Here is a 58,266-nt window from a genome sequence, read left to right as displayed (position 1 = left end):
AACAGTTGCTCAAACAGAGAAGAAGCATAAAGTGGCACTCTAAAGCCCAACGGAACTAACATCACCAGCCGCCCAGGCTCATCCGGATAGCTTTCTTGATTCTGCTTTTTTATTGTTTTTTTTCTTCGGGACCCATTTCAATTTTTCCCTATATATAGCCGTGCTTAGTCTTCCCAATTCTCATTCCCTGCTGTGCAAGCAATTTTCTTCTTCTCGTCACCTGTCAGTTTATTAGCTTTTTCATCATCCTTCAAATTTTCTTCTGTTTGATCTGCCTTAAGTGCGTTATTAATATTTTTCAGCTCTATAATAGTTGACATTGTGATTCCAGTTTCAATATTTGTGAAGTCAATGTCAAATATTGCAATTAATTCGAGAAGATAAATCGCACCTTCCTTTTGTGTATAGAATCTATTTACATAAATTCCCCACGATTCTTCTGCCATATCGGTGCTCTTTGATGTTTTCTCATATAATTGTATATAGACCCTTCGGCCTCTTCTTCCTCTGTATTGAAAACCAAGGTTTTCTCTAGCCTAGTATCTGTCGTCCCTCTGTTTCTGCTCTGTTATACTCTGTTTCTCTCCGTTATGGCTCCCCCGAATAATCCCGCGAATTCGATCTTCAAATTCATTCATTCAGAGACTTTAGAGAAAAACTTCGACTTATCCAGTGGGAAGTTTAGTGTCAAAAGCATCCCGTTGCTCTATGATGTTCCAAGCAATGTCACTTTTGCTCCCTTTTTGTCTGTCTGCAACTATTCCGAGTCTGATGCCCCACTTCCTCTTCTCCAGCGTGTCACTTCTCTGTCTCACAGGGGAGGATTCATTGGGTTCCACAAAGATGCACCGTCCCATCGAGCGATGAACTCCATCGGGAGGTTCACCGGTAGGGACTTTTTGTCAATATTTAGGTTCAAAACTTGGTGGTCTACCATGTGGGTGGGTAGCTCTGGGTCTGATTTGCAGATGGAAACCCAATGGATTCTCCTTAATGTTCCTGAAATAAAGTCTTATGTCCTAATAATCCCTATCGTTGAAGGCAGTTTTAGGTCTGCTCTTCATCCTGGCAGTGATGGGCATCTGATGATTTATGCTGAGAGTGGATCTACCAAAGTGAAAGCATCCACTTTTGATGCTATTGCTTATGTTCATGTGTGTGAAAATCCTTTCAACATTATGAAGGAGGCTTATAGCGCTCTCAGGGTCCATCTCAATACATTCAGGCTTTTGGAAGAGAAAACCGCTCCTTCTCTTGTTGACAAATTTGGGTGGTGCACTTGGGATGCTTTCTATTTAACCGTGGAGCCTACTGGCATATGGCATGGTGTGAAGGATTTTGTTGAAGGTGGTGCCCCTCCAAGGTTTCTTATCATCGATGATGGATGGCAAAGCATCAATCTTGATGGCGAGAAGCCCAACGAGGACGCTAAAAACCTCGTTCTTGGTGGGACTCAAATGACCGCCAGGCTTCACAGACTCGATGAATGTGAGAAGTTCAGGAAGTACAAGGGAGGCTCCATCTTGGGTCCTAACCGTCCTACCTTCGATCCAAAGAGGCCTAAGATGTTGATTTCCAAGGCAATCGAACTCGAACATGCTGAAAAGGATCGCGACAAGGCCATCCAATCTGGTGTCACTGATTTATCCGCTTTTGAAAGAAGAATGGAACAGTTGAAAAAAGAATTGGACGCCTTGTTTGGTGGAGAAGATAAGAGTGGCTGTGGAAATTGTTCTTGCAAGGTTGAGAACTACGGCATGAAGGCATTTACAAGGGATTTGAGAACAAAATTCAAAGGTTTGGATGATATATACGTGTGGCATGCTCTTTGTGGTGCTTGGGGTGGGGTTAGGCCAGGCTCTACACACTTGAATTCAAAGATTACTCCTTGCAAATTGTCTCCTGGACTCGATGGGACAATGAACGATCTTGCTGTGGTAAAAATTATTGAAGGTGGTATTGGGCTAGTTCATCCTGAGCAAGTTGGAGATTTCTATGACTCCATGCACTCTTACCTTGCTAGTGCTGGTATTACAGGTGTGAAGGTGGATGTCATTCACGTAAGTTCTCCATAAATCAATAATTACGACGTAATATTCTTTTTTTTTTTAATTATTTGTTATATGTTCTCTATAAAGATTCCTCTTTTTTTTATTTTTAAGTAGTTCCTCACGAAATTTTCAAAATGCAGACCCTTGAATATGTGTCTGAAGAATATGGAGGCCGTGTCGAGCTTGCAAAGGCATATTACAAGGGGCTATCAGATTCATTGTCAAAAAATTTCAGAGGAAGTGGACTCATCTCTAGTATGCAACAATGCAATGATTTCTTCCTCCTTGGGACAAAGCAGATATCCATGGGAAGAGTAGGTAAGAGACTCCAACCATACAGTTCTTTACTCTTTCTTTTATTCTTTGTTCACTCCTGGAAATTTTGTTGTTGTTTCTTTAGTCTTTGGGATATAATTTGACACAATTTTATCACAGGTGATGACTTCTGGTTCCAGGATCCAAATGGTGATCCAATGGGAGTTTATTGGTTGCAAGGAGTGCATATGATCCACTGTGCCTATAACAGTATGTGGATGGGACAAATTATACAACCTGATTGGGACATGTTCCAATCTGACCACTTGTGTGCCCAGTTCCATGCTGGATCTAGGGCCATTTGTGGTGGACCTGTCTATGTGAGTGACTCTGTGGGCTGTCATGATTTTCAACTCCTGAAGAAACTTGTTTACCCTGATGGGACCATTCCCAAGTGCCAGCACTTTGCCCTGCCTACCAGAGACTGCCTCTTCAAGAACCCTCTATTTGACAACAAAACTATTCTCAAGATTTGGAACTTCAACAAGGTATGCTTTGTTAATTATTATTATCAGAAGTGGCACTACCTTCCTCTGTGTCCGAGTTTTGGATATATTAGCTTTAGCTGTTTCTATATCTTTCTCCAAGATTTTGTTATTATTTAACATACATAGTCCAAGAGAATGGGTAACAGATTTCGTCAATTATCTCAACTGAAGGCAAATAGTTGTCATTGAGACACCAGCCACGAATTTTCTTGTTTTTCATAGTCAAGTACTTGCAAATAATTTAATAATCAAGGAGTATCCTTGGAAGGAAATTAAACTCAATTGCCACGTATTTTGCAGTATGGAGGTGTAATTGGAGCATTCAACTGCCAAGGAGCTGGATGGGACCCCAAGGAGCGAAGGATCAAAGGTCACTCTGAGTGCTACAAGCCAATCTCTGGTTCTATTCATGTCACGGACATTGAATGGGACCAGAAGATAGAGGCTGCCCAAATGGGAAAGGCAGAGGAGTACATAGTGTATCTCAACCAAGCAGAGGACCTAATATTGAAGACCCCAAAATCTGACGCAATAGAAGTGACCATCCAGCCATCTTCATTTGAGCTCTTCAGCTTTGTACCCATTAGAAAGCTAGGAGCTGACACCAAATTTGCTCCCATTGGTCTAACCAACATGTTTAACAGTGGCGGCACAATTCAAGAATTTGGATATTTTGTGTCAGCAGCTGAGATTAGCGTGAAGGTTAAAGTTAAAGGTGGAGGAAATTTCTTGGCCTACTCGAATGTGTCCCCAAAGAAGTGTTTCTTGAATGATGCTGAAGTTGCCTTTGAGTGGTTTTCTGATGGCAAATTGACCTTGAGTCTGCCTTGGAACGAAGATGCTGGTGGTGTATCTGATGTCTCATTTATGTTTTGATCAAAGAATCTAATTGTCCCCTTGTTTAGAGTGCATAGTAGCCACGGTGATGAAAGTTAAATGCCGTGGCAAACAACTATCCTAAATAAACTTAATTTTATGTTTTAAGGACTCTGAATTCAAAATGCTTCCAAATATGATTGCCCTTTTGACTATATTTGCCATTTCTCACTGCAATGATGGCAAATCAGAGTCAAAAGAAGAAGGATGTAGAATTCTTGATGTAAAAAAATGGCACCATGCAATTCACAGCTTGTGCCATGGTGACGAAACTTTAGACCAATTGGTGGCGCTGGCATTACATTTTCAGAATATATTTATTCTGTACATCTCAAATTTCAGTTTACTAATGGTTATCGGAACGCTCTGGACTAAACATGTAAGTTGTACATCGGGAAGATAGGATAAAGGAGGTGCTTGCTTTTTGGTTTCTTAGCGACAAAGCATATATTATTTAATAAAATAAAATAGATAAAAAGAGAGTTTAGATCTCATTAATTAAAAAAATTAATATAAATTGTATAATTTAAATTACAATTGGTATTGCCGCCATTTTTACAGTATGAAGCTCACATGTGGCTTGAAGTTGGCACAAACTCGTCGAAATTAGCGACATCAAGACGGGGTTGGCAAATTTACACCTGTACGCTGCATCAAACAACAGTACGAAATTAAATCATTGTCGGGTTCTGCCTCTTCAAAAATTATCCCATGAATTTTTCTTTTCGAATTTAATTATTTTTTTATTCAATAAAGTTCAAATGATAGAGTAACTATCAGTAGCTGAGTAATTAGTCTTTTTTTTTTTTTAATAATTTTTTTGTATAATTAAATAATATAAAATTTGATCGTGAAACTTGAATTTGTCTATGCTATGATTATTATCTTTATTACCTAATAATCTGACAAACAAATCGAAAATTAAAATTATCCAAAAGCAAGAACATTTTTGAATTAACGTGGAAAGTGAAAGGAGGACGATTGATCATTTTGCTTTGCGTGCAGATATTTTAAAAAATGATTATCCAGATCGCTTGGTCGGCAGAAAAAGAGAAATGAAAAATTGAATATAGGATTATTAAAACTGAAGTTAACTAACTAAACTAACTGACATTGAACAGTGTCTTGTACTGCAGCTTTTAACTATAACAAAATCTCTAGATGGATTTGGTTTTAATTGGATCTTATTAAAAAATTTTAATTTAAATAATTTTATTGTAAAATTTATTTATTTAAAATAAAACCCAAGTCAAAACTTGAAAGAAATTGAGCGAGAGGGTGACAGTTGATTTGCTTTTCTTATGACGCGTTTAACCACTTTAAGCATTTCGTTATCCATTTGGTCGGCTCAAATGGCACAAGGGAAGAGATTAACTAGAGTCGCGTTACAGCCACTCACCAAACTACCTAAATTAAGCAACCGAAACAAACTGTACTTTGAAAACATCTCTCTCTTTTTGTTTTAAGAAAAAAAATTCTCTTGTTCGTTGTTCCAACCTTAACTCTTCGACTACTATACTCTATACATGTGCGCACTCTCTGTTGGCAACTCACGTGCGAACCCAAATCCCATGTCCTTGCATGGAAGCTTACCTTGTAGGAAATCATTATTACACAAATTTGGAAAGATTATTAAGTGGAACCTTATATATTATAAAAAAAGTTTATTTTTTTTGTAAAAATTGAAACATTATTTTTTTATACATTGAGAATATTCTATAACCTTTTTATAAATTTATTATTTTTGAATATGTCAAAAAAGTAAAATCCATAGTCGTATTTCTTTTAAGAAATAATTCCGAAACACATTAAAATTAATTTTACTACTGCAAGTGTGTACATGATTGTAAGAAACTTAGAGATTTTCATGGTGAAAATTAGAGGGGTAATGGCAATATATATATATATATATATATATATATATATATATATATATATATATATATATATATATATATATATTATTAGTTTTTATAACTATACCTTAATTTTTTTTTATAATTATACCTTGAATTATTAGCAATGAATTAATTGCATCGTAATGTTTATTACTTTTTGTTAAACTTAACAACCCTGCCAATTCAACAATATTAATCATCTCTAATCCCTAATTAACTTCTAGGCCTAAAACTATTCTATATAAACTTAATTCTATTTTTAAGGATTCTGAATTCAAAATGCTTTCAGATTTGATTTCCCTTTTGACTATAATTGCCATTTCTCATTGCAATGATAGCAAATTTGAGTGAAAAGAAGAATGATGCAGAATTATAGATCCAAAAAATGGCACCATGAAATGCAGAGAGCCAGAAGTTCCTTTCTTAGACCAATAGGTGGCGCAGGCATTACATTTTCAGAATATTTTTATTCTGTAGATCTTAAATTTCAGTTTAATAATGGTTATTGGAACGCTACGGAAACTAAACATATAAGGAGGTTTTATTAGATATTCCCAAGTAAATGCTTCCTGTCTCACAATGAGATAAATCACATCCGAATAACTGTAAGTTTATGAGTAGATGGTGCACCAAAAATTTTTACACCGTAAATATCCTATAAATTTCCAATATATATATATAAGTTGTACACCGCATAAAGATTATATATATATATATATATATATATATATATATATATATATATATATATATATATATATATGCTTGCTCTTTGGTTCATTAGCAATAAAAAATTATTTAATAAAATAAAATAGATAAAAAAGAGAGTTTAGATGTAATTAATTGAAAAATAATTTATAATAATTCATTGTAATCATTAATTATGATAAGTTTCACGTGATTCCATTATAATTAATGATTATAATTAATCGTTATATGTACAACGATTATACCAAATAAAAATTTCTCATTTAGGTGATTAAAATATTATAAAAAAAATATCATTATAAATATTTTGATTAAAAATTACTTTAAATTAAATTAATATATTTTAATTAAAAACTTTTGAGATAGTTAAATAAGTTTTTAAAATTATTCTTAAATTTTTTTTAAAAACAAATAGATATTGAACACCAAACAGCTATTGTGCATTTTGGCACATATTTTTTTCCATATAAATTTATGAGTTTTATATTTTTATAAATTAAAAAATTAAAATTTAATATTTAAATTATATTTATTTTATAAAAAATAACTTATATATAAATACATTTTGTTATTTAATTATAATATTAAATTAATAATATATGTTTATATCGTATTCATTTATGTCATAATTCCTGTATTTGCTACCCACAAGCAAATAACAATTTAAAATTTATAAGAAAGAAAGAACATTTTTGAATCAGAACTTGAAACGGAGAAAGTGAAAGGAGGACGATTGGTTATTTGCTTTGCCTGCAGATATTTAAAAAAAAAAAAAAAAATTGATTATCCAGTTTGTTTGGTCGGCAGAAAACTAAAGCTAACTAAATAAACTAACAGACTCTGAAAAATATCTTGCATTCCAGCTTTTGACTAAAAAAATCTTTAGATGGATTTGCTTTGCGTGGGCATGAAAGAAATTGAGCGAAAGGGTGACGGGTGATTTGCATGTTTCATTATCCATTTGGTCGGCCCAATGGCACAAGAGAAGAGAAATAACAGGAGTCGTGTTACACCGACTCACCTAACTACTTAAACTAACTAACTGAAATAAACTGTATTTTGAAAACGTCGCTCTTTCTTTAATTTTTATTACAGGAATTTGTTATTTCTGAACCTGTCTAAAACGTATAAACCGTAGTTATGTTTTTTTAAAGAAATAATTTTGAAACACAATAAAATCGATTTTACAAGTATATGAATATGAATATGATTGCAATAAACCTGAAGATTTTTTAAGATGAAAATAAGAGGGTTTCTCAATTGGGCTTTTTTACTGGGAAAACTAAGTAGGCCTTGGATCCTGCAGTCGTCTTTTCTCTGGATGGGCCATGCACTCTTTTTGCCGTCTTGGGCCATGAACTGTAAATTTAAAAAGAAAAACTCCGACGGACCCTCAATCGAACCGTTTCGGCTGATTTCGGTTCTTGCCGGTTTCAGATTGGTTCCAGTAAAATACTACTCGAAAAAAAAAAAAAAACCTATAAAACAAATAAACAAAATAATAATAAGATACAAAGAGCGATTGCTCCATATGATTTGAGGAAACCCTCACCCGACCCCACAAATAGCCATATTTACATCTTTTGGATTGCAAGAATTGAACATTTAAATAACGCAGATAAAAAGAACATTAGTAGATAAATGAATATCGCAGCACAATAATTTTTGCAACTAAATCGTTTTATAAAACATCTATCTAAAATAAATTAAATAACAGTACTTCGAAATATACTTTCACAGATATCTAATCTAATTGGGAATTGTAAGATTTAAAATAAGCTGAAATATCTCCAGAATATTCCCATTTCCCATAGTTCTGATTTCCTTAAAAAACCAAAATTTCATCCGTCATTGGGATTTTGAGACTGAAATTTGGGCCATCTTAGAAAACCAAGAATGCTAATGCCTCCTTCCTGCATTGCCCTAACTAAATTTGAAGGCCTACACACAAACTAGGCCTGAAACTGAAAGGCCCAAACCCTCAAAACATTTAATCTAATAATGATTGAACTAATTCTCACATGAGTTCAAATTTATATAGATATATCTTTTAAAATATTATCATTATTACAGGATTCATAAACGTTCCTTCTAACAATTTTTATTAGAATCAAATTTGATTTTTCTTTTTAAAAAATACAATGAGTTTTATCGTTGCACTCAATGCTTATTAGTTTCGATTGCTGATTTATCCATCGACCAAAGTAGTATAAAATGAGACTTTTTTTTTTTTAAGATTTAAAAAGAGGGGAAAAAATATTAATAAGGGAGAATATTAGTTAAAATGCTCGCCCATTTTAAAGATATAATAATAATTAGCAAGGTGCTTAATATTCGAAAGGCACATGGGGAACGCGACACCGTTGGGTCTCCAACATGAAAAAATTAAAGCAAAGTAGTGTCGGCCGTTGGGTGCGTACAGCGTTAATGGGCCATGAGGCCCACAATTACTGTTTAAGAGCCTACTTCATCTTCGCTAGACCTATACCTATTATCTTTCTGTCGCACCTTGTGGTCCAATTAGGTTCCTTGCATGTGCTAAAAAGATCTGAAATAGTTTTTTTGGAAAAATATTCTGGAAAATAGAGTATGGTGTTTGTATTTATTAACTTTTCATATGAAGAATTAAAAATTTTAATTAATATTTAAAAAATAAATTTAAATTATTTTCTTTTGTTATAAAAAAATTATTTTTAAACCGTTTAAAAAAAATGACTTTTTTATAACTAAAAGTAAACTATAATTTTTATATTTAAAACTAAATAATTATTTAAAAAAAATATTTATTTATAATGATAAAAAATTAATTATATTAATATGAAATAAATAAATAACATACTAAAAAATTTTAAATAAAATAAGTTTTAAATATATTTTATAATAATTTATTTTTTAATTATAAAAGATATGAATAATTTTTATTTTTTAAAATTAAAGAATTATTTTTTATTATTTATAAGTGAGAACATATTTTTTTATAAAAAATAAAAATAAATTTTTTTTAAATAATAGAAAATAAAAAATAAAAAACCATTTTCCACAAAAACAGGCCATTAGGGTTTATGTTTAATGAAAATTTTCACTTCAAAAACTTAAAAAAAAATAAATCTCATCCAACAAAATTTATATAGGATGTACAAAAGTTTAAGTTGTTAGTAAAAACGTAACTGTAATCCTTTATATTATAGTACTCTAAACAGTTAAACTATCCCTATTCAGTGCCAATAATCCCCCCAACACCTTCAGGGTTTCGAACCCATGATTTCAGGCACTTAACATCATACTATAAGTTTGAACTATTAGCAAAGGAACAATTTTAATCCTTTATAGTGCAATAGCTCAAATGTTATGGGCCAAAAGAATTTGAGTACAATACTGATTCACTAAGTTATCCTTATTTACTAAGTTATTTCTACTTAGTGTCAACAAAATCTGGATTTAAGAAAATTAAAATCTTTTTAAAAAATGACATATATATATATATATATATATATATATATATATATATATATATATATATATATATATATATATATATTCAACAATGTAATGCGTAGCTATTAAAGGTTTAGGAGAAGAAATCAACCAATAGTGGAGATTGCGAGGATATGGATTAATCCATGTGCATAGCCGTCATGGCATTTGTTTGTTTATATAATATAAGCTTATATATGTGGCTGGCAATGTATAAAGAAAATGAAAGGGTACCAACAACTGGATGACAGGAAGACATCCTACGTAATATTGTTGCCCACCTGTTCATTTTATGCATCGCCAATTAATTTCATGACTTAATTAGAATTATTAGAAGTGGGAAAACCCACTATTCATGGAATTATCAACATAATAAGCGCTGTCTCCTACTCTAGCTTGCTACCTCTAGCGGCATCTTTCAAAAACATGCCACATTGTGGGCTTAGATGATGGGTTTTGATAAACATCTACTCATTTTAATCGGCAGCACTTGATTTATCACTCAACAGCTGCATGTGCATCCATGTTCTTTAGCTTATATACCCTTGAGGAGGGTAGAAGAAATAATGATTATAAAAATTGTTCATTTTGACATAGATATGATATATGCACATGTTCAGAAAATGTAAATGAATATCTAATTATGATATTCAAGGTTTCACTTAACATACAAAATAGAATGAGAAAAAAAAAACAAAAATATATATAAAATTTATAAAGGTTAAGTAAGAATAGAGAAGTAAAGCATTCAACTTTGTAGCTAAGGCATAATCAGCCGCTATCGTAGAGAAACAAAGTTAAGCATTGTGCTGATTAATCACTCAATTTGCTTTGTCAAAATTAAATAGCTAATCTTTAAGGAAATTAAAGATAAATCATGATCAAGAAACTGGGAATGTCCTCCCCAAGTATATATGGTGACGAAGATGCATGCATCTTTGTCTGCAAGACTGTCTTAGTATAAGTTAATTTTAGTGTTGTACTTTGAGGCAGACATGTCAGAACATGATTTGCCGAAAGAGGTTTAATAACGCAATCATCACTTGATCGAAAATGGAGTTCATGAATGTCAGAAGAAAATCTACCTTATCCCAACATTAGGATCTAAATCCTCCACATTTTGTTAACACTAGCATTGACAATTAATTAATAATTGAACATGTAATAATCTTATAAATAGGTTCCCTTGTTTAGAAACAAGCACGGGCTAATATCCACATGAACCCTAGGGTTTATGTATATGTAGAAACGCCATGTTTTTTGAGCTGGAATGAACCCAATTTCAAATTATATATGCATTGAATTTTGGAAAGTGGGGGAGGAATAATCCAGAGTGTTTTGATGAGACGAGGGTGTGATGAAAGATGGTGGGTTTTAGAGGGGGTTGGGTGGTGGTGAAGAATCATGTGGTTGCATGTGCATTGAGCTGGAGAACATGCCCAAAGCAACAAGCAACGCTCTCAAGTCACTTGGCTCTTCCTCATTCATTTATCCCCACTCCTTTGGAGTCCTTCTCTGAAATTGTGTTGTGGTCCCTACAATTTTTTTTTTTTAATTTGTATTATCCTCATTGGCTACCAACCCTATACCCAAAATACCATATAAATTGATGTCCTCGATTCTGGTATCCATGCGCTTCTATATCCCAAGGTCTTGTCTAGGCAACCAAATTTGGAGGGTGTGCTTAAAATTCTCAGGGTTTAGGAGAAGCTAGAGATTGAGTTCTTAGTTTCGATTCTTATAATGGGTGTTTCTGCGCATCCTCTCATTGTTTCTTTGAAGGGTGTGGTCCAAGACAGTGAAGAAATGCACCCAATCTTGGAATCCCAAACCAGGAGAAGGTGGCAAGTAATGATGAGGAAACAAAGAGTTTCTAGGAAAAAGAGATCGAGAAAGGTGTCAATCAACAGCGGGACACGTCAAGAGAGATCTAGATCAAAAGCCGCAAATGGTATCCGTGGAAGAGTTAGGACCCTGAAGAAGCTAATCCCTAACAGCGAATCTGCGGGACTGGAAGGGCTTTTCAGAGAGACGGCTGATTATATTTTGTCTTTACAAATGAGAGTTAAAGTCATGCAGATAATGGTTAAGGTATTAACAGGTTCCGATGAGTGAACCAATTCGTTTATAAAGCCTATAATTCTCTTATTCCTTATTTTCTTTCTTTTAAAAAATGTCTTCTTTATTTGTTATTTGTGTTATTCACAGCCATATAGGAGCTTGTTTTGTATCTCCAGATATGTGTTCACGATTGTGTAGATTTAACTACAGCTTTATCATTTAGTTTGTGGACAAATGAATTCTTCAATTCACTATTATTTAATTTCCGCATTTTGCTTAAAATTATTGGTTAATTTATTTTATTTCATTTTATTTATTCTGCCTGATCTGCCTTCCATATCTTGACGGGTTGTGAAATTTAATTTTTATCATGTAATTATGCAAAAGTCCTATTTAAAGAGTTTTAATAAGTTGAAAATAAATCCGATGGATTACTATATCACATATGTTATCAAAGTTACAGCAAAATAAATATTTCCTAATCAAATTAAATAGGAATATAGAATGTTTCCCAAGGAAATATAACATCTTCAAATTCTTATACCCAGCACAACTATATATATATATATATATATATATATATATATATATATATATATATATATATTATTTACTCAAAGTTGAGAGATATAAAATTATTTTTTAAACGAGTCAATGAGTTTGAAATTAAACAAATAAATTAATATTACATTTAATAACTTGATTTTAAGGAATAATAATATGTAGTACTTAACTACTCAACCACAAGTAAATATAAAAACTTTCACATTTATGAAATATTGTGATTTGAAATAAGAGCTATGAAATAATTACAGCAATTCATTTCCAAACGCTAGTATAGAGCATCACATCAACTTCATCCAACTCAAAAATTTATCACCTCCTTCACTAAATTCTCTCTCTCCTTCTTCCCTTTGTAAATTTTTTTGAGTGGTTATCTGTAAATATTTTCAACCGCAAATTACCCTTTTTATTTTCTTTTTATTTTTTTTATATTTTTTTCAATAATCTTCGTATATATCCTTTTTGAATATATTTATATTTGTTCTCAATCTATTTTTGTTAATATATCTAAATTTTATTGCTTTCTTTAAGAGGATTTGGTATCTCATCTTTTATGAAAATTTAGTATTTTCTTTTTTGTAAGAATTTTTTGTTTCCTTCATTACGATTATCTAATTTTTCTTTTTTTATCATGGAGAGTTAGATGTTTTGCTTTGTTATTTGGGTCGGAGTGCAATGATAGTGAATACAAATAAAAATATCAGAGTTTGATAATTTCCAAATTAGGCACGTAGAAAAACCATCTAGTTAAATGGTGATAGATTACAACCGAGTAAGGTGTGCTTTTCGCAAAATCACTAAATTAAATACTCTATTAATATGATAAAATCATTCAAATTAAAATAATTGCTATTATATTTTATAAAAATAATTTATCTTAAATTTTTTTATATAAAATTAAAGTAATATGAAATCTTATATTTTAAAATTGTATTCGGTTTTCATTTAATAAAACCTCTATTTTTTGTTCTTTAAAAAAACCTTTAACTCCTCAAAATAATATCGTCCCTTCAAAAATATTCAAGAGCCTTAAAAATATATTTTTTTTTATAAACAGCCTAAAAATAAATAGTATCGCTTCTTTTAAAATAAAAGAGCTTATATATTTCAAGTAAAATCATTTAGTTCCATCAAATTAAAAATTAAAGGCATAATAATAATTGAAATAAATGACTTCTTTATTTAAAAAGGGACACGACATGGATTGGGTAATAATATGCTAGAAGTCACACCTCAAATCTGTCAGCAGGTGGGTGATCCAAAGTCCAATTTGATCTTGGGCTAATTTGTATGCGTAGGAATGGGTTCCAAAATGATCTTGAGCAGAAAGAAAGATATCTGATCCAAACTCCAATCTGATCATGGGCTGTTTCTTATTGGCATAGTTCTCTCCTTCGTTCATATTCTCATGCTACTGAAAACATGGGAGACAAAATTGGAAAGTGATATTGAAAGTAGTAGGATTGTATTTATTTTGAAGTGTGTTGGGTAGGGGTGGGACCAATAGAACCATGTTTGCCTACAAAAGACAGAGACAAAGGTCGGAACAAAACTCAAGCATAGTGGCAAAAGATGTTGACAAGATGGTTGTCATCAAATGATATCATATCACAACTGTTTCCAAGATTTGCAACATTTCTTGCACTGCATTCCCTTCTTCATCTCCAATCTCCATAATCAAAGCACTATCATGCAAAATTTTGTTGATAATTGTACTGCAAGTTGTACTCTGCTTCTACAATGATGCTCCTTCATGAATAATGATGGGTCATTAATTAGAAAGAGGTATGATCTCTGGTTCTTAAAACGGTAGAAACTGTACCTTGTGAAATGGACTGGACATGAGGCGTGGGGGTGTTTTCGATGATGATGAGATTGGCTCTACAGGTTTTTATTGTTTGAGGGAGAAATGAAGTGGAAAGGGGACCAACAATTTGGTTAGTTTAGTTTGGATACGATTTCCCAATTGGAGATACGAAATAGGCAGCAGCAATCGAATAAGGATATATCCCTTTAAATTTGGTGTGTATAATTCCAGTGAAGTATCATTCACCAAGGATATGGGTCATTGTCCTTTCAAGCTTTTGTGTTGGAATTAAGTGGCGTCTATTGTTCTAGGCACATGCTTCCTGCCATATTACAAAGCTGTAAATTTTAACTTGGTAACTACATTAATCGAAATAGGCCATAATTTCAACTTTTTTTTTTTTTACAGTGAAAAAAGTTATAAACTTATACTGTGTTTGATAAAAAAGTTAAAAAATTAAAAATTAAATATTATTTTTATAAATTTTAACATTTTAAATAGGATAATTATTAATTTATTTTCTAAAATTAACATTTAACTGTTCAATACGATATAAATATTAATGAGTCAAAAAATTAATTTAATATTTTTAAATATTTAAATAAAATTAATGATAAGTTAAAAGTTAGAAGGATATTCTTTATTAATCTCATACTAAATGCTCCATTAATATTAATTATACTTTGATCATAATACAAGTCTTAATTTCTCTTAGACTATTATAAAAAAACAATCGATATATATTATATACTATATATATATATTTAAATTAAAATTAAAATTCAATAGACGCTAAATAAGAATTGATAGACTAACCACAAAATCTTATTGGATAGGTTCAGAAGCAATAACAATTTACCTAACAATCAACATGTAATGTGCTTAACTTTATCGAAGTTGGTCAAGAGACGTATGCTCTGATAAACAAAGAGAGAGAAAAAAAAAATGGCATCCAGTTAAGATGATATATATATATATATAAAGATGGGAATTCACGATGGGCATCAAATTTGGAGGTATCTCTCTTTTATACATTTGACTAGCTGGATGAGTCTTCCTAGCAAATATATACAAAAGGGTGATGGTGGTGGGCAATTTTGGTGCATTGACTTGCCCCATTCCCATGTGCGACTCTCGTTCCCCAAATTTACTTTGAAAATTCCTAATGAGTCCAAGATTGATGATTCACTAAAAGATTATCACCTATAAAAAGTTACACTCATTCATATTAATATAATATATATATCAAAACCAGAGCCTCAATTATGTCAATCTTCCAGAAGGTCTACTCTGTATTTTTAACATTAGTTGCTTGTTTGCTTTCTTATTTATTTATCATTATTCGTGAAAGGGATTATATTAGATTTTAAATTTAAAGTAACGATTAGGTGGTCTCAGATATAATCTTTTGACAGATTATAAATTAATCACAAGCAATAGCAGGTGGAGCCTTGGGGGATATTATTGGCTTATGACCAGCCACTAATGAAGGAGGTTATTAGGAACAAATAATTTCTCTAATTGATTAATTTTGAGATAAATCATCCCATCACTACCAGTCTTTAATTTGACTAATTCATTTGAAATTAATTTCCCAGAAATATTGAACCTTGGTTAAAATTCCAGGCATGATTTAAAAAAAAAAAAGATTTAGCAGTGTTTAATTAGAGGGGGTTTTGAGTTAAAGGAAGATTTTGTACATGGCACATTGCTTAATTAACATTTAATTACATAAATTAATTTACAAACAAAGAAAAGTAGATTATGAGTGTTTAGTGTAAAGTATTACGAATCTGACATTCTTCTTCTTCTCCAGAGTGTAGAAGGAATTTGGATTAGCTTATAAACAGGTACAAACAAGGACAGTATTTAATTGTGCAGCTCACACCCACTGAGGCATATAAATATAATTGGACCGTTACTAATGACCACAGTCAAATCTGTGGGCTTTGTGTCCACAAGACCATTACCTCGCTTTGTAACGGAAGATGGCGACTTCCCACAATACAATAAAATTACTTTATTTTTCTATATTTCATCCCTCTTTTTGAGCTCCCAAACGTATCCTTTAAGCTTTGACAAAATAAAAAACCGTATCCTTTAAGCAAACATTAGTCAATTCGCACCCATCACTTTCCTTCTTATTTCTATTCCCTCATTATTTTTTTTTTTAATTTTTATATATCTAAATAAAATCTAATCTTGTGAATCTATGGCACGTCCAGAATATAATTTAATTTGTTAACATATAAATTATTCATTGAGGTCGGTGTTAAAGCTTCTGTCTTACCTTATTATATTCTTTAAAATTCTTTGAACGATTACCTTCGACTATGTAGCGTAAAGAAAATTAACCCATGCAAATGGATTTGAAGTAAAGATCATGATATCAACAATAGAATAAAGAACAATAGATTTGAATAAAGAACAAGATCGATCTTTGACAGCTTGTGATACCAGCAAATCGCAGAATATTCCACCGCTGTGTTATACGCTGCCACCTTCACCAGGCAAGGGTTGCAATGCCGTGTTTTAGCTCATTAAACATGGATTTATTTGAATTCGAATTTAAAGATTGAGCTCCATTCGTATTTTAAATTTATAAATTTGATTTGTACTTTATTTATTTATTTAACTCTATATTTTGAATTTAAGTTTAATTTATTATAATTACTTGATTAAACTTAAGTTATTTAAGTTATTTAGCTTGCATGTCTTTTTTCGGTGATCATGGAAAGCCAATTGGCTGAACAATCTTTCTTAGAGATTACTGTTTCTTGTTTTTAATCGGATCATGAGTTCGAATTGTTAACCCATTACGATTAGGGTTTAATTTTAATGTTGAACTTGTTCCTGATGGACTTATTTAAGTTTATTTATTAAAAATACGTAGAGTAAATATTTTACATTGCTTGAATATTTAATGTTAACATGGCTTATATATTAACTGAACACTTTTAACTCTTAAGTCGATTTTTAGATTAAACTCAAAGGTTTAAGTGGTATCATAGTCTAGAGAGTTCAAAGCAACACTTCTAACTCACGAATCGACTTTTAAATTAGATTAAAAGACTTACGTTATAATAAATTTAGATTTTTTTATTGAATAAAATATCTATTTTATTAGAAATTATTAATTATACTCAATATATATATTATCTCTCATAATTATATAAAATTTACTCTTTATATTATAAAAATAATTCATTTTTTTTTACAAGAGTGAGCACTATTTTTTAGTCTTTATCTTACACACGCGATTGATATCACGCAAACGAACAGAGATCGTTGGATCAGGAAAAAACATGTATCACGGAAAGGGATCTGTAGGACCCAGGAAAAGAACACGTGTGCCATAAAGAAAGATAAACCCGCCCGGAGAAGCCGTGCATCGATGTGTGGGGAGCGATAGGACACCAGGCCGTGTAACGTGGACACAGGATTTTGGTAATCTTGTATTTGGTTTGGGTTTTACTTGACAAATCTAATTTATCACGTAAACTCTTGTCTCTTGTTTTTTCATGAAAAGCCTGTATTAACGCCAGGACTGATGAAAATAGAAAGCCCCTGAGAAAATAAATATATATTTAAAAGAAATGCTAACACTACTATATAATCTCAATTGTTGATTAATTAGGATTTCACATGCTTCATATAATTCATCAATCAATAATTTTAATTATATACTTAAACCTGTTTGTGATCAAGGTTAAATAGAGGAAAAAGTGTTTTTAAAAAATCATAATTTTATATGTTATTAAAAAAATATATTTAATCATTTTAAAATTTTTACAATTAAAATACATCAAATTTAACTTAACAACAAATCAAACAAAAATATCCAATAGAGCCTTAATTAAAATTTACTTAATTAAACTTTTATTATGATAAGTATGATTATTTGTAATTAACTATTACGGGAGTATTTAGTATGAAGTTAATAAGTAGTAACAGTTACGGTGTAAATTTTAATTTTTATTAATATTATTTAAATATTTAAAAAATAATAATTTAATTTTTTACCTCATTAATTATTATGCAGAGGTCAAATATTAACCTTCGAGAGTTTAAATTAATAATTAATTTTAAATTAAAACTTATAAGAGTAATATTTAACTCTTAATTTTTTAAATTTTTACCAAACACACTCTAAATAATAGTTCTTATAAAAAAAATACTATATAATAATTAAATACTTCTTCAACCCACCTTCACCTTTTATTTTTATTTATCATTTTTTAAAATTATTTTATTTAAAATTATCTATCATTTAAAAAAAATTAAAGAATATTACTTATTTTTTTAATTTTATCTTTATTTAGATATAATAATTATTTATATAATTTTTTGAAATTCATCCTAATAATTTCTTTTAATTAAATGGAATAAAAAGTTTTTATTTTTTATTTTCAAGAAATATATTTCAGCTGCTAATTAACTATACTAATTACCATTTGAATCCCTATAATAACTTGAACACTATAAAAATCAGATAATAAACTATAAAACCTCAAATCAAATAATATACTTAAATTTTTAAGCTTAAATTTAATTTTTTTTTTAAGTTCACTTCATTATTCATCACTATTCTAATTAATCAGGGGTGAATAAAAGGTAATTTAGCAAAGAAGAAAGCGGGAAATCAACTGATTAAAGGCATGCACAGGTGAGTGGGGCTCACACGCAATTTAGGGCAGCGTGCGAGGCGATGAATCCTAGTGTACGTACGTGTTTCATGGTTCCACCACACGTGCAGGAGCTTTTTCGGTGATTCTCGCAACCTGATGATAAAAATGTAAGCGATGTTAAAAGTAGCCGTTTTCACGGACCTGGAAAATGCATGCATCAAACATATCATCCATCCCATCCATTGATTTCGATAACCCTCTTTCTGTTGAAGTGTTGATACTTTTTTTTCAAATTCTAATTTCTCATCCACAACCCATCTTCACTGGAAGAGTAAAGAATTACCTCTAATTAAAATTAATACTCATCCAATTGAAAATTGATTAGGTAGAAAATCACTAGTTGTAGGAGTCAAAGAGAGAATTTAATTTCTTGGGCTACGTGCTCTGCGGAAGAGGTGGTCTTGCCCTTGCGGCGATGGCTTTACTTTTCACAAGTATATAATAATTACACAATCAAGACCTAAAGCCATAAGGGTACGCTTAATATATTTAAAAATATATGCCCTAGACTTCTTTTGATCCATTGAGGATATAATTAAATAAGACCATTCTCTTTTCTATTGTTCTCATGCAACAGCTATTTGATTTGTTAGTGCAAGTTTATCCAAGAGTTTAATATTTATTCAAATTTTATTTGTCTTGTTGGAAGATGAGGAACAAAGTTGTTTTTGAAAATTTCATTCTAAATCTAATAGTTGTAGCTTGCAATATTACTTTTATATTCTTTGAGCAATAACAGGCTGAAAGAATTAGAAGAGATAATATTATTATGTCTAGTAATATTACTATCTCAAAAAAATAGAGTTAATCTTATAGAGAAAATTTAAAATTCAATTGCGATACTGCCTAAAAAGAAGATGAAGCTATAGCTTATATAGCAGTAGTGGTTAGAGACAGTTATAGTATTTTGATCAATGTTTTGACTAAAAGAGTTGAGGCCGTGTCTCCTTTGGACATTGAAGTAAAATGTGTTTTAAAAATTTTAAAATTATTTAGAGCATTAGAGCTGCTAAAACTGTAATAGAAATGGATTCAGTTTGCAATTTATGATGCCATAAAAAACAAAAAGAGTGCTAGCAATCAGGATATCAAAGCTACTATCAATGCCATTTTAGCTATGGTCCAGTTCTGCTCTAGTATTTCATTCTCTCAAGTCAGAAGGTTAGCCAATGATGCGACAAACTGTGTGATAAAACTCTGTGTAAAAGGAAAGCTTAATTTTAATTGGCTTCTTGTTTCCCATAGAGCTTTTGTATTTTTTGAGTGTGGATGCCCAAGGAGCCTTGTAAATGCACTTGTTGCTAATTAAAAAAAAAAAAAAAAATCATTCATCATCCTACTCCTATGCTCGAAACAGAAAATGTCACAACAACATTCTTCTCTCTAATCTGATTAAAGTATATGATCTTCTTTAATCTTTAGGGATAATTAAACATTATAGTAATGATGGTGGAATTATTATTATATTAATTTATTTATTTTTTAATTTATTAAAGAAAAAGGGTTATCTTTGGAGGATTCACAATCACAAGCCCCTCTCACGAGCGAGGACTATAGAACCTTTTTTAAGCCGTAAGCACCTCGCGTGTCGCTCAAACTCATTCACACGACGAACCGGTTAACCGGTCATAATCCACGTATTAAAAGGTCGACCGTCGACAACCTTGGCTCGTCGGTATAGTATACTATACAGTTATACCTTCATGCGTTGAATTTGACTACCGGTTCTGTTTCATGTCCGTACAAAAACTTGACCTACAATTGCCGGTCAATGTTTTCTGCTCTCTCGTCTCAGGCTCAGCCTAACTCTAGATTCAAGATTATAAAAACAAAAGCAAAACCTTACGATTTCCAAGCCCCCAGAAAATCTTTCTTTCTCTAACTTTCTTCTACACCCATAACACACACACACTCTCTCTATCACACGCCTACCTACCTACCATAAAAACCAGATCAACCCTAACCAACTCTTCCTTTCTTCTTCAGAGCCGTATACAAAACCCACACTTCATCTCTCCCGTTCTACTACTGTATCTGCAGTCATATATTGATGAAGAATTTGCTGCTTTGATAGGGCTATGGAAGGGAAAGAAGAGGTAAAGATTGAGAATATTGTTGGATCGTCAACATTTCCTGATAATACTCAGACCAGTTATCCTTTCCAGGGTGTATTTGATTTCTGTGAAGGAGATAAGAGCTCGTTAGGGTTTATGGAGCTACTGGGTATGCAGGACTTCAGTGCTTCCGTGTTTGATATGCTGCAGGTACCATCTGTGGTGCAAGCTGCAGCTTCTAATCCTGTAGCAAAAAAGATGGAATCGCCAGAGGTGTTGAATCAGCCTGCAACTCCTAACTCTTCGTCGATTTCCTCAGCCTCCAGTGATGCTTTAAATGATGAACCGGTTAAGGTTGCGGATAATGAGGAAGAAGAGCCGCAGAAGACCAGGAAAGAGTGAGTTTCAACGCTAGTTTTGCTTTTAATTTTACGTTTAAGGTAAACCCATTTGAGAAAAAGATGGGATTTCATTTTGCGTTTGCGTTTGGTGTAATATGCTTGGGGATCCCCATTCAATAAGTAATTTAGAAAAGGAAAAAGGATCTTTTATGTTATGCGATTTGAACTTGAAGATTTAGTTTTTGTGCATGTTTCAAGGTTGAAGCCCAAGAAGACAAATCAGAAGAGACAGAGAGAGCCGAGATTCGCATTCATGACGAAGAGCGAAGTTGATCATCTGGAAGATGGGTACAGATGGAGAAAGTACGGCCAGAAAGCTGTGAAAAATAGCCCCTTTCCTAGGTACTAACTTCAATGTTAACCAATTGTAGTTCTTTCCATTGTATGGTATTTTAGTTCATATTTGGTTAAATTTTCGTCCAAATATTGATAGGCTTGCATTGTTTTTGGCATTTGATTTTAGGAGTTACTATCGTTGCACCAGTGCCTCCTGTAATGTGAAGAAGAGAGTAGAGAGATCTTTCAGTGATCCAAGCATAGTTGTGACCACCTATGAAGGCCAACATACCCATCCTAGCGCTGTCATGGCCCGTCCAAGCTTTACTGGAGCTGCATCAGAGTCTGGTTTCTCTACTTCTGCTTTTGCCATGCCAATGCAAAGAAGATTGTCACACTTTCAGCAGCAGCAACAACCCTTTCTCAATAGCTTCACAGCTTTGGGTTTTGGTTATAAAGGAAACACGAATGCTACTTTTCTACATGAGAGGCGCTTTTGCACCAGCCCAGGGTCTGATTTGCTTGAAGATCATGGGCTTCTTCAAGACATTGTCCCTTCCCATATGCTAAAGGAGTAGACGAGAACACGTTATTACTTTGAAGTTCCATTAACTGACTTTAAAGGAGGTATAGATGAAGGGGAGGTGAACATGAAGGGGCCTCTACTGATATATATAAAAATATATAAAAATATATAGTCTGTAATTTTCTTTTTGACAGGTCATGATCTCTCTTGAAGAAGAACCAGACTTCCATTTACACAAGCTCTGATGAATTCACTGTAAGATGGGGTTTTTCTCGAATGACAAGGACTAGTGTCTTTGTTGGATTCGGTTTCCTGGCCATTGCTTCTATTTCCCCCACCTCTTTCTCCCTCCTCCTCCTCAACCCAACCGCCAACGGCCCCACCCCTTCTTTTTCCATTTCTGTGGTTTTGGGTTTGTAGGGATTACAGATGATATAGAAAATGAGGTTATTTCAACTTTAATGCTATCTTCCGACCCTATCGTTTGTCTTATGCTATTTGTTTTGTTGTAGAAGGAATGTGCATTCATTTCAAGAGAGCAAGTAATACAATCAAGATCTTGCAGGGTTAGGGTTTCTTCAGAGGGATAGTTGATACATAGGGGCTTTTCTCATTTTCCTTTTTCTTGGAATGAACAAGATAATTATTGCTTTCTTTAAAAGAAGAGAGGGTGCAATTGAGGGAATTTGGTAAGGAAAATTAATGTGCTGTCTCTGAAATATTAATCGATGGATGCAAAGAGCAAGGAAGTACAACTCAACTACCACTAAGACCACTTTAAGCTTTTATAGTTAATGCCTCTTTTCTCTTCCGCGTATGTCATGCACATACAGGCAACATATTCATGCGTTTGGCTCCTTGAAGCGCATGGATATGGACTCGAGAAAGGTGAAAAACAAAACAACCGATAGGCGAAAACACATTGTAGGGAGAATATGGATTGCGCTGCTTCTAAAAAGATGGGGACTAAATAAAGAATTGCGCACTTTCTGTGGCTCTATGCCTATTAGCCATGTAAACATGTATTGCTGTTTGCTAAGAATATTGGCTGCTTAATCCACACACAGGCCATAAAAAAAATTTTTTTACAAAAAAAAAGATAACCAGTGCATAGACGCTTCAACCTGTCTTTCTCATTGCTCAGGATGCCAATTGAGTGCCAATCAGCCGCACCATTTCCCATTTATATGAATTTTTTAATTCCAATCCTTTTTTTTTTTTAAACTAATTTTATTTTTCTGTTGAGTGGAGATCAGAGTCCATACCGACACACCCTGAAGGAGAACAGCTCCGCATACACTCCAGGATATCATGTTGCTATCGCATCCTCCCACCTTTTCAGTCATCGAAACAAACATGTGCTGGGACTGGATTCCAAAGTAACACTCTGTCGGCTGAAGAATACCTTAAGAAATAAAGGAGTAGAAAGCTGCAATGTTCTAAATCGTCCCGGCATTTGATGTTTAAACCACCGTCAGCCAATATAGGCATCTGTGTGCGTTTGCTTGTGATTGACAAAGCTGATCCACTTTCATGCGCCCAAAAAAGCAACCCTCCAGGGAAGTCTGCTCTCGATAGTGAACGTGCAAAAACAGAAATTAGGAAATTGGCCTTCAATTGCTTCCAGGAACCCTAATACACTATTGCTTCATAAACAGAATTGCTTACAGGAACACTAACTTTTGCTTCATAAACATCAGTCAAGCTAAGAAACAATTATGCCAACCCAGAAATCCCAATTGAAAAAAATCCTCTTACGAATGGTTGCTGAAACTTATAACTACGCTTTCATCCACTGTTCTAAACCATCAAAACCTTAAAAGCAAACCCTCTTATGACGTAACAGGACCTGTACCATCAACTCATTTCATCACGTTGCATCATCCAAAGGACAATCCACAACTGCAACCTCCAATTTTACAACTAAACTTAAATTTACATACTATGTAAAATAAAGCAAATTACTACTGATTGTGCTGCTAAATCCAACCCTCAAGGGTTATTTTTATAATTTATCCCTTTAACGCTAGGCGCCTGCTAGAGATGGGTGGGATCAACAACTGGACTAGTTTCTGACTTTATTTGTGCATGATGCAGGTCCTGCAAAAGAAGAAGAAGAAGAGAGGCCAAATAGAATGAAATCTGCTCTGCACCTAGTCAATAAAGAGAAACTACAATAGACAACATAAATATCAAACATCCAAAACAAACAAGCTGCAACACATGAATGCTAGCCTCCAAAACAAGCAAAAAGATTTCAAAACATTATGCACCATAATTCACGCATTTCTCTATTCCAGCAAATGTCAGAAACCTTACAACTCATCATCCACATAGTTGAAGGCAACTGTGCTCATATGGCAATATTTCACCAACAAATGCCTAAGCCACTGCAACTATTTTGGCCAGGTCATACCTAATCCAAGGATGGTCCACTCGTAGAGCCAAATGTATGAAATTTACAACTAAATACCTTCATAACCCACAACAAACAGATGAAACCATATGCAAAATAGACAACAATAGGCAACTATTCTAGATAATCACACTTTGTCAGCCATTAAAAAAAAGGAAATGGAAATTCCTTTGCAGTTGGAGGAGAGGGAGGCAACTAGAATTTAGAAAGGTGACATTTTGATTGATTAAGAGATCTAGAATTAAATAATTTTGAAAATCAATTGATTAGTTTAAAAGAACCTTTTGAAGATTGAAAATTTAATTATCAGAGTTAAAGACCCAAAGATATAATTGAAGCCTTTTCTGATAAAGCATTTCAATGGAAAAGGAAAATTAACTTGTGGGGTTCTATCAATTTGGCAAATTTCACCCAATTGTTTAGAGAATGAAATAGATTGATACCATAATAATACCATCTTTAACGTACAAGCATGCAATGCTTTTGGCAAAATCAGTCAAAATATGAACATTTGCACATGTAAAGCAATTTATCAGCAGATGCATCTTGTATTCTCATGGAAGCTTTGACAATTGACAAGAAAACCCTCACAACTGGAAGAAATGAGCACAACTGTGTGGAAATTACATGGACAAATATATTATAGACTATACCGAAACTGAAGACCATGTTAGCACTTAGATGAACAACTATTTTACATTCATTACGAAAATAATAGAAATATACTTTCAGGCACATCTTGAGTTGGATTATGAACTTGGCTAATGCTTGGCAAAAGCAGAAGCCCAATTGACAACGCAACAAGCAAAAACATTCTAAAATAGAAAATAATATAAAAGAAATAGGATGCCACAGATAAAGGGATGTTCGCGAGAATATTCTGATGGGAGATGTGTGAAAAGAAGTACCTTTTGTGTATTAACTTCTTCACCACAAACACTTGTTGATAGGGAATGAGGTTGCTGGCTAGAATTGTGTGGTTTTTGCTGCTTCTGCAATTGTTGCTGAAATAAGATGAACTCATCAGGCTTCTCCCACTGCAAGTCAAAGTTCAGATACAATGATTAAATCTTCTGGAAGCATTGTCAACTCCAATTGAGCCTATCACTCGTGTTAAAAAGGGCAACAGTAACTAAACCTATCAAAATGCCATTAATAGCATTTGGTGATTTAGACACAGCCAACATATTAAATCCTTCAAAACCTTTCTCCTCCCTCCATCCCAACCATAGAATTTAGGTAACTGCATTCTTCACCATTTCAGTTCAAACTCCTTCACAGACTTTTCTACATCTCCAACATTGGGTCCAACCTTGCAAACTCTTGAGTTTACCAATTATATTGACTCAATTTTCCTAACCAAATCCAATCTGTGTTAAATCTGAGTACATGGGGATGCGCCAGGATTTGAATTATACCTGGAATTGACTTTTGTAATCTGAGGTACAATTGTAGTAGAATAGCACTAAAAAGGGACATTCTAAACTACCAAAAGCATTATTGCTCAATGTTATAAAGTCAATAAAGTCAGATAACTTACTCTACTTTCACAAGTTGTGCAGTTATAATAGTACTTATACCCATCAGGGCAGGCATGCTCACTCCAATCGCACTCTTGTAGATCCACTGTCTGGGGACTTGGAGGTACTGCAAGTGTAGCAGAAGTAACACTCACTGCTGGAGGATTGCTTTCAGTCCACGTAGACTGCAGGAAGACATGACATCAATAGAACGTAGTCACAGTTCTCAACATAAGCAATTATAGAAGATGAGATACAATACAATCTGAAGTTAAATGAATTACTGCCCACATTATGAGTTAAAAGAAAACAAACTGCACAGAATAACACAATGCCACTACAGATACACAGGAACCATATTCAGTCACAGGTTAGTCCCACCTATAAAATTTCAGTAATGCCATAGCTAGGTTCCATAGCAAGGACAAAAAGTCCTATTCCCAACGCAGCACAACTCAAGTGGAACTGTATTAGTACAATTGAATAATACAGAGGATACAAGGGTTGCATGAGGGGATGTTGCAATCAACTATCTGTTATTAACTAAAGAGCATGTCACTAGACCATAACTCAAAAGTAATTAACAAATTTGCTTATAACCAAATCAGTAACTCAAATAATAGATCAAGTAGGAAATATATAGGCATTGATCACTACCTCAGGGGTAACCTGCACACCTTGATGCTGCTCTAAATTTTGAGGCTGTTTCTTCATCTCAGAGACGGCTTGTTGAGATGATTGCAAACATTTGTGTGGAACTTGTGTTTGTTGTAATGGCATCTGAAACAACTGTGTTGGTGGCTGCTTTACTGGAGGAAGTGATTGTTCTGTGATATGAGGAGCTCCAAGTGCGAGTTCTACAGCATGGGAAACAGTTTGTGGTTGTGAATTTGGGGAAATTTCTTGCAATGTGTACGAAGCATTAGGCAAAACACGCCCTCCCATGGAATCACCAAAGTTGGGTGTTGGCCTGCAGCAGATAAAGCACAAACAGAAACTCAACTTGGTATATGCAGCACAAGGTCAACATGGAAAAGAGCAGGAACAAGCAAAACGTACCTACTTAATGGTTCATGAGAACATGGACCAAAGTTCTGTCCGCCAAATGCATAATTTCCCCTGAGAAAGTGGAAAGAAAGCATTGATTAGGACTTGCAAGGTGCATGGGGGCCAAATGAACAGTCTATGATATGACTATCCAAAACGAGCAAAGATTAATTGATAAATCTATGTTTCAATGTCCATTTGGCTGTGTGGTCTTCCACTTCAAGTAAGAAGCAGAACTAGTTCGCATCAGTGCTGTCAAACTAAAGAGCTAACTTAAGTAAATGCCATAACCCAATTGCATCCTGTGGGATTTTTGGAATCACCACAAATGATTAGATAGCCAAAATAAGCAAACAATCTCATGCAGTCCAAATAGAAGGTTAGCGCATTGCATAATCACTATGTACTTTACAATTCATTAACAAATTATTAACAGCAAAATTTTTTCATTTATTTATTTGCTTAAGCAAGAATCAGTTTGCGAGAATATGTAAATGTATAAAAGTATAAATACGAAGGAAGCAAAACCTTAATTCTCCAGTTTTGCGTTTTTTGGGATCAGCAAAACGAACAACCAAAGGTTGATCACAACCCTGGAAATGATCAGAAGAACAAGAGAATAAGAAAATACAAATAAACAGTACAACCATAAAGATATAAAACTAGTAGATACACTTTACTCTCATTGTGAAAGTTCCACTTAATGCTTTCATTGCTGCCACTGCCATATCTCGGTGAGAAAATTTAATAAATGCACATCCTTCATAAAAGCATTGACCACCAATCAGAACCACCATAAGGGACAATTTGCCAAATAACAGAGACAAATGCTTTCTTGAAATCTTCAGACACAGAGTCAAACATAATTAAAGCTGCCAAAACACAAGAAGACAAGCTGATAACAATATTTCTGCACTAAAATGGAAGTTTTAAGACAAAGCAATTGTTGCAACTATACAGGCCACAAAAAAATTGCATACATCATTGAACTGTTTTGACGCCTTTGCTTTCTTGTTTCTTATGTAGCTCTTCCAGTGAAAAGAAACAAAGATAATCATAGAGGACCAAATAAAGACCAGGATCTATCTACGTGAAATGCACCGCATTGTGTCTAAAATGAAGACCATAGCATAAATTAAATTCCATTATGTGAATAATTACAGATAGATTTCCAGCTAAAGAAGTAAACTGATTAATGAGGAGGATGGGCATACCACGACTTTGCTTCAGTATGTCTCGAGCAATGTAGACATCTTCTACATGACCATATGGAGAAAATATCTGACATAGAAAACATTCATATATAAACCATAATCCTAGAAACAAAAACAAAAAGGATATATAAAATGTAGAGTTGATTTTGGGAAAGATTATATGTACATGCACTCGAGGAAAAAAATCCACATGCCAATGCATTGCATAGTGCAAGTACCGTTACCCACGCAATGAATTTAAACATAGACAACAACACTCCAGACATAGCCTTCAACTTAATAGATTCTAGTGACCATGCCATCCAATAACACGCTCAGCTCTATATTCATTTTGCATTTTTCATTCATTACCCATGCATATTATCAAATACACTAAAGTATACCAGAACTAGTAAATCTCAGATCTATCTTGTTGAGTTAGGAATAGAACAAATATCAAGATTCATTAAATGTGGCTCATACTTCTTCAATTTCCTGTTTTGAAGCTTGTTTGTTAATGGAACCAACATAGAGTTTGTCAACAAACTCCCCTCCCCCTATCATAGGACAATAAAGAAATAGTTAACAGGCAATGAAAACAAAACATGACATTGGAGAGAATAAGAAACAAATAAATATGCTTCAGATATACAGGTCAACGAAGACCCAGAGACAGTAACCAATAGCAGTGTTCCCACACAGCATGGAATCTTATTATTTATGGAAACCAAAGAGCATGAAAATAGACACCCATTTTTCACTTTCTGGAAAATATGACCGACGTATAGAAACCCTCATACAATACTAGCTGCTGACATATTAGCCACAGGTTGCTACCTAAAAAATTTCCTGTAAGCGATTCTTAATTAGTTATTCCTTGTTCATGCCTTTGTTTGCAAGTACAATAAGGCCATGTTTGGTATGATTACGTTGTTTGGTAAATTTAATAACATGGAATGACAATTATATAATGTAATCAATTATTCTTAAAGAAGCGTAATGATCATTACATGCAAAAATGGATGTAATCATGATTATTTGTTTTGATTTTTTCATTTATTGTCAATATTACCACCACCATTACTACTTCGACACACTGTTACCACCATCACTACTCCATTTTGTCACCACCACTGCTAATATCATCATCGCCATCGCCACTACCACTACCACTACCACTACTACCACCACCACCACCACCACCACCATCCTATTACTACCATCGCTATCACTACCACTACCACCACTTAACTACTGCTATAACCACTTAACCATTGCCACTTTTACCACCACCTCACCTTGCCACCACCACCACCACCACTTAACAACCGTTGTCATTGTTGCCACTGCTACCACCACCACCACGACCACCACCACTTAGTCACTATTACCACTCAACTACCAATCGCTGCAACTATTACCACTTATTATTAATGTTATAAATAAATTAAATATTAAAATCAAAATTATCATTACATTATACTACTTATATTTTTATTTTGCGACCAAACATTAAAACGTAATGACAATTACATTACAGTACATTACAACTTTGATTGCATTACATAATTGATTATATTATATTATATTACGCTCTACTAAATGTAATCTAAGATATTCATTGGCCAAAGTTAAAATCTATAAAATATTCCTGATCATTAAGGAGTATGGCATCAAAGCTAAATAAGAAAATATCAAGCATGGATCTAAAAGTAATAATATCATTTAGTTGATGTAAATATTTCTAAAACAACTATTCAGATTCTCAGAAAAATGGCAGGTATTGGGCTGTTAAGCACATTACTTGATAAATATAATACAAATAATTAATACGTATATGGCAGAAGGGCTTATTAGGTGAGCTACAGATCATGATAGTAAGAAGTTAATAAAAAGGTCTGCAGAAAAGCATACTTGATGAATAGCAGACAGTTACCTGGGTGTTCCCTTTCTCCCTTACCAAGACGTCCTCTTTCAACCTTACCAAGGCGTTCCCGCTCCCCATCAGCATACCTGACCTTAATGGGAGCAGCCTCCTGAACAAATAAACATGAATCAAACAATTTAACACCTTTTAAAAATCTGAAACCAACAACAGCACTTATTTTTCAGTAATGGCAGCCAAATAACTTACTCCAGGAACAGTATACTGATCATTTAAAGCCTTAATAGCCCTGTCAGCTTCCTCTATTGTTGCATATTTGACAAAGCAATATCCTGTTTAATTGAATTTGGATATAAATTCATTCGATTAAAGTAGATAATAAGGTACAGCATGCATGCAGCAATACCAAAAATTGACAATTGATAGTTTTAATGCTTTAAAGGAGTTTCCGACTTAAACCATCTTAAAGATGCAAGCAAACAAGTTACACAAATATTATAATTCCAGATACCTTGTTGTTGGCCAGTCCACTTATCTCTAGGGAAAATTACCTCAACAACATTTCCATGTTCTTCAAACAAGGGGCGGATCTAGAACAAAGAAGAAATAGCCAAAGCTCATACAGAAAGCAATTGTTAAAATGAGAAAAGAAACAACATATTAAAGTTATAGAAGAATTACCCCTTACTTTTAAAAAACTATTGACACTATACTCATAATATAAAAAGAGAAGGTAGGGTCAATCTACAACATACCTGCATATTCTAAACGGCATTGAAATATTGGGCTCAAAGGGGAAAAGAGTCTAAAAGAAGAGAAGAGGGGAGGGGTGGCTAGAGCATGTCAAGATTAGAGAACCTCTGCCTTATTGGAGAGCGTACATTCTTTCAGTGAGTAACAATTTTTTATGCAGTAAAGTTCAGAGTATCACTTAAGCTTATTACCAAGTCAGCTTCAAAGTTTCTGTACCATTAAAGACATCAATCAGCAGTACTCCTTCCTGCTCAGAGTCCCCTCCAATATTAAGTGAAATTAAATTTCAGAAGTACTCGTTTCAGATGTGTGTATTTATTCATATCAGATGCATGTATGGAAAGTATATGTACAGGGTGAGCAGAATTTAGTTCAAACCAGAAAAACAGACCAAACCGATTATTTTTTGTTTTTTGGTTCTGTTTTAATGTAAATTGGTTCAATTTTATTTTTTAAAATTTTTTGTTATTTCAGTTCAGTTGTTAAAGAGAAAAATGGAAGAACAAACTGATATAACAACAAATTGGCACATCCAAATAACATTAAGACCACTTTCAGCTCAGTGGTTAACCTACTATAACCTAGCTTGAAGGTGACATGTTCAACTCCCACATCCAGCATTTTTATTATTTTCTTTTTTAATGAACAATCCTAACCATTCATTTATTCTAATCTCAACCATCCAACAACACTATATACACATCTCGAATGACCCTAGCCTCCTCAGTCCTCCCTTCTCAATTCTCTTTCACGTTTCATGCTGCAGCATGAGCGTCCATTTCTCTGTCTTTAACTTTCCATTTCTCTCTCTTTAATCCTTAGTCAATTAGTCTTTAACTTTTCCTTTCTCTTTAATCCCTAGTCCTTCACTTTCTCTTTCTCGTTCATTTCAAGCTGTTGTGAAAGAATTTGTCAAAGGGAAAGGGCCTTTTTTATCTATATACAAAAATAGACAATATTCATTTTAGGGCAACATGCTGATATGATCTCCAGTTGAACATCGATGCAGCCTCTAATCAAGCATCAATGCAACCTCCCATCTAATTTCTGCCATAAATTCGGTTTTGATTTTGCCTTTTGTTTTTCTGATTTTTCGTTTTGTTGATTGTATAATGCTGAAACTTGGAATGATATTTTGTTGGGATAAGTTTGTGATAAATGTAATTTTTTATCTATTTTTGTGTGCTAAGCAATGGAATTGTATTTGTTTCTTGACATTTCTATTTCTTTTGTTTTGTCGTGATCCAAAGTCATCTAGAATTTTGCGTTTTGTGCTAATGTGTTTCTGTCAATATGGGGATTTGGCCATTTGGGGAAGCAGTGGACACTGGAATGTGGCAACACAGATAGGGGAGACTGAATTACCGAATCCAACAGAACTGAAATGTTCAGTTTGGTTCGATTCAGTTTTTATTAATATCAGTTCCATTTGGTTTTTGTAACATTAATAATTCAGTTTTCAGTTTTTTTGGTTCAAAACTGAATAGGCCGAATGTCCACCCCTAGGTATATGAATGCTCACAGGAACACCAATACATGGATAAAATCAGTATATAACAATCCTAGTTTTTCATTTTTCCTGATTCTGCAAACAAATAACAAACACATGCTGATGCTAGAATGGAACGACTCACATATTCTTCAGTTGTAGTTCTTGGAACTGGTGCAACATAAAGTTTTGCATAAACAGCATCATCGTTATGATCTGAAAAATAAATAAATAACAGAGACAAGTAAGAAAAGAAAAAAAATAACTAATTCGCTTGCTTTCAAAGCAAAAAATTGCAATTTCAAGTATGAGGAAAACTACCATAACAGCTACTTATGAGCTAACATTCCACTAAAATCAAACTAACAGCATGTGAAGAAAATACTAGTCGATCAATAAAATTTACAGCCACAACAGGCAGTGTAAAACCACAAGTAAAATAAATTACTTGACTTAAATATTTCATGTAGATTACAAATTAAGTAGACTCTATTCCTTTATGGAAGCAACAGTATACTGATGTTTGTCCAACCTGATATTTTAAATACACACACCAATGTTTAGAAGCCCAATATTTAGCAGCAGAAGCTTCTAATATGCCAATAGCGCATTATGAAGGATTTTGAGTTTCCATTCATTTTCAGAAGACATGGTGTAGAAAAATTCCTATTACACACTTCACAATAACTTTTCAATCCATGATCCATTCATTTTGAGTTTCCATTCATTTTCAGAAGAGATGGTGTAGAAAATACCGATAATTACTGATAGACAAGCATTTAATCGCAAATACCGCTAATAATACTGCTATTTGGAGGACTTACAACGAAATTGAGAGATCACAAACAAAATTCACAATAAGATTGATAAGCCAGCGTAACAGAACAAAACTTACAATACACTTACTTACAATAGTAACTGTTATTATCATAACTAACTTTGCAATAGAAGTTCCAAAAGAGATGGGAGGAGTGATGAAAGGACTGACTACCTGGTGAACCTGCTCGGCCAGAATGATATCGGCCCCTTTTGCGGGCATTGGAGCAGAATCCTCCACCAACTCCTCCGCCAAATGGTTCATTTGGTTCGAAGCTCAACTGGTGGTTAGTGTCGTAATTAGAATGGTTATCGTGGTTGTGGTTGTTGAATTGGTGGTCCTGATTCTGGTCGGCAAGGGATTCGTGGCGGTTAAAGTAGTGATGCTGGTGCTCGTGTTGGTAATGCTTCGGAAACTGCTCCTGGTGGTCCGGCTGGTTATTGCGATGGTGGCGGTGATGTTGAGGGTGAGGGTGAGTGTGCAGGTGAGGGTGAGGGTGAGGGTGAGGGGGAGGAGGAGGAGGAGGAGGAGGGTGAGGGAGGTGTTGGTAGTCTTCTCGCTGTCGTTCCATTACCGGAACCCTAATCCTAGAGGAACTACAACCGAAATTGAGAGTACCCGGGCACGATTCTGTTTGAGAAAGGATAGTTATTAGCCTACGATTGCATTTTGAGATGTTGTAGTGAGTCCGCGGTTACAGCCGTTGGATTTATATGATTGGGCCGCGATTCAAGAGACAAAAGCTGGAAATGAAACGGTGTTAAATGTTGCGTTTTATGCGTCGCGTGGTGGACTTTTGAGTTTTGATGGTCCTTAGTCCTACTTCTAGGACCTGATGGAGTAGGAGGAGGAGGTAGATCAATAGGACCGGATTGATCAAACTTCGAAATTGAAATCGATATTAAAATAGGGTGGAAAAATATAATGAATTTTTTAAGTAATTGGTATAATATAAAATTGTAATCTCATTTTTCAACAGTAATTTAGTTAGTGTGGAAACTGAAACTAAAATTAATATAATAATTAAAATATATAATATATATATAAAAAAATTTAAAATGTTATATTATTTGATATTATTATTCTGAATTTCAGTTTATTTAAATTATAACATTATTTTTAAAAAAGGTTTATTCATAGAATAATTTAAATAAATTTATTTTAAAATTTTTATTATGTATATGATAAGATCTTATTGATAAATATATTTAATTGTATTATTTAAGTTTTAAAAGTATGAATTTAGTATTCCTTCAAAAATATAAATGTAGTAATTTTAAATTTTTAATCACCGTGTGGGATGTAGTCAATAGTGAAAATATTTTAATATTTTCCAAAAGTAAATGTTAATTGTTAATTTATTATTTTGTGAAAGTGTTTAAACTTAACCTCAAAAATTAGCTTAGGATATAAGGTTTTTTCAAGTTTTATATTTAGTAAAAATTTATTATTTTATATTAATGTGAAACAATACACTTCTTTATGTTTAAATATGAACATTTAAAATATAAAATTTATAAACATAAATATTTATGGGTGGCCTAATATTAAAATAGTACAAATTTTAATACCATATGAAAAATTAGTAGGGCATGACTTAAGCACAAAGTTAGCTAAAGGAAATAGGATTTACCAAATATTACATTTAGAACAAATTCATTTTCCTAAACCAACGTGATATATATATATATAGTTAAATTAAAATATTTTTTTAAATAGTTATTAATATTAATTAGATATTAAACTGGTTTTGCTTATTACAGCTATTTGGGATCCTATAAAATTGCATCTTAATTGTAGTGTTCTGTCACGACCAAATCTATGGGCCGGACCAGCATTAGGACCTGTGTCAGCGTAAAGCCCTCGAGACCCATAGCAAGCCTGACTAATTCTTAACCCAATCCTAATACCCATTTAAGCCAAATTTCAAGAATTCAACCGGACAGAGTCCGACCATAATATGAACTATACAAAGAGTTTTTGACTCATCCGATCTGTAAATACAATATATATAATGATTTTGGAAGCTCAACTCACCCTCAACATACTCATAATGACATAAAATCAAATGGGAGCTCAGCTCCTTCATCAAATCCAATCATACGCACACATACATGCATTTAATATTCTTATAAATTTAAGATAATATTATATTACAGTCTCAAATTAATTAAAATACTCATAACACATACAGAGTTTATAATTTAGTAAAATTATACAAGCATAACAGATATTAATAGATTGCCTGCGAATGAGAGAGGCAGGTTATAACTCAACAAGAAATCTCATGTATCCTGGAAAAATAAGGTAAACAGGAGTAATCGTTCGATTCAGAGAGTAAAATACTGATTTTAACCATAATTTTTTTTAGCTATCTAAAGCTAATGCATCATGAACAGTGGAATGCAACACCATCAAAATTTTCATACAATTCACATCATAACAGCAAAAAGGCAATTTGGAGCACTCACACACCTAATAATGTTCAAACAGTACATATATGGGAGTTAATTCCCTATATAGTTTTCTTAATCAAACCTCTGCCAGCGAGTGCCTCTCAAGCTGGACTTTCGCTTGATAAACCAAATGCGGGGGCCAGCGAGAACATCTCAAGCCGTGCCTACCCTGATTTATCCATAAAAGGATCGGGTCCCAGCAAGTTAAACTCTAACCGCGCCTACCCGTCCTGTCCATAACCAATACCACATACCACACGCACGCCAATACACGCACACTGCTCTAAATTACCATAAAACAACATTCATAGCATATCATCAATTAAGAATGCAATATAAAACGTGCTTAGTGTTTAACTACATAAATATATATTTATAAGTGATGTATGGGCATGCCTGAACATATAATAATATTGAAATTATAATTAAAATTAATATTTTACTCACAGACTTGAACCGAGGTTACTGCGGCGGTTAGGCGGAGGAGGAAGGCTGTCTCAATTCACCTGACAATTTTATTACAATTATTTAATATATTTGACTCAATACAGGTTTATAAAGGACCCAAGACACCCTAAGTCGTGCTGAAAATCCAGTAGAATCTCCCATATATGTAGGACCTACCTAACCTGCATAAGAGTTTAAAATACACTTTTATATTGGCAAGTCACACAACCATAACTCAATCACATCACATGGCCCCTCCTGGCCCATCCAAACAGTCAACCACCAAAATTTGAAAAATTAATATTTGGTCTCTACAACTAACCCCTTTGCAAAAACTATCCAAATGAACTCTAAAAGTTCTAAAATTTTTTCCCGCGGTCCTTAGCAAAATTATTAAGCTAATGCAAAAAGAATTATAATTTTCTAACCTACCACAAATATTTTATAGATTTTTAATCGAAATCAAACACTAGATAATTAAGAAAAATGAGGTTTCGAGTTTACCTATGCTAATTCAGAACCTTGGGATGCGTCCGGAATGTTTGAAAATGATGGGGTAGCTTATAACCTCGACCCGATTCTGAAACTTTATCGGTAGCTTGCCCACCCGGCTCGAAATTGTAAACCCGAGCAACTGTTGAATTTCCATGAAACGAGCATACCTACGCGAAGCCCATAACACGGGGGCTAATATATAATTTTTACGGAATTTATTAAGCTCATTTAATACTAAAAAAAAATATTGTGAAGTTCCGTGGGACCTAGCGGGAAACGGCATCGAAAAATTTTGAAATGGATATTACCGCGAAACTCTCTTGTAGGGGAGCACTCTGATACTGTATGATTTTTTGTAGGGTTTACGGCTTGCGAGAAATCTGGCCCAAAAGTCGAAATTAGCTAAAATTTTATAGATAAAAATTGGACAAACCGCTCGATGGATTTTTGTGTTCTTAGTGTCTATGGAAAGCTCTTGAGATGTAGATGGGTTTTGGGACAATACTCGGTTCAATCGTTGGCAGGATCGGCCGGAATCGGCCCGGGAAGATGAAGGGTCGCAGGCGCGCATGGGAGTTTGTGGGGCGATTTTCCGGCTGCCTAGAGCGTCGGCCGGCGGAAGTGGGGCGGCAAGGGGAGGAGAGAGGAGAGAGAAAATCGAGAGGGAAGATAGGGAGTCGGGACATGCGGGGAAGAAGAGGAGAAAATGAAGAGGGCCGGTTCGATTCGATCGGTCTGACCTGATCCGGTTCGAATTGATCGGTTCGATTCAGGATACCCGAAATTAAATTTTTGCTCTGCCTTGGAACTAAAAACGATGCCCACAAATTTGGAAAAAAGTTCAGAAAACTCAAAAAAAAAATTGTAGAGTCTAAATATATTCTTAGTTGTACCATGTGATCTTTAAATTATTTTTTAAAAATCATCAGAGTTTCACATTTTCTGAAAATCAAACCCGATTCTAAAAATCAGAAAATTCTCAAATATTTAATACAATAAAATACTAATATTTACATATAAATTAATTTATTTAAAATTTAGGGGTGTTATATGTTCATCTTCCCTCTCAATAGACAGTACAAGAATTTTGAATTGAGATGAAAGAGGAATGAAAAATGGGTAGGCTAATGTTAAGAGTTTGCGTATATTGAGAATAACTTACTTGGGTTTGTGCTAACAATTACTAAAATGCTATATCTAATCAATTAATTTAGTTGTTTAGTTACCCTTTACCCTTATAGACCCGTTAAACCTGTTGTAACTTTTAGATGTAGAGATTTGAAATTCGTAACGCTAGCAACCATAACTTTTTTTTTTTCACTTATAATTCTCCAAATCTTGAATTTTAATGCAGCAGTAATACTGATAACTTTAAACTTGATACATGAATTGACTTAGCCAAACTAAATAGAGAAAACGAATTGAATTTAACTTTCTTTAAAAATTAAATAAAAAGGAAAAAGTTTGTTAAAATCTTATATTTAGATAAATGTTAGAGTTCGTGAAGGCTAGGATGGGCCTATTTTGAATTGGGCCAATAATTACTAAAAAATCAAACATAACCAATTAATTTAGTTAACTTTCACCTTCTTAAGACATTGAATTTATTATAACTTTTATATGCAGAAATTTGAACTTAATATTTAAATTTAAGTTTATATCTTATTTATTTAAAATTTTTAATTATCAGGTGTTATAGTAGTTAAAGTTTTTAATTTATTTTTTATTTATATTCCAACATTTTATTTTAAAAAGCAAGTTTTTATTTATTTGATTAAATTTTATATACCATATATCAATTTTTGATAAAATTATTGATAAATTATTTGTTTGATTTAAATTTTATGAAAACAAATATCTCATTTATTAAGATAAATAAGGAAAATGGGCAATTCCCTATTTACAAAACTCGCTATATGATTCGCTATATATATATATATATACTTGTTTTTTAATTATAAATTTAATTTAAGGTATGGTCACATTATTTTATTTACGATAAACATATTGGCTTTGAATTGATTTTTTTTCTTATTTATTAAATAACTAATGAGTAATGTAATAATTCAAAATTTTATTTTCTTATTTATTAAATCATTTTTATTGTGTTATGTAATTTTTTATTTAAATAAAAGTATTTTGAATTAAATTATAAGTTTAGATTTTGCTGGTTTTATATAAACAACTTTTAGATTTTAAAATATATTATACTAATGTTTGTATTTTTATTAATCAAAATTTTAATTAAATATTTGTCAAGACAAAATTTAAGAAGAAAGAGTTAAGAGTTTTGGATTGTTCCCGTTGAGTTTTTAAGAGTGGAAGGACTTAGTGGTAATTTTACCATAAGATGTAAAAAAAAATAAGTAAATAAATAAATAAAGGGAGAGAGATTGAAATCACAAGCCAAACCACCAGAGCCATTCCCTCCTGGAAATTGGATTACAATGTTGGGCTAGGTAGACGTGGTCTAGGATTGGATCTGGTTTGATTTTGGGCTTGAATCCATGGTTTTGATTCACTATTTGGGAGATTGACATTGGCTCTTAAGATTCTTATTGTCTACGGATTTTTTCTAATTTTGGTATAATTCTAGCCTTGATATGGTTTCATTTAGTTTTATTTTTGTAAAATATAATGGTATTTTTTAAAATTTCTTTAAAAAATAAAATAAAATGGTTTAAAATTTAACTAATTAATTTTAATTCAATTTCAATTTTTACTGATGTAATTTTAATTTCAAATAAAAAATTCTACATAGACTTAAATCCAAACGCATGTTATAATTATAGGGCGGGATTGTGATACGTAAAGTGTTTTTTATTTTATTTTATTTTATTTTATAAAATTTGATAAATTATTAATCAAAATCATAAAATAAGTAGAGTATAAGTTTTTTATAAGAGAAAAAAAATATAAATATAAATAATTAAATTATCTAAATAGAACAAAATAATTTTTCATATAATAATTGATTTTTTGTATTTTGGACTATTAAAAAAAACTTTTACAATATTATCATTTCAATAACTTGTTAGTTTTATAGGTCATGGTCCATATAAAATATTAAATCATCAAACATTAATAAAAAAATAGACCATATTATCATACTTCATTAATAAAAGACCATTACAAATACTTGGAGATTCAAATTATTCAATCAATAATTAACAATTGAAAATAAATTAGAAAATTAAGTTTAATATTATGTCATTTATAATTTTAATCGGTTATAACTAAATTTTGATAAATTATTTTTTTTTTTATAAAGGAGGCATTTTATTATTTTACTTTTTGAGAAAGACATTTAGTTAAACTAGTATATGCAATTAATGGCTAATTGACATTAAAACAGCTGAATTAACATATTTGGTTAACTCATTGAAAGGCAGTTGATAGTAGAAATAGCAACGAGATGAGTCGGGAGCGAGGATCGCTCCTCCCGTCCTTGCTCCATAAGAGTTCAAGGTAAGGGCGAGACATTCCAGCCAAAATGCAAGGCGAGGCAAGGTAGGGTGGATTTCTCGTGGGAAATTTTATTTTCATATTTTATTTTTTTATTTTAATTTATTAGTATATAATATAAATTTATTTATTAAAAGATAAAATATAATTAAAAATGTAAGTTTTATATATTATTTTAATAATATATTTATATATTTAGTTAAAATTATTATTAACTAATAATAAATTTTTGACATCCTAACTGATAGCTTATAAAGTATCTATTAACCACCTTTTGAATCAACTCTAATTATAGAATTATTTATAAATTGTTATATTATTTTTATATTATTTGATAAAAACAAACATAATATTAAAATCATGTAATCAAAAGAAGTTTTCTATATCTGATGAAACCAAATGACGCATGTACATTGTAATAATATTCATGCACTGTATGATGGTGCTAACTTAAATAAAAAAAAATATACAATTGCATTTTCTCTTTTTTTATTTTTTATAAAAAAAATTTACGAAGTAGAAGATAAAATTATTTATTTACATTATTATTAAAACATTTTTAAATATTTTAATTGAAAGAGTATTATAAGTTAATTTAAAATTAAATTTAATATATTTTAATTATAAAAATATTAAAAAAATTTTAAAAATATTTTTAACAATATTTAAAATAATATTTTTAAATTGTATTTTCTTAATTGAATCTCAATGTCACGACCCAACCTATGGGCCGGACCGGCACTAGGACCTGGGCCAGCCTAAAGCCCCCGAGGCCCGTAGTAAGCCTAACTGTTCATTAACCCAACTCTAAGGCCCATTTGGGCTCAATATCAAGAAAACAAACGGACAGAGTCCGGCCATAAAATGGACTTTCCAACGGGGAGTTTTCGACTCACCCGACCTGTAAACACAATAAATACTCAATTGGGGAGCTCAGCTCACCCTCCACATACTCATATCCTCATAATAATAAATGGGAGCTCAGCTCCCTCATCCAATCCATCAAACATGCATATCATTATACGTTTACAGGTCCAACATGATAATAATATTACAGACCATAATCAATAAATACTTCTAACACATGAGGAAATTCTAGGAGTAAATAAAATTACACAAATATTGATAAACAACCTGCGAAGTAGAAAAGCAAGTTAACCTATAATAAAATATCCTCCTGTGGCCTGTAAAAATTTTTGAACAGGAGTGAGCGTTCGACTCAGAGAGTAAAATATCAATTTTAACCATAATCTCTATAACTATCTAAAACTAATGCACCTCAGAGTGAAATGCAACATCAACAACATTTTCACATCATAACATCAAAAAGGTAATTTGGAGCACTCACACACCCTGTAGTATCAATCATAACATATGGGAGCTGATCCCCTATACAGCTCTCTTATATCCAACCTGATGCCAGCGAATTACTCAAGCTCGGACTTCCACTTAATAACCAAATCGAGGGTCCCAGCGAATTACTCAAGCCGTGACTACCCCTCGAAGGATCGGGTCCCAGCGAATTACTCAAGCCGTGACTACCCCGTCCTATCCATAGTCCACACCACATCACACGCACGCCAATGCACGCACACTGCTCTAAATTACCACAACAACATCCATGGCACATCAACAGTTATGAATGCAACATAAATCGTGCCTAGAGTTTAACTACATAAATATATGCATATAAGTGATGCATGGGCATGCTTGAACATATAATAATATCGAAATTACGATTAAAATTAATATTCTACTCACAGACTTGACGATGGTCACTGAGGAAGAAGGTCTCACTGACAATTTTATTACAATCATTTAATAAATTTGACTCAATACAAACAAAGAAAAAGACCAATACTTCCTAATTAGTGGCTAAAATCAGGAAGAATCTCCACTATAACTAGGACCTACACACCCTGCAAAAGGGCTCAAAATACACTTCTATACTCACAATCCATATATCCACAACTCAATCACATCACACAGCCCCTCCTGGGCCCATCAAATTAATCATCCATCACAATATGTAAAATTTCAATTTAGTCCCTATAATTGACCATTTTTGCAAAAACTGCCCAAATAAGCTCTAAAAATTATAAAACTCGCCATGTCCTTAGAAATATTACTAAGCTATTGCAAAAAGAATCGTAATTTTCTAAGCTACCACGAATATTTTATGGATTTTCAATCCTATTTAAGCACTAGAAAATTACGAAAAAGTAAGGTTCGGGTTTACCTTTGCCGATTTCGACTTCGGGAACGCGCTCGGGATGCCTGACAATGGTGAGGTAGCCAAAACCTCGATCCAATTCGGAGACATTTCCGGTAGCTGGTCTGTCTGGCCGGAAATTCACATATCCGGACAACTGTCGAATTTCCGCGAATTGAGGATACCTACACGAAACCCAATAATAATATATAAAAAATCAGGGGTGTTACACTCAATATCTTCTTAGGTTATTGAATTATAATTTTTAGATTATTTATTATTTATTTAAATATTTTAATAATAAAATAAATAAATAAATAATATAATATAATAAATTAATAATTATATATTTATTTTTTATAAAATAAACTATACTATATACCATTACCACTTATTTTATATATAAACAATAATAATTAAATATAACTATATCAAACACTTATAATAAATTAACAATAATCATCTATAAGTTATTAATTATTAGCCAACAGTATCAATTTTTAGCTATTAATTACATTTAACTGCTAAACTAAATAAATTTAAAATATTTTTAATAAATATCTTAAATTGATAATTGAATATTGAGAATTAAAATGGAAATTAATAATTGAGTATTGAGAATTAAAATGAAAAAGCTAAACTCAATCATTTAAGTCAGAAAAACGTATTTAGTTTTAAGATGTTTAAATTAATTTTAAAAATAAAAAATTAACACAAAGTATAAAATGCCAACACAATAAAATATTACGTTATTGTTATAACTTTTTCATATTTATTTAAGTAAAAATTGCTGAAATTTTGGTATAGTGTTATAATTTTTGTATGTTGTTTGGTATGGCAACATGAAAATTGAGTTTCTTATCAAGGAAATGAGATTTAGAAAAAAAAAAAATTGAGTTATTTATTTATATATTTTTTAAAAATTTAAATTTTATTAAATTTTAAAGAGGGTGCAGGTGAAATTATATTTAATTTATTTTAATTCAATTAAGTTATTTTATCTATTAAAATATATATATATTTTTTATTGTTATACCATCTCGCCGTGGGATTTAAAAAACTCATTATTATAAAATAATTTAATTTTATTGTGTATATATAAAATTTAATTTATCAATAATAGTAAATATTTAAGGATTAGATGTAGGAAAAACAGGGAAACCAATTCCCAGGCCCCAGCACAGAAATATAGCAGCCCTAGCTTCTTTCAGGTCATCGTTCAAGCCCCAAGGCCCTTACTCACTCTCTCTCTATCTCCTTCTCCTTCTCGCCGCTCAGGTAATGTCTTTCCCCTTCGTCTCGAGATAGTTTCTCTTTTACACACGGTTCCAATCGAATCATGTGTTTCCAATTTATTTAGCATGTTACGTTTTTCATCGCGATACTAATTTGCCCAATTTGAATCGAGTTAAAATTAGTGTTAGTTCATAGGCAATTGCGATTTATCTATTATCTCCTCCTTCATTATGTTGTAGTTTCGACTGAATAGTGTATCGGAGATGAACTGCAATATTTCAGATGAACTGCAATGTTTCATTGTCTAAAAGAGGCGACTTTTGTGTATTTATGGCCTTATGTGTTAAGGGAAATTCATGGTCAGTGGTTTAAAAATTATTATGTGCAGAGTTTATTTATATATTATTGTTCTATAATTGGTTGTTTTTTTGGATAGTTATGTTTCTCCTAAGTGCAGTTTGGCTGTGTTCATAATCATAAGCTAGTTGATTCCGTTCAATCTATAACTGGACTGAGACTTTTTTTTTTTTTTTTTTTTTTTTGCAGAATTAGAAATGTTAAGTATGAAATTTGTGCATGTAGAATATAATTTAGTATTTTGTTAAGTTCAGTGGTGATTATTCCTTTTTTTTTTTTTTCCTGGGCGGTGGTTGGTTATTGTTCTTCACTCGTTCTTCCTAGATGATGGTAAGACGCTGTTTGTGTTGGTAATGCAGGAGTTTGACTTTATTTAACTTTATTTTGGATGGCAACAAGGCCGGATATAGATGATGACGATTTTAGTGAAATTTACAAGGAATACACTGGCCCTCCAGGATCTGTTGCCAATAATGCGCAAGATAGCTCAAAAGCAAATAAGAGGTCCCATGCAGGCTCTGATGAGGAAGAGGAACCTCGGGACCCAAATGCTGTGCCAACTGATTTCACTAGCCGAGAAGCTAAGGTTTGGGAAGCTAAATCAAAAGCTACAGAGCGAAACTGGAAGAAAAGGAAAGAAGAAGAAATGATTTGCAAAATATGTGGAGAATCAGGCCACTTTACTCAGGTATTGTTTTGTTGCTTGGCAAATATCATACTAATTTTTTTTATTGGTTAATATTGTAAATTAGGTTACACTTGACATCAGATGTTTTACATTCTTACAAAAATGTACTCAAAGACTAATTTGGACCAGACTTGGACCTGGGAATGGTGCCTAAACTCATGCATTTCCGATGAACTTCCCATTGGTTATCAATTGCTTAGATTTTCTTCAAAACATTTTAATATCTTATTTACTGTTATCTTTTTTTACTTCCTACTATAGATGCCATTAAGAGTTGATATGTTTCAGTTCATCGTTATCTTTAATATATTATGCCTTTGTTGTTGAGTGATGTAATTCACACACTTAAGACAGAGATGCCTTCTTTCTTCTTCCTTACCCTACATATACAGGGATGCCCCTCCACTCTTGGAGCAAATCGCAAGTCTCAAGATTTCTTTGAAAGGATTCCTGCAAGAGAAAGGCATGTAAAAGCCCTATTCGCTGAGAGAGTGATACAGAGGATTGAAAAGGACATTGGCTGCAAAATTAAAATGGAGGAGAAATTTATAATTGTTAGTGGCAAGGATAGGTTAATTTTAGCGAAAGGTGTTGATGCTGTGCACAAGGTCATTAAAGGGGAGGTTGATCAGAAGGGTTCTTCTAGTTCCCACAAGAGCAGATCTAGGTCACCTGAGCGAAGTCCTGTTGGATCACGATTGCGACGCTCTGAATCCCAGAGGTCTTATACAGGTCACTCGCGAGATACTTCACAGTATCAACAAAGGTTTGGTAGACAAGATAAGATTGTGGAAGATCGCGTTCGTGAGGATCTGCAGAAGTTTTCTAGGGGTTCTCCACAAGGTAGGGAAAGCATAGGATTTTTTTATGGCATCCTTAGAAAGCTGGTAAATCAATTTTCATAGCTTTAGGGCCCTACATACTCTCCTATTTATGCCTTAGAGTTCATTTTGAAAATTCTGAATTCTGAATGATGCTGCTTGTTACTCGTTCTTTGTTTGCAGCAAGAGGTAAGTTCTTAGCTTCAAACATAATGTGTACGATTCTGAAGTATTTTCGTGGATGGGTTTGAATTGAGCCGATAGACTACAAAACAAAATTATTTACTGAAAGCATTTTCGGACTTGTTTGCGACGGATGGATTCACTCTGTGAATGTTAAATAACATGTAGTTAAAGGTACCATCTAGCATCTCGAATCAAGTGCTTAACATACTCTTCATTTCGTGAAGCTTATGGTAATGATGGTGGTAGAAGTCGTTCAAGCCATTCTAAATCTCCTGCACTTCCCCCTTATGCTGGCAACTCATATGGTTCATATGATGGTCACAATCACAGTGTGGGTGGTTATAGAAATGATGGGTGGGATACTGAGAGACAGGGACCTGATTTGCAATCTGGCCGTCAATTTGAAAACTCGACCTTTCCTCAGATGTTGGAAGAGCTAGAGTTGGAGTATAAGAGGGAGGCCATGGAACTTGGCAGAATTCGTGATAAGGAAGAAGATGAAGAGAATTATAAGCATCGTGAGGTAACAAGTCTATCTTTTTAATGCTGTACTTTAGTTTTTGGGTTTGAAGTTCTAATTGACTCCCACCTGCTAAATATGTTATTTGGTTTCCATGCTTATAATCAAAGAAGCAAGACACGATCTAAACAGTTTTGGTTAATGTGCATTAGGGTTAATGCTTATAATTTTATGTGACATTTACTTGTAACCATTTGCCTTCCATGGTTGAACAATTGAATCTTGTTTGTCCTTAGTGTATGAAATATGAATAATGTGTATCAGGGTTGCAGTCCCCCGCTCTCTCTAATTAATTTATATTAATCAAGCCAAATGAATAATAAGTCTCGTCTGTTTGTATTCATGTTCATTTCCTGTTTTGTCTTGTAAGTCTTGTAACCAGGTTGATTGGTGAGAACTCTGTGAATTAACCATTGTTTTAATTAAACTTTAAACTTTTTTCTAGCCTTTTAAATTTGTTAGTCTATTCTTTATAATTTAAAAGCTCATGACATTTCTTTTATCATTTGTAAGAATTCAACTGTATCCTAAAATGACTCTTTTTCTGTATTCATATGTAATTGCTGATAGTTGCTTTTTCCTTATGAATTTTAGACCATCAGGGAGATGAGAGAGAATTATATGAAAAAACTGACTTTGCTGAGGAGCACACATACAAGAAAGTGGGAGGAATTTCTTCAACTTGATGCTCAAAGGCGTCAACAGCAGGCACGGCAGCAAATGCCCACATCAGGTTTTGGTGGTTATAAGCAGCACACTTTTTCTGACTATGATGGCTCCTCCACCAATCCTCACTATCCTGGGGCCGGTTTACCAATGGATTTGGGGGCCAGATACCCAAATCATGTTGAAAATTATGCTTCAAGGCCTCATGACAGTTATGGTGAGTTCCAGCGTCAGAGGCGTGAAGATTTTGGGAAAGCTTACAATCAATACTAAATTCGTGTACTGAAAATGATTTTGGTGAGTTGTCTCAATCTTTAGTCAGTAAAGAGAAAGACTAATTGTTGTCATCTTTTCTTTTGGTTTATTTCCCTCAAAATCTGATTGTCCCCTCTGATTCTTCTTATATCCACGATCTTCTTTCTGAAATTCATGGTTAGTTTTATCATATCCCATAAAGAGGTAATTATTTATGGCTGTGGATGAGAAAATATCATTCATCCAGCATTTCACTTAGCTTCAATTGTTTGTGAACAATGCATAGGAGGGTGCAGTTTCTGTAACTTTTATTAGGTTTTTGGTTGGGCAGGGATGGAGACGATAGGATTCTTTTTGTGGATATATGCGGATTTTATGATATGATTATTCTGCCTTAGCTTTAACTTCTATTGCAAACATTTTCAGGGTCCAGATCATGGTCAGTTATGAGTAATGCACAGGGGAGGCCCAATTCTTGGTAAGCATGTTAGATATTTAATCAACCCTTGAGAGACCAGAATGGTCTGACAGATTTATGATGTGGTAGAATTGATTCTATGTCAGCTAGTGGTTCATTTCTGTTCAGAACTTCTTTGTTGTATGAAAGTGGTTTAATTTTCTTCAATGGGTGTGGCAATTTTTGGAAGTTGCAAACTCCTGAATGGACGCCGTTTGCATCAATGGATTAGTATTGACAAAATTTTGAACTCAACTAAAATTCTGTAGTTTGAACACATGCACATAGACATTCGTAGATGCATTTGTTCGCATACGCATAATTTTCGTTCATAGTTGCTGCGTAATTCTATGCCCACATTGTGTCAAACAAAGGATGCCAATGTGAGTGTTATGTTTCTTTAGCCTAGAAAAGAAGTGTAGATAGTCGCCTGCAAACATTGTTAGAAAGGGTTTAACTACGTGCTCTCTGTTTAACATTCACCGTAGGCTTTGCATGTGCCACGCAGAAGGTACGAGCGAGGTGGTAGTAGGAGTATACGAGGAAATCGCCATACCGAGCAACTCAATCAATCCAAATAAATTACATTTAAATATTGATTATGATTTAAAAATAATTATAAATTAAATTTTCGATTTGAATTTTAAGTTAACATAGTAAAAATTCAAATCAAATAGAACTAAAACTAAATGTGTATGTATGTGTATATGTATATGCGCGTATATTAAAGAAACACAAATAATTTTATTTTTTTATTTTTATTTATTTTACTTAATAATATATTTTGAATTAATTTTTATTTTTTAATTAATATATAATAACATGTATATAAAAAAGGTTTAATAATAAAATCTTAAAGTGTTAAAAAGAGTAAAAGTGGTCTAAATTGAGCTGTGAAAATTGAATATATGTGGTTTTAAAATTTAATTTATTGATTTTGATTTGAATATTATATAAATTGATTTTGTGGGTCTAGTTTAGTAAAATTAGTTTAGTTTAGTAAAATGGAGTGAACCGGTTCAAATCGATCTATGTATTGCCCTAAGAGGTAGTGTACGCTTATGTGCTAACTAGGAACGTGTTATGCTATATATATTCGTAACTTACAACTTTCATCACCACTCAAGGCTACCATCATCAGTATTCGGTTATTAATTATTGCAATATTTGTCACTTTATTATTATTATCACCATAAATGAATTAAATATTAAAGTAAAAAATATTATTACATAGTTTGCAATTTTTTTTTAATTTTGCAGTTAAACATTAGAATAGATTACATTACATCATTTATTTTATTACATAAATTGCATTATATCCTTCCAAACATAGTTTCACATCATTATGCACGTTTTGTGGTAAATCAGTTGGTTAATGGTTTGGATTTGCTTTATAGTCTGAATGGTGAGTTTTAAGTAAGATTTTTTATTAGATGTGCTAGTCATTCAATGCTATCATTGTAGTAATACTTGAAATTAGGTCGACTCACTATTTTAAATATAAACTACTCAAGGTTCAATATGTATCTTGACTTGGTTGAACTTTAGGCGAATTTAAATATCTAACAAAGTTGACTGTTGAGTAGCTTAATCAATTACATCCTTTATCGAAGCTTTTTTCATGCGAGGATATTCTTTCAGCATTGGAACAGAGGAAACGGGGAGAAATAGAATAAACAAAACAGACGAATAGAGTAAGGGGGAGAAACAATGTAAAGGGGAGGGGGAGAGGGAGAGAGAGAGAGAGAGAGAGAGAAGAAGATGGAGACAAGTCAAAATCATTATCCTCTGTAATTTTTAATTCTCATTTAATGTAATTGGCTAGGGTTGACCGGAGAACAAGACAAAGCGATAGTGAAAGCCCAAGCTCATGCTATAAGATATGAAACACAAAGCTCTTATCTAATATACATAAACAATAATGCATCGTCGGGTTGCTTTCGCCAACCAATAGGCCATCCAATTCTTGAATTCAAATTGGCTTGGAAATTGGAAATATCGTTCCCTGTAATCCAAAATTTTTATGCAATAAGAGTGCGTGCCAACCAGGCTTTGCGTCTCCACCTTCTCTTAGGTTTGGCCTACCATCGGATTCCGATTGATGTCAATTCACTTGATGCACGGGTTTTGGACTTTATCATTCTCCATGGGCCACTTTTGTGGTCCATTTGCTTCTTCCTCTGCCGGGCAGCTTGAATTTGTGGTTTAAGAGTTGCAATTTGAAACTGGAATTTATGGTTCTGTAGATATGAAATTAATGCGGCCAATATTTTTCTAATCAAGGCATTTCCATAAAATATATATTTTCTTTTCCAAAACCCTTAATTGAGAGAGATGTTTTGGACTGACATTCCACATTTCCACTAGAATATGCTTGCATTATATATATAATTCCTAAAATATTGAAGAAATAAAAAAAAAACAATGTTTTAAAATATGATCTGATTAATTAAAATTCATTGGTGATGGCATTGTCCAAAGCACAAGCCACAAGGTTTTGACAAATTCCTAATTATCATCTAATAAGAGGAAAATTTTAATATTATATATTAAGAGTATTAAATAATTATATTTTTATTTTTTTTATAATTTCAAAAAAATAATATTTTTATAAATATAAAAATTTAATTATTTTTTATTTAAAAGAAAATTAGATTTTTACATATGTAACGGGCAGTATGTAATCCCTCCTAATAAGAAATTAAAAATAAGGATTAAAGACCTGACACGTATTTATGATCACCGGCGATTACCCGTTGCCGTCTCTGGACAAGCTGACACATTCAACTTCAAAAATTCAACTTTTCGGTCACTGGCAGCTAATGAAAGACAAAAACGGGGTACTAGTGTTTTTTTTTTTTTTTTTTAAATATTTTTTTAGCAGATGAAGAATTAATTTTTTGAGATTATTATCTATTTTTTCATTTTATTTATGTTTGCAAAAGGCTCCAAATTTACATTTTATGTTCCCTGACACCGCTAGGGGCTTCTCCGCGTCCTTGAAAGGTGCATTCTTGTTTATTTATTTGCGTTTAATTCTTCTTGCGCAGTTATGTGTTTTTATTTGATGGTTATGCTGAGATGCTTTTCAAGGAGGATGGGAAGAGGGAGGGGGGGATGGCGAATTAGAATTTTTCTGTTTTATAGCTTGTTTTTACAATTGTTGATTATGTTTATTCTGCATTTTGTTTGGATACTGCATTGAAATCTCTTGTTTGACAGGTCCTTTTTCGTTTTCTAACGTAGGAATTTTTTCTGATTGCTCGGGTATATGTGAAGTTCAGTGATTGTTCATTTTGATTGAGGGTTCGGGAAAAAGGACATCTTTTCTGGGTTACAGAATCTCTGGATTCGTTCTTGTGAAACTCTTTTTCTTTTTTTTGTAGCTGTTCGAGAATTTAGTGTTTGTGCAACTCGTTGGGCTCAAATTTAGTCTGTAGTAAAAGGGTTGTCTTCAAATGGATAATATGCGCCCATTGATGACTTTACTTGAGGCGAGGACTGGATTTCTGTAATAAAAGAACAGTTCTTTTCACATATAAATGGGTAGAGAACTGTGTTATAGGGATTTACCTGGGATGATGGATCGTTTTGTTTCCGGAGAAAGAGAGCTTGAAGTAGATCTTGAAAGTGGAGGGACAACTAGTGAAGAGGATGGAATAAATGAACTTGTTTCAGCAAATAAACAAAACAAGAAGCTTTTAAATAGTGTTTGTTGTGGGCCTTCGAGTTTTGATAGATTGGGGAATTCTTCAAAATTTGGTGAGGATGCTGATGAGAGTGTGGAGTTCTTGCTAGACAAGAATTCAGAAGGAGAACAAGGTCGACAGCAATTTCCATTTATGAATGAGAAGATTGTGGAAGGGAAACAGAAGAAAAAGAACTCTAGAAAGGCTCCCAAGCCACCCAAGCCTCCTAAAGGTCCATCACTGGATGCTGCTGACCAGAAATTGGTGCAGGAAATCACTGAGATTGCAATGAGAAAACGTGCCAGGATTGAACGAATCAGAGTACTAAAAAAGAAGAGAGCAACAAAGTCATCATCCTGGAACAGCAGCCTATACGCCATGGCTTTCACTGTTCTCTTCTGCCTTATCCTCATCTTTCAAGGTATAGTGCATTTTGGAATTTGATTTGGGCTATTATCTTTTTTTACCTTTCCTCGTGCTGTCTGGTGCCTAGAATAGTTGCAATTCATATCACACGTCATTGTTGTGGTTTAGTTGATAACTGGATTTCATTATAGAAATAAGGAATGCAAAATTTGCCTCTTAGCAGAACTCCATTTCCTGCTCTGCAAATATGCTTATTGTATAATAAGTTGAGATGGTGACAACTAACATAAAAATTTCGTCACACCTTATGATATGGATTCAAATGATATAATTGTTGGGGCGTCCTCTACTAACGACGCGCTACATCGGAGCCTGGGTATAGTGAGAAATATGCAAGGGTGTAGGGAGTTCACCAAAAGCGACACGCCATGCCAGCGCCAGGGTGTGGTGTTAAGTGAATAAGGGTTCACACATCATGGACAGGTGTGGGTAAAGAAGTTAGTCCATAGGACAGATAGTAGAACAGATAGTGGAACAGAACACAAGATAGACATAGAAAACAATAGAAGATATCATAGAAGAAGACCAATTAGGAAGGAGCAGGATAGGAGGAGGATCAGGGTTGTTACTTAGAATGTTGGATCACTTACAGGAAAATTAATGGAGCTTGTAGATACCTTGGAAAGGAGAAGGGTGAATATTGCTTGCATTCAGGAGACTAAATGGGTAGGAGAGAAAAGTAAGGAAGTGGGTAATTCAGGGTACAAACTGTGGTTTACCGGAAAGGAGAGAAACAATAACGGAGTGGGCATAATCATAGACAGGACATTGAAAGACACAGTAATAGCTGTGAAAAGAGTAGGAGATAGAATTATACTAGTAAAGCTAGTACTAGAAGGAGAAACAATAAATATAGTTAGTGCTTATGCCCCACAAATAGGACTAGACAGTGAGAGTAAACAAAGGTTTTGGGAAGATATGGATGATTTAATGCAAAGCATACTGAATGAAGAGAATGTTTTCATTGGTGGAGATTTAAATGGACATGTAGGAAGTGATAGACAAGATTATGAGAATGTTCATGGAGGTTTTAGTTTTAGCAGTCGAAATGAGTAGGGAAAAAACATCCTGGATTTTGCTATGGCATACGACCTAATACTAGCAAATACCTACTTTATAAAAAGAGAATCACATTTAGTGACTTTCAAAAGTGGGCAATATAGAAGCCAAATTGACTTCCTCTTAATCAGGAAGACAAATAGAGCTCTATGCAAGGATTGCAAGTTCATTCCAGGAGAAGTTTTAACAAGTCAACATCGGTTGGTGGTCTTGGATGTCAAGTTTAGGAACAATTCAAGTAAGGTCAGAAGAAATAGTGTAGCTCGAACAAAGTGGTGGGAGTTCAAAGGAGTAAAGCAAGTGAAGTTCAAAATTGAGCTTCTCGAGTCCGAAGTATGGAAGCTGGATATGGAGGCCAATGATATGTGGATACAGATGGCACAAATATTAGAGAAGTAGCTAGAAAAGTACTTGGAGAGTCTAAAGGACATGGACCACCCTCAAAAGAGAGATGGTGGTGGAACAAGGAAGTACAAAAGGCAGTGAAGAGAAAAAAGGAATGGTATAAGAAATTACCTAAATGTGATAATAATGAGACATATGAATAGTACAAGATAGCAAAGAAAGAGGCAAAAAAGGCAGTTAGTCAAGCAAGAGCACAGGCCTTTGAAAAGTTATATGATAAACTTGGAACTAAAGAAGGGGAGAAAGATATTTATAGATTAGCAAGGAGGAGAGAAAGGAAATGTCAAGATCTCAATCAAGTTAGGTGCATTAAGGATAAAGAAGGAAAAATGTTGGTGAAAGATGAGGACATTAAAGAAAGATTGAGAAATTATTTTAATGATCTCTTTATTAATAGTCAAAATGGTAATAGCGTGAATATAGATCATAGAACAATAGAAAGAATGTGAATTATATTAGAAGGATTAGATCTTTAGAAGTAAAGAAAGCACTTAAGAGAATGAAAGTTGGTAAAGCCTGTGGACCCGATGAAATACCAATTGAAGTGTGAAAGTGTTTGGGAGATATGGGAGTGGCATGGTCAACTAAATTATTTAATAAGATTCTAAACTCAAAGAAAATGCCTGATGAATGGAGGAGGAGTATTTTAGTACCTATTTTTAAAAATAAGGGAAACATACAGAGTTGCTCAAACTATAGGGGAATTAAACTCATGAGCCATACTATGAAGTTGTGGGAGAGAGTTGTGGAGCATCGACTACGTCATGATACTTCTATCTCTCTCAATTAATTTGGTTTCATGCCCGGTCGTTCAATTATGGAAGCGATCTTTCTCATTAGAAGCTTGATGGAGAAATATAGAGATGTGAAGAAAGATCTGTACATGGTTTTTATTGATTTGGAGAAGGCTTATGATAGTTTTCCAAGAGATGTCTTATGGAATGTTAGAACAAAAGAGGGAATCTATTAGGTACAACAAGTGTTGAAAGATATGTATGAAGGAGCAACTACTATTGTGCGCACAGTGGGAGGGGACACAAGAGATTTTCCGATCTCAATTGGATTACACCAAGGATCAGCCATAAGCCCTTACCTTTTTACATTAGTTTTAGATGAATTGACGAAACATATACAAGAGAGTATTCCTTGGTGCATGATGTTTGCGGATGATATTGTTCTGATAGATGAGACACGAGAAGGAGTCAATAGAAAGGTAGAGCTTTGGAGAAGTACTCTAGAGTCAAAGGGTTTTAAGTGAAGTAGAACGAAGACAGAATACATGCATTGCAAGTTCAGTGAACGCCAAACTGGTGATGGGGAAGGAGATAGTTTGAATGGAGTGGTACTGTCCCAAAGTAATCACTTTAAATATCTAGGCTCAGTCCTTCAAGTAGATGGGGGATGTGAGGAGTATGTTAGTCATAGGATTAAAGCCGGATGGTTGAAGTGGAGATGTGTCACGGGAGTTTTATGTGATTGTAAGATTCCGAATAAGTTGAAAGGAAAATTTTACCGTACAGCCATACGACCGGCTATGTTATATAGTAGTGAGTGTTGGACACTGAAAGAATCGTATGCGTCTAAGATAAGAGTTGCAGAGATGAGAATGTTAAGGTGGATGAGTGGCCATACTAGACTAGATAAAGTCTGTAATGAGAGTATTAGAGAAAAAGTATGAGTGGTGTCAATTGAAGATAAGTTGACAGAAGTGAGATTGAGGTGGTTTGGTCATGTTAAGCGTAGACATACGGAAGTTTCAGTTAGACAAGTAGAGCACATTAGGTTAGAGGATAGAAAGAAAAAACGGGGTAGACCTAAATTGACTTGGAGGAGAGTAGTACAACATGACCTTCTGAGCATTTAACCCAAAATCGTTTAGAGTGGAGAAAGCGAATCCATATAGCCGACCCCAAATTTTTGGGATAAAGGCTTAGTTGAGTTGAGTTGAGTTGAGTTGAGTTGTATAATAAGTTGAGATTTTTTACTTGATAAGAACCTATAATTAGTTTCTAACAGTAACTTTAAGGTATATATGTTTTTGATAAGTTGGTCCGACAAATATGCTTTTCATAACTCATTTGTTCCTTATAAACTCTTTATGGCATTTGACCAGTTTATTACAAGACCAACAGATTCCCCTGCACCCCAACCTTCATCTGGTGATAGAAATCATGTTATATAATAAGTTTTCCTTAATTCTCATGTCCTCTTTCAGTTCTCATGTATGATACTAAAAATATGAATTTCAAACATATGAATTAAACCTTGTTTGGAAAATTCCATAAAAGTCTCATAGCAAGCCTTGATGCCAAATTCACACCATGCCTAGTTGCCTTAACAGTGGTTTTTCCTGCAAAGTTCTAGTTCTGATTCTTGAGCTTGAATCATATCTCATGCTATTAATTAAGGATGTAGAAAGATGTTAAATGACCAACTCCCATACTGTATACTCCCTAAATGTCTTTGTGGATTGAAATACTCAGAAATTTTCACTCTTTAAAGCTTCCAATAGACTATCTCCTCTAAAAGACAAGCATATAGCAGTAGTGTGCTTCTGTGACATGAGGTAGCCATTGTTAGGATTTAGACTCCTAGGTGAATGCCAGTTTTGCACGAATCAATTTGCGTAGAGTGTAAATCTGCTCAGTCTCGCAAACAGCTGGGTTTAGTTTGAATTAATCATAAGATGATTATTTTTGTTTATCTAAACTGCAATCCAAAGATTAATCTTTCTTACAAAATGCCATCGGAAATAGAATAGAATAAAAATTTCAGTCTCTATGCAGCTTCTTGCTAATGTGATTGTTTGTTTCTCTTGATGTGAATCGTTTGGCAATGTGATATATGGCTTTAACTGTTCTCAGGATCCAAGAGTTGAGTTGAGTCTCTTGGTGGTTGAATTTTTCTCACTAATGCTCAATCACACATGTCCTGGCCCTAGTAGCCCTGAAAAGGCATTCTTATGAATAAAATGCATTTCAATTTAACATAAGCCTTGAGAGCTAGCTTGTTCTATGTTAATCAGTCAGCCTATTTCATACCTTTATCAGTCTTTTGTTCTAACCTACTTCCAAGTGTCGTATTGCTGTTGATTTATGTAGTAAAATTTAACGTTCAAATGCTAGTTCTCTCTCATTTGGAAGAGTTTTTAGTCTAATGTAATACCAATATTCTACTAGGGCCTTTACATAGATAATATGCTAAGAATTTTTTGCAGGAATTTGCTCCAGAAACAGTGGAATCATGCATCTACAAGGGTCACCTGAGCCAGCAGTTGCTGCAAGTGAAGATTTGATTTCAGTTCAATTTTACAAGAACTCTGCCTATGAGGGTGATGGACGTGGCTCTAGCTCACCAAGGTGTGTATTCCTTGTATTTGTTCTTGTTGCAGTATTAATCAAGTTATCAATGCATTTTGTCGTGGTAGACATGAATCTTTCATACACACTAGATGCTGATTATGAGAATGCAAGAAGACATCGCTACTCTCTCTCATTCATTTGTTAAGCCTACATTTTGTGTGTACACAGTTTGGTGGAAGGCCAAGTTTCAGGTTCAGAATTGAGTAAGAAGAAGTAGAGTTGCCTAATTTCCTGTTCCATCTGTAAAATTTTGCCGACATCTGCAGCATGGAAGCTAAGTTAGACTCGAATAACTTATCCTTTGTAAACTGAAGCCAAGGCAGCAGCGCTTGAACCAATCTGATTTTTGTATAGATGTGGGCAGAAACCAAGTTTGGAGAGATGTTTGTCAAATAGGTAGTTTGGTACAGTAATTAACCTGTAAGGTTATAAGTATTTCTTGCCAGATTTTGTGTTGCCATGTGAAATCATTTAATAACTTCGAGCCTTACATGTGTAATTCTACAAGGTTTTTATAGTCCTAAAACAAAGAATGTTGGGCGTTGCCCAAGAACACAAAAGAAGCTGAGGTCGGTACATAAAATGAAAGGGTGATCCTACGCTTCCCAGCCCAACCAAAAATGGCTGCCCTAGAACACTGCTCCTGAGCAGCTACAAAGCTCCACCTGTGCTTGAAGTTGGGCTTTATCCAAATACATCTCCAATTCCAACATAAGTAGGTTGTAATCGTGAAAGATGTGTCAACGGCTCAAGCCTCAAGCACCTTTAATGGCTCCTGTGTGTCAATGTCATCGCTTAAATGGGAGTTTCCATGAGCAGTAGTAGTTCTGATTTCTCAGAAATAATTGAAAATTGTCTAATCTGTCTCTCGAAATTCTAAAACGTGGATAAATCAATAAGGTGGGAGTGTGGCTATAAATGTTATGAATTGAAAAGAAGTATATAGAAAGAAATAATATATGAAGAAGTTATCTCATCCACAGCCTTGTATGGTGGGGTGAAATGGTGATGACAGGCGCATATCACTGTAGCTATTTAAGCCACGCAAAAAAAAAAAAAAAAAAAAGGGAAATGCCAATATAAAAGGAGCGTTGCTTGTCAAAAAAAACGGTTGATGGATGCCCATCCTGAAACTGTTCACATGCACAAGTAAAGTTTACTGGAAACATAGCCTTCCCCTTTTCCAAACTGTTGCTGAATTTAGACAAGGAGAAATAATTGAGAGATTATGAGATGTATGTGATATATATATGTATCATCCCGTCAAATTGTATGAGATTCACTTTTTACTGTATTTGTGAAGATATGGTGCCTGAGTTGTCATCAGGCCTTGTTGCATTTTGTCCTGGCCCCAGGGAGAGTTGAAGGAAAAGAGCCGTGGTCGGTTCAAAAGCTTTACAGTCAAGAAACCATTGACATTTTCTTCGTTTTCAACCCTTATTATTCTCGATGGGATAAGATTATTCGGTTTACGTACTTTATCTATGTAAATATATAAATTTCATTATTTATAAATAAGAAACAACTGAAATTTTTGTCTAAAAAATGCTATTTTTAATTCTCTCAATAATGTTATAATTAGCTAATAAAAGCCTAAATTATTAATAATAAGTAATACATTATCTTTCATTTTCGCCATGCATATATACTTAATTTCTTCCTATAAAAATTTCGTTTCATTTCATTCTTTAATTAATTAACCACTCTATAAAATATAGTATTTTATACCAACAAACAAGCAAAAATACAATTTATTT

The 58,266-nt window shown here is 33.3% G+C and overlaps 6 protein-coding genes across 9 annotated transcripts in view; 5 read left to right on the top strand and 1 right to left on the bottom strand.

Annotated features, from left to right (window-relative positions):
- The window catches only part of LOC110645696 (stachyose synthase), a 3,950-nt gene extending 112 nt beyond the window's left edge, over positions 1-3,838 (top strand). The window contains exons 1-4 of the mRNA XM_021798921.2: positions 1-2,060; positions 2,192-2,369; positions 2,487-2,854; positions 3,155-3,838. The exon at positions 1-2,060 is cut by the window's left edge and continues 112 nt beyond it. Of these exons, the coding sequence (XP_021654613.2) occupies positions 591-2,060; positions 2,192-2,369; positions 2,487-2,854; positions 3,155-3,730 (2,592 nt within the window). The 5' untranslated portion in view covers positions 1-590 and the 3' untranslated portion in view covers positions 3,731-3,838. The remainder of the gene's footprint in view (positions 2,061-2,191; positions 2,370-2,486; positions 2,855-3,154) is intronic.
- A 7,198-nt stretch (positions 3,839-11,036) lies between these two features.
- On the top strand, positions 11,037-12,137 carry LOC110645703 (transcription factor UPBEAT1). The gene has a single exon (XM_021798933.2). The coding sequence runs from the start codon at positions 11,554-11,556 to the stop codon at positions 11,923-11,925; it is 372 nt and encodes a 123-aa protein (XP_021654625.2). The 5' UTR covers positions 11,037-11,553; the 3' UTR covers positions 11,926-12,137.
- Positions 12,138-20,745: 8,608 nt separating this feature from the next.
- LOC110645698 (WRKY transcription factor 23) lies at positions 20,746-22,649 on the top strand. Of its 2 annotated transcripts, XM_021798924.2 has the most exons (4): positions 20,771-21,026; positions 21,096-21,382; positions 21,584-21,727; positions 21,849-22,649. In XM_021798924.2, the coding sequence occupies exons 1-4, from the start codon at positions 21,009-21,011 to the stop codon at positions 22,237-22,239; spliced, it is 840 nt and encodes a 279-aa protein (XP_021654616.2). In that variant the 5' UTR covers positions 20,771-21,008; the 3' UTR covers positions 22,240-22,649. The 2 variants fall into 2 exon arrangements, with proteins under 2 accessions (XP_021654615.2, XP_021654616.2); XM_021798923.2 differs by having other exon boundaries at positions 20,746-21,382.
- Positions 22,650-23,804: 1,155 nt separating this feature from the next.
- Positions 23,805-33,987, bottom strand: LOC110645697 (flowering time control protein FCA). The gene is made up of 14 exons (XM_021798922.2): positions 33,482-33,987; positions 32,636-32,706; positions 30,760-30,838; positions 30,498-30,580; positions 30,300-30,399; positions 28,847-28,920; positions 28,385-28,451; positions 27,851-27,930; positions 27,699-27,763; positions 27,183-27,242; positions 26,781-27,093; positions 26,144-26,308; positions 25,512-25,640; positions 23,805-24,287 (listed from the first exon to the last, which is right to left on the bottom strand). Exons 1-14 carry the CDS (start codon positions 33,876-33,878, stop codon positions 24,225-24,227), a joined length of 1,746 nt encoding a protein of 581 aa, XP_021654614.2. The 5' UTR covers positions 33,879-33,987; the 3' UTR covers positions 23,805-24,224.
- A 9,515-nt stretch (positions 33,988-43,502) lies between these two features.
- LOC110645701 (uncharacterized) lies at positions 43,503-47,736 on the top strand. Its single transcript, XM_021798931.2, has 6 exons — positions 43,503-43,660; positions 44,335-44,663; positions 45,056-45,506; positions 45,895-46,193; positions 46,785-47,153; positions 47,538-47,736. The coding sequence occupies exons 2-5, from the start codon at positions 44,364-44,366 to the stop codon at positions 47,127-47,129; spliced, it is 1,395 nt and encodes a 464-aa protein (XP_021654623.2). The 5' UTR covers positions 43,503-43,660; positions 44,335-44,363; the 3' UTR covers positions 47,130-47,153; positions 47,538-47,736.
- Positions 47,737-50,358: 2,622 nt separating this feature from the next.
- On the top strand, positions 50,359-56,999 carry LOC110645706 (uncharacterized). Of its 3 annotated transcripts, none has more exons than XM_021798935.2 (4): positions 50,359-50,574; positions 50,815-51,678; positions 56,365-56,506; positions 56,678-56,999. In XM_021798935.2, the coding sequence occupies exons 2-4, from the start codon at positions 51,111-51,113 to the stop codon at positions 56,724-56,726; spliced, it is 759 nt and encodes a 252-aa protein (XP_021654627.2). In that variant the 5' UTR covers positions 50,359-50,574; positions 50,815-51,110; the 3' UTR covers positions 56,727-56,999. The 3 variants fall into 3 exon arrangements, with proteins under 3 accessions (XP_021654627.2, XP_021654628.2, XP_058008573.1); XM_021798936.2 differs by having other exon boundaries at positions 50,428-50,574; positions 50,955-51,678; XM_058152590.1 differs by lacking the exon at positions 50,359-50,574 and having other exon boundaries at positions 50,604-51,678; positions 56,365-56,999.
- Positions 57,000-58,266: the final 1,267 nt, after the last annotated feature.

Source organism: Hevea brasiliensis, chromosome 9, assembly GCF_030052815.1.
Source record: "Hevea brasiliensis isolate MT/VB/25A 57/8 chromosome 9, ASM3005281v1, whole genome shotgun sequence".
In the NCBI taxonomy this organism is placed as follows: Eukaryota; Viridiplantae; Streptophyta; class Magnoliopsida; order Malpighiales; family Euphorbiaceae; genus Hevea; species Hevea brasiliensis.
Note: the sequence above shows the minus strand (reverse complement) of the source record. Positions and strands in the feature narration are given on the sequence as shown.

Bases quoted from the DNA above. Each gene is read 5' to 3' on its own strand.
- LOC110645703 (XM_021798933.2), top strand. From the start codon at position 11,554: ATGGGTGTTTCTGCGCATCCTCTCATTGTTTCTTTGAAGGGTGTGGTC.
- LOC110645698 (XM_021798923.2), top strand. From the start codon at position 21,009: ATGGAAGGGAAAGAAGAGGTAAAGATTGAGAATATTGTTGGATCGTCA. The intron at 21,383-21,583 runs GTGAGTTTCAAC...GCATGTTTCAAG, and splicing joins CCGCAGAAGACCAGGAAAGA to GTTGAAGCCCAAGAAGACAA. The intron at 21,728-21,848 runs GTACTAACTTCA...ATTTGATTTTAG, and splicing joins AAAAATAGCCCCTTTCCTAG to GAGTTACTATCGTTGCACCA.
- LOC110645697 (XM_021798922.2), bottom strand. From the start codon at position 33,878: ATGGAACGACAGCGAGAAGACTACCAACACCTCCCTCACCCTCCTCCT. The intron at 27,764-27,850 runs GTAAAGTGTATC...GATCATTTCCAG, and splicing joins GTGGAACTTTCACAATGAGA to GGTTGTGATCAACCTTTGGT. The intron at 26,309-26,780 runs GTAGTGATCAAT...GTCTTCCTGCAG, and splicing joins GTGTGCAGGTTACCCCTGAG to TCTACGTGGACTGAAAGCAA.
- LOC110645701 (XM_021798931.2), top strand. From the start codon at position 44,364: ATGGCAACAAGGCCGGATATAGATGATGACGATTTTAGTGAAATTTAC. The intron at 45,507-45,894 runs GTAGGGAAAGCA...CATTTCGTGAAG, and splicing joins TTCTAGGGGTTCTCCACAAG to CTTATGGTAATGATGGTGGT. The intron at 46,194-46,784 runs GTAACAAGTCTA...TATGAATTTTAG, and splicing joins AGAATTATAAGCATCGTGAG to ACCATCAGGGAGATGAGAGA.
- LOC110645706 (XM_058152590.1), top strand. From the start codon at position 51,111: ATGGGTAGAGAACTGTGTTATAGGGATTTACCTGGGATGATGGATCGT. The intron at 51,679-56,364 runs GTATAGTGCATT...AATTTTTTGCAG, and splicing joins CCTTATCCTCATCTTTCAAG to GAATTTGCTCCAGAAACAGT.